General features: G+C 35.5%; 3 protein-coding genes across 3 annotated transcripts; 2 read left to right on the forward strand and 1 right to left on the reverse strand.

The window, feature by feature from the left end:
- The first annotated feature begins 33204 nt into the window (after window positions 1–33204).
- On the forward strand, window positions 33205–39158 carry LOC149926361 (uncharacterized). Its single transcript, XM_090157685.1, has 4 exons — window positions 33205–33248; window positions 33320–33350; window positions 35352–38874; window positions 39001–39158. Exon 3 carries the CDS (start codon window positions 35429–35431, stop codon window positions 38858–38860), a length of 3432 nt encoding a protein of 1143 aa, XP_090013811.1. The 5' UTR covers window positions 33205–33248; window positions 33320–33350; window positions 35352–35428; the 3' UTR covers window positions 38861–38874; window positions 39001–39158.
- Window positions 39159–59017: 19859 nt separating this feature from the next.
- LOC149926362 (uncharacterized) lies at window positions 59018–62485 on the forward strand. The gene is made up of 12 exons (XM_090157686.1): window positions 59018–59666; window positions 59725–60244; window positions 60312–60456; window positions 60515–60656; window positions 60714–61032; window positions 61089–61189; window positions 61245–61553; window positions 61611–61733; window positions 61790–61876; window positions 61939–62049; window positions 62134–62276; window positions 62336–62485. The coding sequence occupies exons 1-12, from the start codon at window positions 59018–59020 to the stop codon at window positions 62483–62485; spliced, it is 2799 nt and encodes a 932-aa protein (XP_090013812.1).
- Window positions 62486–63128: 643 nt separating this feature from the next.
- On the reverse strand, window positions 63129–64460 carry LOC149926363 (uncharacterized protein F54H12.2-like). Its single transcript, XM_090157687.1, has 2 exons — window positions 64102–64460; window positions 63129–63816 (listed from the first exon to the last, which is right to left on the reverse strand). Exons 1-2 carry the CDS (start codon window positions 64458–64460, stop codon window positions 63129–63131), a joined length of 1047 nt encoding a protein of 348 aa, XP_090013813.1.
- Between the last annotated feature and the right edge of the window lie 7629 nt (window positions 64461–72089).

A 72089-nucleotide genomic window follows, 5' to 3' on the forward strand; every position in this document is an offset into this window, starting at 1 on the left:
ATTCCAATGGCTTCTTATCATTATACGCGTTATTCCAATGGCCTTTATCATTATACGCGTTATTCCAATGGCCTTTTTAACATTATACGCGTTATTCCAATGGCTTTTTAGCATTATACGCGTTATTCCAATGGCTTTTTAGCATTATACGCGTTATTCCAATGGCTTTTTAGCATTATACGCGTTATTCCAATGGCCTTTATCATTATACGCGTTATTCCAATGGCCTTTTTAACATTATACGCGTTATTTCAAAGGCTTTTTATCATTATACGCGTTATTCCAATGGCTTTTTATCATTATACGCGTTATTCCAATGTCCTTTATCATTATACGCGTTATTCCAATGGCCTATTTAACATACTACGCGTTATTCCAATGGCCTTTTTATTATTATACGCGTTATTCCAATGGCTTTTTAGCATTATACGCGTTATTCCAATGGCTTTTTAGCATTATACGCGTTATTCCAATGGCTTTTTATCATTATACGCGTTATTCCAATGTCCTTTATCATTATACGCGTTATTCCAATGGCATTTTAGCATTATACGCGTTATTCCAATGGCTTTTTAACATTATACGCGTTATTCCAATGGCCTTTATCATTATACGCGTTATTCCAATGGCCTATTTAACATTATACGCGTTATTCCAATGGCCTTTTTATTATTATACGCGTTATTCCAATGGCTTTTTAGCATTATACGCGTTATTCCAATGGCCTTTTTAACATTATACGCGTTATTCCAATGGCTTTTTAACATTATACGCGTTATTCCATTGGATTTTTATCATTATACGCGTTATTCCAATGGCCTTTAACATTATACGCGTTATTCCAATGGCTTTTAGCATTATACGCGTTATTCCAATGGCTATTAGCATTATACGCGTTATTCCAATGGCCTTTAGCATTATACGCGTTATTCCAATGGCTTTTAGCATTATACGCGTTAATCCAATGGCTTTTAGCATTATACGCGTTCTTCCAATGGCTTTTTAGCATTATACGCGTTATTCCAATGGCGTTTTAACATTATACGCGTTATTCCAATGGATTTTTAACATTATACGCGTTATTCCAATGGCTTTTTAGCATTATACGCGTTATTCCAATGGCTTTTAGCATTATACGCGTTATTCCAATGGCTTTTAGCATTATACGCGTTATTAGAATGGCTTTTAACATTATACGAGTTATTCCAATGGCTTTTTAGCATTATACGCGTTATTCCAATGGCTTTTAGCATTATACGCGTTATTCCAATGGCTATTAGCATTATACGCGTTATTCCAATGGCCTTTAGCATTATACGCGTTATTCCAATGGCTTTTAGCATTACACGCGTTATTCCAATGGCTTTTTAGCATTATACGCGTTATTCCAATGGCTTTTTAGCATTATACGCGTTATTCCAATGGCCTTTATCATTATACGCGTTATTCCAAAGGCTTTTTAACATTATACGCGTTATTCCAATGGCTTTTTAACACTTTACGCGTTATTCCAATGGCTTTTTAACATTATACGCGTTATTACAATGGATTTTTAGCATTATACGCGTTATTCCAATGGCTTTTTAACACTTTACGCGTTATTCCAATGGCTTTTTAACATTATACGCGTTATTCCAATGGCTTTTTAACATTATACGCGTTATTCCAATGGCTTTTTAACATTATACTCGTTATTCCAATGGATTTTTATCATTATACGCGTTATTCCAATGGCCTTTAGCATTATACGCGTTATTCCAATGGCTTTTAACGTTATACGCGTTATTCCATTGGATTTTTATCATTATACGCGTTATTCCAATGGCCTTTAACATTATACGCGTTATTCCAAAGGCTTTTAGCATTATACGCGTTATTCCAATGGCTATTAGCATTATACGCGTTATTCCAATGGCCTTTAGCATTATACGCGTTATTCCAATGGCTTTTAGCATTATACGCGTTAATCCAATGGCTTTTAGCATTATACGCGTTATTAGAATGGCTTTTAACATTATACGAGTTATTCCAATGGCTTTTTAGCATTATACGCGTTATTCCAATGGCTTTTAACATTATACGCGTTATTCCAATGGCCCTTTTATCATTATACGCGTTATTCCAATGGCCTTTAGCATTATACGCGTTATTCCAATGGCTTTTAACATTATACGCGTTATTCCAATGGCCCTTTTATCATTATACGCGTTATTCCAATGGCTTTTGGCATTATACGCATTATTCCAATGGCTTTTTAGCATTATACGCGTTATTCCAATGGCTTCTTATCATTATACGCGTTATTCCAATGGCCTTTATCATTATACGCGTTATTCCAATGGCCCTTTTATCATTATACGCGTTATTCCAATGGCCTTTAGCATTATACGCGTTATTCCAATGGCTTTTAACATTATACGCGTTATTCCAATGGCCCTTTTATCATTATACGCGTTATTCCAATGGCTTTTGGCATTATACGCGTTATTCCAATGGCTTTTTAGCATTATACGCGTTATTCCAATGGCTTCTTATCATTATACGCGTTATTCCAATGGCCTTTATCATTATACGCGTTATTCCAATGGCCTTTTTAACATTATACGCGTTATTCCAATGGCTTTTTAGCATTATACGCGTTATTCCAATGGCTTTTTAGCATTATACGCGTTATTCCAATGGCTTTTTAGCATTATACGCGTTATTCCAATGGCCTTTATCATTATACGCGTTATTCCAATGGCCTTTTTAACATTATACGCGTTATTTCAAAGGCTTTTTATCATTATACGCGTTATTCCAATGGCTTTTTAGCATTATACGCGTTATTCCAATGGCTTTTTATCATTATACGCGTTATTCCAATGTCCTTTATCATTATACGCGTTATTCCAATGGCCTATTTAACATTATACGCGTTATTCCAATGGCCTTTTTATTATTATACGCGTTATTCCAATGGCTTTTTAGCATTATACGCGTTATTCCAATGGCTTTTTAGCATTATACGCGTTATTCCAATGGCTTTTTATCATTATACGCGTTATTCCAATGTCCTTTATCATTATACGCGTTATTCCAATGGCATTTTAGCATTATACGCGTTATTCCAATGGCTTTTTAACATTATACGCGTTATTCCAATGGCCTTTATCATTATACGCGTTATTCCAATGGCCTATTTAACATTATACGCGTTATTCCAATGGCCTTTTTATTATTATACGCGTTATTCCAATGGCTTTTTAGCATTATACGCGTTATTCCAATGGCCTTTTTAACATTATACGCGTTATTCCAATGGCTTTTTAACATTATACGCGTTATTCCATTGGATTTTTATCATTATACGCGTTATTCCAATGGCCTTTAACATTATACGCGTTATTCCAATGGCTTTTAGCATTATACGCGTTATTCCAATGGCTATTAGCATTATACGCGTTATTCCAATGGCCTTTAGCATTATACGCGTTATTCCAATGGCTTTTAGCATTATACGCGTTAATCCAATGGCTTTTAGCATTATACGCGTTCTTCCAATGGCTTTTTAGCATTATACGCGTTATTCCAATGGCGTTTTAACATTATACGCGTTATTCCAATGGATTTTTAACATTATACGCGTTATTCCAATGGCTTTTTAGCATTATACGCGTTATTCCAATGGCTTTTAGCATTATACGCGTTATTCCAATGGCTTTTAGCATTATACGCGTTATTAGAATGGCTTTTAACATTATACGAGTTATTCCAATGGCTTTTTAGCATTATACGCGTTATTCCAATGGCTTTTAGCATTATACGCGTTATTCCAATGGCTATTAGCATTATACGCGTTATTCCAATGGCCTTTAGCATTATACGCGTTATTCCAATGGCTTTTAGCATTATACGCGTTATTCCAATGGCTTTTAGCATTACACGCGTTATTCCAATGGCTTTTTAGCATTATACGCGTTATTCCAATGGCTTTTTAGCATTATACGCGTTATTCCAATGGCCTTTATCATTATACGCGTTATTCCAATGGCCTTTATCATTATACGCGTTATTCCAAAGGCTTTTTAACATTATACGCGTTATTCCAATGGCTTTTTAACACTTTACGCGTTATTCCAATGGCTTTTTAACATTATACGCGTTATTCCAATGGCTTTTTAACATTATACGCGTTATTACAATGGATTTTTAGCATTATACGCGTTATTCCAATGGCTTTTTAACACTTTACGCGTTATTCCAATGGCTTTTTAACATTATACGCGTTATTCCAATGGCTTTTTAACATTATACGCGTTATTCCAATGGCTTTTTAACATTATACTCGTTATTCCAATGGATTTTTATCATTATACGCGTTATTCCAATGGCCTTTAGCATTATACGCGTTATTCCAATGGCTTTTAACATTATACGCGTTATTCCAATGGCCCTTTTATCATTATACGCGTTATTCCAATGGCTTTTGGCATTATACGCGTTATTCCAATGGCTTTTTAGCATTATACGCGTTATTCCAATGGCTTCTTATCATTATACGCGTTATTCCAATGGCCTTTATCATTATACGCGTTATTCCAAAGGCTTTTTAACATTATACGCGTTATTCCAATGGCTTTTTAACACTTTACGCGTTATTCCAATGGCTTTTTAACATTATACGCGTTATTACAATGGATTTTTAGCATTATACGCGTTATTCCAATGGCTTTTTAACACTTTACGCGTTATTCCAATGGCTTTTTAACATTATACGCGTTATTCCAATGGCTTTTTAACATTATACGCGTTATTCCAATGGCTTTTTAACATTATACTCGTTATTCCAATGGATTTTTATCATTATACGCGTTATTCCAATGGCCTTTAGCATTATACGCGTTATTCCAATGGCTTTTAACATTATACGCGTTATTCCAATGGCCCTTTTATCATTATACGCGTTATTCCAATGGCTTTTGGCATTATACGCGTTATTCCAATGGCTTTTTAGCATTATACGCGTTATTCCAATGGCTTCTTATCATTATACGCGTTATTCCAATGGCCTTTATCATTATACGCGTTATTCCAATGGCCTTTTTAACATTATACGCGTTATTCCAATGGCTTTTTAGCATTATACGCGTTATTCCAATGGCTTTTTAGCATTATACGCGTTATTCCAATGGCTTTTTAGCATTATACGCGTTATTCCAATGGCCTTTATCATTATACGCGTTATTCCAATGGCCTTTTTAACATTATACGCGTTATTTCAATGGCTTTTTATCATTATACGCGTTATTCCAATGGCTTTTTAGCATTATACGCGTTATTCCAATGGCTTTTTATCATTATACGCGTTATTCCAATGTCCTTTATCATTATACGCGTTATTCCAATGGCCTATTTAACATTATACGCGTTATTCCAATGGCCTTTTTAACATTATATGCGTTATTCCAATGGCTTTTTAACATTATACGCGTTATTCCAATGGCCTTTATCATTATACGCGTTATTCCAATGGCCTATTTAACATTATACGCGTTATTCCAATGGCCTTTTTATTATTATACGCGTTATTCCAATGGCTTTTTAGCATTATACGCGTTATTCCAATGGCTTTTTAACATTATACGCGTTTTTCCAATGGCTTTTTAACATTATACGCGTTATTCCAATGGCGTTTTAGCATTATACGCGTTATTCCAATGGCTTTTTAACATTATACGCGTTATTCCAATGGATTTTTATCATTATACGCGTTATTCCAATGGCCTTTATCATTATACGCGTTATTCCAATGGCCTTTTTAACATTATACGCGTTATTCCAATGGCTTTTTATCATTATACGCGTTATTCCAATGGCTTTTTATCATTATACGCGTTATTCCAATGGCTTTTTAACATTATACGCGTTATTCCAATGGCTTTTTAGCATTATACGCGTTATTCCAATGGCTTTTTAACATTATACGCGTTATTCCAATGGCTTTTTATCATTATACGCGTTATTCCAATGGCCTTTATCATTATATGCGTTATTCCAATGGCCTATTTAACATTATACGCGTTATTCCAATGGCCTTTTTAACATTATACGCGTTTTTCCAATGGCTTTTTAGCATTATACGCGTTATTCCAATGGCTTTTTAACATTATACGCGTTATTCCAATGGCATTTTAGCATTATACGCGTTATGCCATTGGCTTTTAGCATTATACGCGTTATTCCAATGGCTTTTAGCATTATACGCGTTATTCCAATGGCTTTTTAACACTATACGCGTTATTCCAATGGCTTTTTAACACTATACGCGTTATTCCAATGGCTTTCAGCATTATACGCGTTATTCCAATGGCTTTTAGCATTATACGCGTTATTCCAATGGCTTTTTAACACTATACGCGTTATTACAATGGCTTTTTAGCATTATACGCGTTATTCCAATGGCTTTTTAGCATTATTTTAATGCAGCATATTTCCTCCCAGCGCAGTTGTTCCGCCACCACCTAAAATACCCTCCTATTTTCGGTGATATGATCCAAACGGATAGATTCGGGCAAACGAGCGTTCGGGGAAATGGGCATTCGGGGAAATGAATGTCAGCCCCCAAGACCACTCGCAAAATAAACAGAGCGACTTCCTGTTATTTTTGCGAGCGCGATGTCTCTGCACACCGATTCGGCGCGAAGTTCGATAGCACGCGCGTTTTCTGTTAATTTGGCGATGAATCGCAATTTGGCGATTCTTAAAAATGTCTCTGCACCGGGCCCTTAAACTAGTAATTCATTCATTTCAGCAAATTGTATAGATGAAGAATCTTTCTCAGTGCTTACACCGGAGGATGTAAAAGAGTTAATTTCCCCTCTTGGTCCACGGGTTAAGTTTTTGAACTTTTTTAAAATCTACAAAGATGAAAAAGAAGATGGTAAAGGGTAAGCTAAAACTTTTTTCAGCACTGATAGGTTAACGTATTGTTGAAACTACTTGTCAAACATGGGTTGCATAGGCTTTAAGCGTCAAAAAGCAATAGCGGGTAGTCCACAAAACCTGGTGCATCGCTTAAGAAATTTCCACTGCTTACGAGATGGCTCTGGATATTTTTATTGTGCTCAACCGCATTGTTACCAGTCTATAGAGGTCGGGGATGGTTAACTTTTATTCAATAGATAAAGCTCTCAAAATTATTCGTAAAACGTTTTGATCAAGTAATTTATATTTCTGTATTATCCGATTAATTTTTTGATAAATTTCTAAAATTAATCGGAAAAACGACTTTTTTTCGATAAAAAGCTCAAATTTTACGAATAATACATATTTTTTAATAATTTTCCGAAATATTAACCGGTACATTTATTTGTTTACATTTTTTCCCAAAAAAAATCAATTTAATTATGGATAATGATTAACCGTTACCGACCTCTACCAGTCTAATTCAAATGTTTACTCCTTAAAACGTCATTTAACTAATACTCTGCTATATATATATCTCTCTCCCTCTATACACACACACATATATATATATATATATATATAGAGGGAGATAGAGAGATAGATAAAGATTTATATATTAAGAATGAGTTTCTGTGGATTCAATACATATGATACTCTAATTGGTATAAAACAACCGCAGATGAATAAGAGTAGCATTAGTTCGTGTTCGACCTTGAACTCCGAACCCTGCAGGAGCTCCGAAGAAGACAACTCTTGCACATCTACGTGTTCTGACAGCTCAGATATTTTCATTGTATATTGGTAAGCAAGTGAAAGTGTCGAAACAATTCTAATTACAATTTATCAATGGAACCGATGATTATAACACAGTCGCCAATGAAGTTGCTGTATTCGAAGAAATGCTCGATAATGATGATATTGAACCTTCGTGAAGTTGTAGATGAAGTCCTACCTATTTCAGAACCACTTGGTACAACAACCAAGTAATATTTCTGTTAATGCCTATCATCATACTGCTTAATTGTTCTCATATCATAAAACTAATTTTTAGCATTCCACACATTACAAACAAGTCACCAATAATGATAAAAAGGAAAGTTAATTCAGAAAGAAAATTTATGATTGCTCGTACGTTTCATTTTGGTTTTAGTCACAAATTGATTATTTGCTTAGATGAAAATGATGATGAAACTTTCCCTGCATTACTTCAGGAAGCCCAAAATGTATTCATATCATCGGATATAAATGAAAACGACAGTCACCTAAAAATGAATTCGTGTATAACAAAATTAAACACTAGAGATCTCATAGTTGAAAGTCATTATAAGACCAATTTTGGTTAGTACGGCAGAAACAAAGTCACTTCGACGATGGTAAATTTAATTAATAATGGTGAACGACAGAAAATAAAAATATTAAATTCCCTGAAACTTACTACGGTAAGAAAAACTACGTCAAATCTATTACTCTTGATTGGAAGAGTTTATGTTCTTCTGGTAGTATAGAGAAGTGAGGAAACTAATTCAATATATTTCAGGGCTTCGATGATATCAACGAAAGACGAAGAGTTGAGGGAATTAACCTTCTTTTAAGAAGGATTATTAAGAATGGACCTTAAAAAGTGAAAATAATGCAAATTGACGTTCACCAAAAAGAGTGTTCTTCATTTTTGATGTACGAAATAGATGCAACTCCGCAGTCCGTCAGCAGAAAGTCAGAGTTTGGACGGGCATTGAACCACCAAAGATAATGTAGCCATCCCTCTTAGGAGATGGATTGATGATCATAAAAGAGCTAGGGACCTATTATATCCCAGATATGAGGTGTATAAATTATTTGCGAAAATTTACTAAGTAATCGGCCCTTTTTACAACCTGACATTTGCCACTAACATAGTTCCTAAAGCCAAACAAGCAATCAAAGAGAATGGAAAAATTATGAAAATTTGGAATAACCGTTGCATTGATGGCATTCCAGAAGAAGAAAGGCGAAAACTTTTAGAACACTGCCTTAAAGGGAAATTGTCACCAAAACCAATATTTATGATGTTTTTTCACAGAATGATAGAACATATATCAATGCTTTATGTCCCTGAAATTATATAGTTATTGGAAAAGTATTTAAAAAGTTATGCTACTTTTGCTGCAACCTATATCAAGCGGCTCCAAAAATTTCAGAAATCGCGGTTGAACCTATGTGCCGCGCCAAAAGAGTGAAGCGGCATAAATTTGCGAACGGGCGGCCGAAGCAGCTGATTAATATTTAATAGTAAGGCATTTTAACGAGAAACTACAATCTACGAATATAACCCGGGTAAAAATCCAAGGAGACGACAATTCTGACCGAAAACGATAAAACCTGTAAAAATAATATTTTTGCAGGTAGGCCCAACCTGAGATTCCCGAGTCGCGGGGGGGGGTAAAAACGAACTTTGGTTCCTAATAATAAATCAAATACTGAAAATATTTCCATTAAATTTGTAGTATAACCATTTACTATCCATTTAAATGGTTTTAACTAGTTTTAGAGTGGTGGCAATTTTCCTTTAATAACTACATTAACACAATTGGCAATGACCACCTTAAGAAGTGCAAAGAGGTATTTAAAACCAACAATAGATTAAAAACCATTAAATAAATAGCAATTCGAAAGCTAGATTTCGGAAACAGCTGGAACAAATGTCCACAGAACAATTTGCCAAATAATGTTTTGTGGTTATTTCATTTAGAATTAATTTGTTTTAAAGTCCAATCACATAACTAGTGAGAATTGGTACTTTTTATAAGAACTTAATAAACAAATGGTTATATTTTTAAACGAATTGAGCTTTATTTATACTGTTTTGTTACCTAACACATTCTGTGTAGGGATTTTGTAACGCCTCAACATAAGTAGGGCTTCCAGGTTATTTCCTACATTTTCAATTGTTGGATTATTATTCCTTCCATTGGCTCCACGATGCTTCAGAAATTCCAGTTCTAGTGATTCTTGAAGTTGCCAATCAAAACAAACATCGCACTGTGTCCAAGGAGAAACTGTACAGTTACAACTATTGCTTCTGCTTTATTAGAAAACTTGTGAGTTATTTAATTTATAATACACTTAAATGGTTTTTCTTACTAGTTTGTCTCAAGCCTGACAGTGTTTCTTGGGAAATAATTTTTTTCCCCGTTGTTCAGCTTCAAATTCTTTTCCCCAACCATCCAGGTACCCCAGGAGATCGTTTTTTTTTAACCATTAAGACCAATAGCACTTTGTAAATTAGATATTTTTTCAAGTCGTTGGACATTGACTGTCTTGAAAGGCCGCTTATTTGGATTCATTTTATGGTACGCTTCATTGAAATGCTGGTATTGATTATATCGAACCATTTATCAAATTTCTCAATAAACTGAGCAGTTTCTGAATAATCTTAACCAAAGTCTTCCTTATTGAGTAATTGTTCTACAAATAGAGAGATATATATATATATATATATATATATATATATATATATGATCTCCATTAAATATGTGGGCTTTCCTTAGATTGCCAGGCTGAGATCTTTCTCTTTCAAATAATTCTTAATTGGCTTCCGAGTGATATCCTGACAATTTTTATGCATCAGACAAACGTTGCATGTTTCTTTGCTTGACCACAAACACTTTCTGGTTGTTTTTAATAGATGGGGAGGATCAAACACGAAGAAGAAATGCCTTCCTTCGTCCTCACTAATTGGATTGAGGGAGCAGTGTGGGGAATCCAATTTCGTGTTCATGGAAAATGACATTCTGTTGGTGGCCTCTTAATCTCCAATCACACCTGATACTTTAATACCGATTGCTTCAAGTTTTTTCCACTGCTTCCCATATGATTGAATTTATATCATCAGCGGTTAGTCCATTAGTTTCAAAGTGTGCAAACGGATATTTCTCGTGAGTCGTGGTTCCTCTCGTCAGCCCTTGATTTCCTCAGTAATATCATAAGCTTTTCTTTGAAAAGAGTCTTGTACTTCCTCTGGTTTTTCTTTTTCTTACTTTCAGCAATGGTTTCTAAAGTGTAACTCTTCAACCTGGTGCAGTGTAAACATGTTTTATTGTTTGAAACTCCAATGCGATTATCATCACTGATAACGTAGTAGCTGTAACTGCCCCGAAATCTATCCTTTAAGAGGTTCATTAATTGAGGCTCTTCTATACCTCGACTTAACTTTAATTGGTTAATGGTTGTTGATAATACAGTCAAACAATTTACGCTACATATAGTTTTTGGTAACTCAGCGAGGTGATGGTTCGCTCAATTCTGTTTAAAAACGTTACCCCCTACATTGTAGTTCGCATTAATAGCTATGGATATTAAAGGCTAGTTAGATTCTTTCATTAACTTTAGAAATTGTACTGTGGCATTGTTTAAATTAGATTGATTGGACTGTCAATTATCAATAACTAGTTTAAACCATTTAGCGGAGGCTAAAAATTCTTAACAAAGGTGGTTTTCATTTTGATCTTCGTGTTCATTTTGGTTATCTTCTGTGTCAGTTTGATTGTTTATCTGCGAGTTATCTTTGAAATCCATTTGGATGCCCATCTGCAAGTTTCCTTTAATTTCAGGTTGCGTAACCATTTTTGAGTTATCGGTTTCAGTAAGGGTGATAACATGGAAATTGTCTTGCGAGACAGTTTCAGTGTTCATCTGTGAATTTCTGTTATAAGTTTTATCAGAATCAGTTTGACACACTGAGAGAAAAAACGTCGGTAGAAATTACATAACTTTCATTGACGAGTAGTAACCAGGATAAGATTGTAATTTTTGCAGTCGTTGGTGTAAATTTGGTTTACATAATAGGCCTGTACTTTTTACGTATAGACACTGTACTTTATGCTATAAAATAAATTTTAAAAATTGTCATATATATTTGTACAATTTCAGTTAAAAGTAAATAAAAACCACGACAAATTCATGTAAAACTAACTGAATATGATTTTTTTTAAAGGAGTAAAGTAAAAATTACAAATGATATTGAAGTAAAGTTTACATCATAGATCTTTAACTGTTAAAAAATCCGTAGAAATTACATAACTTTCATAGACGCGTATAGTAGCCAGGGTAAGTTGGTAAATTTTTGCAGTCGTTGGTGTAGATATGGTTTACATAATAGGCCTGCAATGTTTACGACTATATTATAAGTAATAAAACCACTTAAGACACAGTTCTTTATACTATGAAATAAATTGTAGCAATTGTCATATATATTCTCTAAAATATACAGATACTAACAAATAAAAAAACCACGAATAATTAATGTAAAACCTACTGAATTAATAAGATATTCTAAGGGTAACAGCGTAAAAACTGCAATTATTTACATACAATTTACAATAAAGTCCTGTACATTTTACGTATAGGTTTTGTGTAATAAAACCAGTAAAAACGTTATTTTTATGTCAAATAAAGAATGCGTATATTTATTGTAAGACCTACTAAATAAATATGATTGTTTTAACGGCATATAGGGTCAGAATTACAATTTTTATTTAAGTAAAATTTAATCAAAGTTAGTTAAAAAATACAGGCCTAATGCATTTTAATAAAACAGGTATGAGACTTGCAAATGTAGCTTACTATCAGTTAAATTTCAGAAAAATATTTTTACAGGTGTGGGTTTATATTCAATTTACTTAATATTTAATTAATTTTTACTCATATGTTTTGCTCAATAAAGTGAGTAAAGACTGTACTTAATACGAGTATATAAATTGCAATTATTAGTAATGAAAAACACAAAAAAAATTAATTTCAAAATTTATATTTATTGCTTATAAATACATATAAAAAACACTTCGTTAAATTTGCATATTTACATAATATCAATGATATTTACAATGATTGTTGGTCCTCTAACTAGTTTCGAAGTACCTTTATTGTTAGTTTCTGATAAAGTTGCTAGGCACTTCGAAACTAGTTAGATAACCAACAAATTAAATTTGCAAATTTAGAGGTTTTATTTTTATCACGGAAGCTTTATTTATTGGTTACAAATTCGAAAGAAAGTATACGAGTTGTCTAAGATACATTTATCGGAGTCATACTGCTGTTAGACAGTCCCAAAAACAAACTTTGGAGAAGTAGTTTAAAATTTACATGCGAAAGGACCAACCAAGCTGATTTTTAGAGATATTATGCATTTTTGGAGGAATAGATTAAACTTTACATGCTTAAGAGTGGACAAGGTGGGTCGATCTGTCATGGAATTACACTACTGCATTCAACTACCTAATTTTGTTTATATCGAATCCCTATGGTTCGAAAATTTAAATATGGTAGGTATTAGATTTTTAATACCCCCTCCGCCTAGAGGGAGTTTATTAAACATAAGGTTATGTATTTGTACCCCGCCGTTCCGCTGGGCACTACGGCGGCACACAAGACAAAGAGTCATGCCGGACAAAAATGCACTTTGCGAAACAAACGTTCGGCCAGTGAGACAGCCATAAAGACTGGCTCACATATGGCAAACAAACGCCCTCATCATGGCCCAACAAAAGGCGACACAATGGGCTGCCCTAATTCCCACCCTCGCACAGCTGAGGACTAGAGTGACTTCCTCTTCCACCACACAAATCCTCCCCAGTAGGATATTGAATGCCAAGTATGGAACACCCCCGAGGTTCCAGTGACCCAGCGCCCCGATCACGAGACACCTCCTCGAGGACTCCAGTGACCCAGCAAACTGGGTGTGGACCGCCCCCTAGAGCCCCGCGACACCGAACGCCGGGTATGGAGCCCCTAAAGAGCTCCAGTGACTTCATCGAATCATCCTTAAGGACTTTTTGATAATCGGTCAACATGACATGTTGGGCACTTGCTAAGCCTTCACCTATAGTAAAAACGAACATGGATAAATATAATTTAATAAGCGTTAATGGGCTAATTTACCAATGATTGCCAACTTGGTAGGTTTTTTTTTCAATTTCTGTTTTAGATAATCCAGGCTAAAAATATAGAAATTATATTAGTAATATAAACATGTTTTAATAAAGGGTGTTGGCTTGTAATTACGGATATTTTACAAATCTATTGAAAGATGACCCCAGTGGCGTAGACTCCTCCTTTGGGCCTACCTTTGACTGTACTAAATTACCACACCCTTCTCGACCCCCCTCTTAACATTCACATACTTCGACCCCCCCTTGACGAATTTCTGGCTACGCCACTGGATGACACACTAATTTGTGTAAAATAATCAAAATATGTGTCCCACAGCTTGAACTTTAGGACACTTTTAAGCCTATTTTGGGCGAAAAGTACCAGTAAATGGCAGTAATTATGGTAAAATAAGCTATTTGTCATAAGATAATAATAATGATAATTACACAGTACCCTTACATATTAAGAATGGCCGGTAGGCCATTCTTATTTAAGGGGTCAGCGCGATTTCCTATGGCTAAAATTAATAGAGCCAAGCGCAGGAGAATCAATAGTCGGGTCCCTAAAACATTTTAAGACTTTATTTTAAGCGATTTTCATGCCCAAGATTCAGTATTGTGGATGCCTAGCGGCATTATTCTTACTGTCAACAATTATTGTCTGCCAGTACTACAATTAATATTAATGTAACAGCGTTGGTGTACAGTACAGAGATACTCATACGGATTTGTTGCTACTGTCAACTTCAGCGAGAAACGTATTAGAATCCCGTTATTTAACGAAAGTTAGTCGACTGTAGATAAGAAGCTTCGTACTCTTATGAGTTAGTGTACCTTTTTTGACATGGAAGGCCAACTGATCAGCTCGTAGCCAGTTTCCCGGAAAAATGCAAAAATAAAATTTTGTCCGTCTGCGAGTTAACGTTGATTTTCGCACTTTACTCAAGAAAGAATAAACCATTTCGTATGGGAACTTTATTTAAATCTCATTATTTATACGTAATTAAGTATTTTTTAAGTAACAATTATCATTTTCGTAATTCATTTAATTGCAATTTAATAGTAGTTAACATTTAACCGTTAAGCCTTTGCTTCGTAGGGAAAATTAGCCTGTAGAACCCCAAGGTTGCTAACGTATTTAGTAGTACCAAAAATAATTTTGTGGAAAGTGAAATTTAGTTTGAAGTTAATTTTGTTTTATCTCTTACATATTTTTTTTTACCCAGCTAAAAAAAAATAATCATTGAATTTTGATTTAGGTGTATCCATTTAGCATTGTGAAAATAATTTAGAGATTTTATTTACAGTAATGAAGTATGGTAAATATTTGAATAATTTTTCATAACAATAAGCGTTTTGGGCATTCAAACTTAATCCTCTATGTAAATGCGTCTTAATTATTCAAAAGCTTAAAGAGAAATTATTGTTATTTGAGGATCAGTAGTGTACGAGCCATACCGTTGTAAGGTAGTACAGCCAGAACAGGACTGGAGCCCCCCATTCAAGTACTGTTGATAAATGTGCTTACTTACACTAAGCGCGTTAGAATTTTTTTAGATTTTTAATATAATATATATTCATATTATTTGCCTTTGTTGCTATTTTCATTTACAATGTCTGTGTACCCCATTCTATTATAATATAAATTACACGTGGTTGGTTTTTTATTTGAAATCTCGGCAGTGTTGGAAAACTCTTGATACATGATTGAGATAAAAGTAAACGATTAGAAGCTCTTCACAAATCATGCTATGCTACCCATAAACACTATCTCATCAAAGGTCTGTTTTTGATTGAAAGTTTTACTAAAATTAGCATATTTCAGGGTTGGCAAAAAATCGGATTTTTTCGGAAAAAATCAAAAAATTCCGATTTATACGATAATTATCGGATTTTTTGATAATTATCCGATCATTTGATAATTATCCGATTATTTGGATAATTATCGGATTATTTGGATAAATATCGGATTTTTTTGATAGTTATGAATATTTGGAATTTAAGTTGTAAAATTTAACGATGATTCCGATGAATTAACAACATTGCCTTTTCAAGTTTCGAAAACATTTCAAATTTTAAAGTTTAAAATTTGATAATATACATTTTGGATAGTTGAAAACATTACATAAATGCGAGCATAAATGTCATAAATACTTAATACTGCTCAATATTGCTTTCAAAATTATTAAATTTAATTCGATAATTATCATGATTTTTTCATCGGATAAATATCGATAATTATCGTGATAATTATCATTGATAATTATCCATCGATAATTATCGACCAACCCTGTCATATTTCACTTGCTTACTAGAACCAGTTATACACCTATTATCTTGTTATCTAAGTCTTAATGGCAAATTAAACCTCAATTTGACATAACCAATTATCATCTTTATTTCCCAATGTTAAGAAAAATATTTAAAATAATATTCAATAATATTAAATTGTTACTAGATGGCGGTATAAAAATTGGATTAAATTTTCAAACTAAAATTTTAAATACTAATAAATTTAAACACCATTATGAATAATCAATTGATATTAAGTGAAAAATACAGCAATTCCGAAGTTCTTAGTTATATTAAGTGAAAAATACAACAATTCCAAAATTCTTAGTTATTTTTGGGAGCCTAAAATGAATGAAAATGACAAGAGAATGAATTCTAGGAATATAAGTAATATTATTCGAGGAATTTAAGTAATATAATTTATTTGATATAAAAAGAAGAGAAAATGTTCAAACTGAAAGTAAAATTAAAATGAAAAAAATATTAACGAACGGAAGCGAGACTCGATCTTTCACCCGTTCGCTTCAAAGTGCGCGTCCTTAACCATTACACCGCCCTCTCCGATGGACTTAGTGTTTAAAAAAAAATACGGAAAACGGGGCTCCCGCTTTCTTCGTAATTTTCTATGTTTTAAATACTTCATTTTTTGACGGTGTTAACTAATTAAATAGTAAAATGTGGATATCGAATCTAGAGCTCCGAAATGCAAGGAATCCAAAACTGGTCTCAGAATTAAAATCGGGCGAGTGGTTGATTTTATAATCACAGCGAGTGGTTGATTTTATAATCACAGCGAGTGGTTGATTTTATAATCACCAGCAAAAAGTAACGGGCGACTTTAAATTTTTAACAGTGTTTCGATGTTTCAAATTGTTTGACGGTGTTTACTATTTAAATAGGAAAATGTGCATATCGTGGGCAGTGCTACGAAATCCAAGGAATCCAAATCTGGTCTCCAAATTAAAATCGGGCGAGTGGTTAATTTTATAATCATGCGCTAAAAATAATGGGAGGCTTTAAAGTTTCGATTCGCAGATCCGTCCCGATCATGTACACGTTAAGTTGACGTGACGCGGATTCCCCCGTTTTGGGCTGCCTTAAAAAGCATCCTATACAATTCAGCGGGTTTTTAAGGCGGAGGGAAAAGTGAGTCCTAAATATACTGCGCTGCCGCGGAGTATAATAAGGTATTTAGCAACTATATTCTTGCTGGCTCTGAGGTCTACATTTGGCGATGAAATAATACAGAATGTATATACTAATTTAAAGCAAAGAATATAAAGCCCCAGGAATGGAAGGATTGATATTATTGGCCGCGTGTTTTGGTTGCGCTAGAAACTTCCGGCAAAGCAAATCAGTGTAACCGGAAACGGTTAAAGCAACCCGGTCTCTCTTTAAAAATGAGAGGCGCAAAAGTTCCACTAGACGGAGCTACACATTCTTTGTTTAAAGTATTAAAAATAATTTATTATACGTTTGATTCGCTCGCGTTCTACATGTCGAACAGTCTCATCGGTGTCGTGTTTTCTTTTCAAAGGATTGATACTAGAGGTGTGCAAATACCATTTTTTCGGGATCGAATCGAATATCAAATATTTTTTTAAGGCACGTCAAATACCAAATCGAATATTTATAACGTCAAATAATTTGGTCGAATATTTTAGAGCAGAATTTTGAGCCAGTTAACTTATCAAATACCAAATAGTATTTCGAATACAAAATAATTCGACGTATTTGGTTTTGAAATTTTTATTTTTATTTATTTTTTTTTCTTTATTTTTAAAATAGAGCTAATACCCAAGGCACCACCTTCGACCACATAAGCAATGTTGCTTGTGCGTGATCAAGTAACAGGTGGCCGGGTTACAATGCGTAGGAGGGTGGTGGCAAGCCCTTCATGCCACGCGAGCCAACAGCTCCCTACACTAACTATTACCGTTAACCTCAGCAAGTTTTTATGGGAAGGGGAAACCGAAGATCTCGGTGGAAAACCCCTTTAAACAGTGGGGAGAGAACTAACAAACTCTACGCAGAAGGAGTGGTTCCGGATAACCAAATAGTTTGCATATTTGTCAAAAAAATAAAAAAGTAATTGATATCACTGTTAATTTTACTTGCAATAGTAAAATACTAAACTAAATGTATAATTTATATTTTATTTTATTTAATAAATTTAAATTATAATACTAAACTTTTTCAAAGAAAACTTTTACAAACAAAATTTAAAATACACATTTTTAAAGTTTAACTACCCCAGGTCAAAGTCAGCTAGCGACTTTTATTCTTTAGTAACTACTAACTAAAATTAAAATCAAAGGATCTGCTATATTTTTCAATATATGTAAAACAGGAAGGAGCAGATCTTTTATTACAAATAAAAAAATAATATTTATTTTATAATAACTTTAAACCAATAATTTAGTAAACTCAAAATTTCAAAACTGAAAAATCCAAAAAGTTACTTACCCCTCAACCTTTCTCCCAGTTCTTAGTTTTGTTTTGAACTTAGTTTACGTTTTAGTTTTACTTTGCTATTCTAGAAAATTCCATAACAAAGAATACGCGAATAATCTAGCCAATAGGCGCTAGAATAAACAGCTTCTGCCTTTCACTAAGAAGTTTTAATACACACGGTATGAATAATGGACGTGCAAGTTACTCTTTATATGGTCCTTGCCGCTGTGGCCTAAAAAGAGGTGCCAGAAATAAGCACTAGTTCGGAAATTTCACAGCGTTCTCCTCTGATGGCCTTGAAACTCAACAAATTAGAAAAAGACCCGCGGTTATTCGACCAGCTTGCAAACTATTTGAAAATGCCAAATACTTTTTTCCTATTTTTTCGAATATTCGACTATTTGATCAAGAATATTCGCGAACTTTCCCAAGGGCTATTCTATTCGACGAATCGAATATTCGATTTGGTATTCGATCGAATTATTTGTTCTAACCAAATATTTTGCACACCCCTAATTGATACTGGTCTCGTGGATTTAATCCTTACGGCGGTCAATATGATCTTAAATTGAAGTGACCCATTATTTCGACTTTCCCATCATTTTCTATCCGATTTATTGCAGAAATAACAACAGTTAGCTGGTGGTAAATTTTAAACGCGGTTACATGAAGAGCGGCGAACGCGTTTTAAGTCAACGAAGGCGCAAAATTGTAAGACGCGTTTCGGGTACAACGTTAAAACCGCGAATACGACACAACGATTGCTTGTATGTAAAATGTTCGTAGAACAATTTTCGTTGAAAATAGCCGGGCCCTAATGTTTGTAATTGGGTTTATAACCGTACATGCAATACTAACGTAGATTTTTGCGATAAACCATTACTGTGCACCGGTTTCCCCGATAACCATTGCGCGTAAAACAACTATTTCAAACAGTAACCTGTGAAAATATGTTTTTGTTTGAGTAATTACTCCTAAAATATTTAATTACGTAATTTTTAATCATTCTTCATTTTTTATTTAAAAAAACTAGCTTCCTATAATTTTAAAAAATCGGGTTTTCTAGTGCGTTCTTAGTGATTGGAAATTTTGGTAAAAAGAAAACTATTTAATAATAATAATAATAATCAGTTAGGCTAATACCCAAGGCACCACCTTAGGCCTAAGTCATCATGCGACTTTTGAAGCCCTTAATTCAGGTGGCCGGGTTACAATGCGTAGGAGGGTGGTGGCAAGCCCTGCATGCCACGAGATCGAGCCAACAGCTCCCTACACTAACTATTACCGTTAACCTAGACAAGTTTTTATGGAAGGGGAAACCGAAGAACTCGGGGGAAAACCCCTTAAACCAGTGGGGAGAGAACTTGCAAACTCAACGCAGAAGGAGTTGTTCCGAGTTTTCACCCAGTGCCACAAGCTGGGATCGAACACTAAACTGTGAAAAGATGTTTTCTTTGTGTATTTACTCTAACACGATTTAATAACGCAATTTTGAGCCATTCTTCAACTTTAATTAAACATAATTCGCTTATAAGATGTCAAAAAAACCGCGTTAGCGGCGAGGAAATGTCGGCCATTTAATCTTGAGCAAACAAGAGTGTTAGCATGGGCCAAAGGCAGGGTTCTTTAAAAGTTCTAATCGGACCACGCGACAAAATTTCAAAAATCGTTCTAGTTTGTTATCCGTTCAATAGCACTACGGTAATGTTCGGCTAATAATATGAAGAAAAAAAACCACTTCGTCAACACTCGTCAAGCTCATTGTCAGTTTATACTTTGGTTAAATTTAAACATTTAACTCGGTTTGTAATTTAATTTTTTCTAAGAAAAAAACAACGCGTTCGTAAAATTACCGGGCTTACAGGTCAAAAAGGTGACTTAGCCCAACATCTACCAGAATGTCTACTTTTAAAAAATTATTTCATAGGATATGATTTGATTTGATTTGCCTGGAAAAATTATAGGCATTTTTAATGTATACAAATTCCAGCCCCAACTGGAAAAATGCGCAACCACACTAAATATTACATAATGACCCTGTATTTTAAAGCTGTATAATATTACATGCATATTTAAAATTTATCAGACAATTTTGTATTGATAAAATACAGAAAATATCATATAAAATATTCTTGTCGAATTTACAATTTTTCCTGTAGAATTTAAAATATCTCCTGTATTTATAAAAACCAGAAGGGATCATGTAAAATATTCCTGTAGAGTTTAAAATTTCTTTTATAAGCAAAGTTAACAAACAAAAAAATTATCAGAAGGGAGGGGCAGAAAAGAATATTAATTAAAACTATAGATTTTTCAAACATACTCTACTCCAGGTCCTAAATCGCGATTTAATATTTTGCCACCCATTTTTTAAATATAATAAGCTCAATTTTTACAATGTTATAAGTTTAACAGAGTCCAAATTAATTTTAGGTTTTAAATTGGAAACGTGTGTGGCTAAAGCTGATTTTTCACATCTTTGTAATCTGACGTCAGCTGAGTGCTCTTTAGTTCGTTTATTGATACTTCTTTCCGTTTGGCCAATATATTCTTTGCCACATTCACATGGAATTGAATAGATGCCCGATTTATCTTCTGGTTTAACCAGGTCTTTAAGGGATTTTAAGTTGTTAACAATTTTATTTAAAGGTCTAAACGCGATATTATAATTAAGTTTACTTTTTAGGTTATTAGCAAGGTAGAATAAAAAGGAATGCAAATAATTTGGAATTTTTTCATCGAAAGGTTTAAGAGTGGTTCTTGTAGCTACGTCATTTGAGTTTATAAATTTGTTATAAGCGTTATCTACAATGTCAGGGGAATAACCTCGGTCTATAGCCACTAGTTTTAAAAAACTTTATTCAGACTGTAAATGAGTTTCGTTCGAATTAATATGTATTAAAGTATAAAAAGATGGCATTTTTCTGAGACATAGGATATCCGGATCGATTATGAGGAAATGTGGAAACCGAAGGTTTTCTATATATCGAAGTTTCGAATTAAATTTAATTAATATTTTTTCTGGCCCTCCCTTCTGATTATTTTGTTGTTTGTTAACTTTGCTTATAAAAGAAATTTTAAACTCTATAGGAATATTTTACATGATCCCTTCTGGTTTTTATAAATACAGGCGATATTTTAAATTCTACAGGAAAAATTGTAAATTCGACAAGAATATTTTATATGATAATATCTGTATTTTATCAATACAAAATTGTCTGATAAATTTTAAATATGCATGTAATATTATACAGCTTTAAAATTCATGGTCATTATGTAATATTTAGTGTGGTTGCGCATTTTTTCCAGTTGGGGCTGGAATTTGTTGTTCGTTAACTTTGCTTATAAAAGAATGTAAACGTTGTAAATCGGTTATTCCCCCTGATGATGGACCAATAACGTTGTCCGAAACTAGTCGGTTAAATTTTTAATTCTTTAAAATAAAATATCTTGTGCACTTTTAGATTTCGTTGTTATTGATTACTTCTTCTCATATTATTGTGCAAGTCGCTAGACAATTAATTAAACATATCGACCACTCCAATCGCAAACTGACCATATTGACCACTCCCATCGCAAACTGACCAGTTTTCGCCATTTTACCTAATTTGAACTTTGAATGACAACTTTTACGGATGTTTGACATGGGCATCACAAAAGTCCAAATTTCAAAATTTTGCAAGGTTATAAAACTTGACATTTTGACTCTGCTCAAAAATCCGCCAGGCTGATACTGGGGCATGGTCTAAAGGTTGCCATAACGTTTTCTCGGATCCCCGATTTTCAGTCCAAAACCTTCTCTTGAGTACCGTAATTATCATTGTTCAACCTGCTGAAAAAAGGGGCCAAATCTCGACTGAAAATTTTTGTTAATTCGTTTACACCTACTTATTAACAATGATATTTTCCTAATACTCTTATACTGCTCATGTAGGTAATAATGTTTTAGTGAAGTAAACAGTTAAATTACCCGTTTGTAACCTCTTTAAAAATAATATCAGATATCATATTTTTAAACGTTAGATTCGGTGCCCGTATGAAAGTGAATATGGTTTAGCAGCACTTTGTTAGGGTAGTTTAGAGGAAAGGTGGTTGACAGGCTGATTGGAGCTGGCATGGGTTGATGAGAGAAATAGACATGTAAATGTTATTGAAAGTACGCTAGTAGCGGAATATTAAATGTATGCATACACTTTATTGATTCCCAAAGAAAAGGGCGTAGTTTACAGCGGAGATTTTGCTCATGACGTTCAAAATTAGACTCGGCTCCTAGTCGACATTAAGCCATGTCTCGAATCTACAATCACTTACGTCCGCTGCTCTTTTTTTAACCATCTCAAATTGCGATTATAGAAAAAAAATAATTTCTACAAGATCTTTATTGTGAAAACTAGTCGGAGTTTGGCAAATTCATTTTCTTGTAAGCTTATTTCCCGAGTGCATTTTTTCCCGCGGCGAAAGCAGTCAGAGAGCCAATGAATATGCGCCGATTTCTCAGCACGGGGGAAGTGGACCTTTATACATTCCAAGTGTATACTGTCACGCGTAACTAGCGATAGGTTGACGGACCGACCAAGCCTCATCAATAAGACGTACACTTTATAGTCCTTCATAATAAAGGGCCCGAAGGTCACCGTCCACTATAAAAGGCTGGGTCTCTCCGTGTAGACCGAAGAGAAAAGATATAAGCCGGATAGGCTGAGCCTTCTCTGACAGGACCGCCTGCTGTAAAAGCTCGCTCCAGACGTCTAGGTAATAGCGAGAGGACTAACGCTCAACAAGCGCAGCCTCTTGTGAAAAGCCTCCTACGGCGGGGAATCTAACTCCCTCGGCTGGACCTCCGTCGGTCGGCCTGTCTTCGCGCTATTTTTGTATTTTTATAAATAAAGTATATTTTGTATTGAATAAATTGTTGTCGTCTCATCCTACCGTAACAATACATAAATATTTTCCTGCTTTTACATAATGTTTCTGGCGCGTGTTTTGAAATATTTCACTGTTTCACAGAGATAATAATATCAGTTTGCCAATTATGGATGTGCCAACGAATGATGTGAGCGGTGTCGATTGGGAAGCTGTCTCAAGAACGCAGGGACGAAAAAGTGTAAAGGTACGTTATTCACCAGGGTCAGACTTTTGATAAGCCAAGAATGACAATAGACGCTTCAATAAAACCAGGAATTCCTACCTCGAACTTGGAATGGTTATCTCGGCCGATTTTGATCTCTATCTAGGGGACCGTTTTGTTTTCATCATTTTGACGTCAGAGCATACGTGTTTTCTCTTACGATTTTCATTGGCTTAAAAATCTCCTACCAAAAATATCCTGGACCCCTACGGTACGTTCAGCAGCAGTCAACGGAAAAAAACCCGATGGATTTGATATTTTCCACCGATGAGCTTTTTCGTCATAATAACGTCAGAAGTTGCTGAACGCTTTTATTCAGTCATCGGTGTTTTTTTAAAATGGCGTTGAATTTATAGTAGTTATACGTCAGTCATCGGAAAAACCGACTCTTCCAGCCAATGACTTCGGTGAGTAAGCGATGACTATCGTGACGTCAAAACCGGAAACGCGAAAAAGCGTACAGTAGGAAACCGATGTAATCGGTGAGTCCGATGAGCGCTGCTGAACATACCCCTAGTTACCTAGTATAGTCGTCTGCTAGATAATCTGGACAAACCTAACCTTAAATTTCGAAATGGCCGGGGAGTCGATTACTCCCACCAGTTGATCTGATTTGAAATTCTATCCGATTTATTTTTCTTAATGTAAACTGACCTGATTAAATATAGAGGAGAACCAGTTGGCCTATCAGTTATCTGACATACGATACACAATACTAAATATTTATGACAATTAATTAATTTCCGCATTTGTTCAATTTTATTTCTGTGTTCCTTACAAAGATAAATGAGGCATATTTAGTGGTTATTTCCAAATATTTTTTAAACAGGTTAGCGCAGTTACTGTTTCGGGCTACAAGGAACCTCTTTTGGGGGAAACAACATCTGATCCCATAGAAAAGGCGCGTTCAGCGGGTACTGATGTTCCTGAAACGGCAAGGTAATCACGTGCCATTCTAGATACCTACTTAAATTCGTCTTCATGCGCCTGAAATAGGGTTTATTAAGCCAATAACCTAAAGAAACCATTTATTGAAGATATTTACCTTCCACCATTCGATGATGTTGGTATGGGGTGGAGCAAGGTTGGCGATCAAGTACCTGTTCATCTCGGATCCCTTTGCTTGTTTCTTAGGACGCTTAGGGTAAATAGCAAGAAATTCATCTTCTTGTACCGAAGCCGTCGAGACGCTTGACGCATTAACCTCTTTCTGTTCTTGGTCTTCCAAGATCTCGTAGTATTTTGAGAAAACGTTGAGGACGGCCGCCTTCACTTTCTTACAACATTCTTTGCTATAGCGTTCCTTGAAAACGTCTAGCTTCAATGTTGGATTTAATACTGAAAATAACGCGAACTAAATATCTTTAAGTGCAAAAACGTTTTAACTTAATCTCACCCATAGAAATCCAATAAACTTCCGTTCCCATGAGGTCGTGGTACGTTTCTAATTTTCTCAATGCAGCGGAACAAACTGGTTTCAAAACACCATTTCTTTGCGCAATACTTGTTTTGAGTTTTTGAATTAACCATCCAATTATTGGCATTACCAGTCCCAACGTAGGATAGCGCGAAGCCGATACACGATTGGTGACCACGTAAAAATCCTTGTCGGAAAATACTTTTTATCATTTTCAAGTAATTTTAAGATCTGGTACTTTTACCTTTAGAACGTTAAGTAGTTCCTCGACATTTGTCCATTCTGACTCCAGGATCATATGACTTTGAAACTCCCTGTCATCGTTCATAAGCGCCTGCTTTCAAGTAATTTTAAGATCTGGTACTTTTACCTTTAGAACGTTAAGTAGTTCCTCGACATTTGTCCATTCTGACTCCAGGATCATATGACTTTGAAACTCCCTGTCATCGTTCATAAGCGCTTGCAAAGACTAATAAAAACCCACGAACGGTCACGTCAGAAACCAATGTCCGGTAAAACGTCTTTCAAAATGTTCCAGCCTGGCGAAGTTGGTGTGCCCGACAGAGCATGACATAAGTGTTGTCTTGACGAAACCTCCGAGGAAGTAGCCAACGGTACTAGACCAGGGTGTTTATTCACGAGGTGGGTCTTCTTATTACCAGTACTTTTATTAGATTTTCCGCTATACAAATACTTTCCTCTAGGGGCAATAAAAGCAATAGATATGGAAAATCTATCAACAAATTACAATATTTAATAATTAAGGATACATAGCTTACCTATCACAGTGTACACACTTGGCAAACTGGATCTCTTTTACCATCAGGTGATGTAGTTCCTTCCGACATGATCATATAATGACCCCATATCTCGCTTCGTGGTCTCCGATCTCGACCGTCTAGCGTTTTACCGCTTGCCATATCTCAGTAATTAATTTCTACTCATGACGTCCTATTTACTTATATAGCCTTTTTTCAGATAGTATTTTTTGTCGAGCGAGTCGAGCGACCGCCCTTAATTTGTGTTTTACTGAAAATCCTTCTAACTAAAAACACATGGGTGACTATACTGATACATTGTGTATTTTTATAGATCAAATAGGTGTATTGGACTAAAATAAGACAAATGGGTGACTGTACTGATACATTGTGTATTTTTATAGATCAAATAGGTCTATTGGACTAAAATAAGACAAATGGGTGACTGTACTGATACATTGTGTATTTTTATAGATCAAATAGGTGTATTGGACTAAAATAAGACAAATGGGTGACTGTACTGATACATTGTGTATTTTTATAGATCAAATAGGTGTATTGGACTAAAATAAGACAAATGGGTGACTGTACTGATACATTGTGTATTTTTATAGATCAAATAGGTGTATTGGACTAAAATAAGACAAATGGGTGACTGTACTGATAAATTGTGTATTTTTAGAGATCAAATAGGTGTATTGGACTAAAATAAGACGTCGCGCTTGCCTTTATCAGTGAATCAAACACAACCAGTTACTTTAGGTTATACTCTTTTTAAGGAATTTAACAAAAAGGGATATGTAAATCAGATAACTGTATTACATTTTTATATCTGATCAGATAATACCCTTCAGTTTGTGATAAACTTAGATTTCTTCCTGTAAAATTATCTGCATTGATAACCTGTTTCCAACCACCCGATCTGAAGATATTTTAAAATGTCATCAGTTTATCTGATGCCAGATTTATTCGAAATTTCGCTCAGTTCAGATAACGTAACTGTTATCTGAGTATCGGTTGGAAGCACTAAGTCGAACAACAAAAAACTACAGTTGTAAAAACGGGAAGTTGCGCGGGGTAAAAACTTCTAAAGAGGGGCGAGAGGGCAATTTTTTTTCTCATACCATACACGTCACCGAAAACGGTCCCCGAGATCTTACCATAGGGAATACGGCCGGATAACCATTCCAAGTTCGAGGTATGAATTCCTGATAAAACCCATAGGCGATTCTCAGTATATGGTCCTTGTAAAGGCTTGTTTCCAAAAGTGTCAAAATGCCACGATGGTAAGAACGTGTCTCTTATCTAAAGCCCATCGAAATCTGCAGGGGTTTTACGTCTCAGCAACTGTTGCTCGTACCACCAACGCTGCTGGTAATGAAGACAATATATAAGAAAAATCGGGCTGGTGATGAAGACCCGCGGTTTCATATCATCTTTAACTTCGTTGAACATTTCGAGGCTGCTTTCGCCTCTGACGTCAAGACAATCCATCACTATCAATTTGAATATGGCGGAAAATTAAATGTTTTTCGAATAACAAATATTTCACCAAGCGAATGAATTCATATGGGGCTACCAAGGACTTGCTTTTTTCTATCGATTGAAATATCATTGACCCGTATAGATCTTAGAGTTAAAGAGATATGTAGAATTCGAAATCGTCTAGGCTGGAACCAACTCTATATTGAAATTAGTTTTATATCAGCATATCAATTTACATTGCCCTATATCAAAGGGGAATCAAGTACCACAAAAAAACACTAAACCTCGGGTGCACTGTGAGTTGTCGTGTATATACAATGCCATATCTCAAATTTGAAACATTTACTGCGTAAAACGTTTCAGAGCGTAATACGTCGCATTTTCATTTGAGCGACGAAAACTCCCTTTACTAATTAAGAAGATGTCACGGACATTTGAGTACACATCATTAATCACTATGTCCATTGGTTATGTACAACATTTCAATCAACCCGTAGATTAAATGAGTAAGCGCATTATTACAACCTTAGTGTAAATTTCACCAAAATATCCTTTAACATAATCAGGGAACTAATTCTTAAAAACCAAAGAGTAACTTTATTACAAAAAAACTAATTATTACGCTATATCAATCATCCTGTTCATAAGGAACATATTTTCAATCACCCTGTACATTAACTTGATAGGAACCTTAAAACAACCTTAAAGGAATTATTAGCAATATATCAACAAGACCTCAATCACCCTGTCCTTTAATATAATCAGGACACTTTCTTAACAAACTAGTGCATTAACCCACGATCATAATGATATTGTCATTTATCCAGTGAAAAAAAAAAAGATTTAGCACTGTCTTGGTTAGATACTGTTGGAAGGACACCTTAACTACCTTCGAGTATCTTACGCGTAGTTTTTTTTAACTATTTTAATAAAATATTTAACGTACTTAAAAATCGAAGATAATATCTTTGAATTTTTAATTGGAATTATGTTATTATTTCAGATTGATTTATCAGCCGCTAAATGTGTTGGGCGAGATGCGATTAACATCAAAAGTGGTGGATTGACGAATGTTAAACAATCGGTAAAATTTCAATTTAACATATTTTATACAAAAACAAAATTAATCAAGTGTTCACGAAAGTATCCGATTGGTAATAGATGATATGAGTTAACCATCAATTGACATTTATTAAAACTTGATGTTTCTATTAAATCAGTAAGTAACTTCCGGCAAAAACTAAAATTAGTTTGTATAAATAAAAGCTATTAAATCCAATCTTAAATGGCTTAGCTCTAAATGTTTGTTTCCCATTAGGCAATTAGTAAATCAACTTATTGAATAAAACAGGGTTGGCATAAATCTGTTTATTTTTGCTTTTATCCGGATTTTTCTTAAACAATATTTTGCGGTATTTAATTCTGGCATTTGTATCGTCTAAGCAGTCGTCTGCTCTAAGGTTATGTAACCTGCGATTCTTCCGTCAAAAATAAATTGTTAATTTCTTTTAATGTTATTCGAGAGTTCAAATTAAAAACCGGTTGACTAATCCTACGCATTCGAGAGTTCTTACTTTAATTCTACCCTTTAGTTTAAATTCAGTACTAGTAGGCAATGTTTCTGACCTACTACGTTTTAGCCATTAGGGACCTCCGCGTCATCCTAATATTATTTCACTTAGCAAACGCACACGGAGCTAAATCACTTTATCCACTTTCTCGAGAAACAAACTAAAGCCTGTCGATTGGAGCTGGGCCCACATTTAAAAATCACTTTCCCCTACTTAACAATTTTAAAACCTTTTAAATCCATGGTATAAAAATATTTAAAAATTGAGTCTTCAACAAATGGCTCTCATGGGTAATATAACATTTCTTGTTACTAAAAAGGCGCGGCAAGTTTTCGACCGTCCCAGCGGTCAGGTAAAATAATTACAAAAACGTTTACAGGAAACGTCCCTACAATATGTTTTTTTTACATCAGCGACATTCATTTTCTATTACTCGTTACTTAGTAAATTTATTAAGAATAATTGTAAATTGTAAATCGGATTTATCATAAGATTTCAGACTGATACATCACACACTCAAAATGTAGGGCGGGATTCGATTATCATCGAAAGTAGCGGATCTACGTATATGAAACGGTTTGAGTCTATTTGATCGATTCCCAAATGATCGAATTGCATTTCATCGAATGGAATTTGGTCGAATGGCATTTGATCGAAAGCTACTGTAGGGTAAAACTACTAGTTTTTGGGAGTAAATCGAAAAGGCAACGGTGCATACGGGCCTACGGCGCACGTACATCAACCTAACCTAACCTGACCCTATTTATATATATCAAAAACAACGGGCCGTTATCGTCGATGTCATAAAAAATTCCATCATATAGTGTATAAAGTAAAAATCTCTTCATCTTTGTGGCTTAATACAGTTAAAGCAAGGAATTATTCCATCATTATTCCTTCTGCACTTAAGCAATGAATTATTCCATCATTATTCCTTCTGCACTTCATATTGACATTCGGTAAAATAAAAACATACCAACTGGTACCATAAATACTTTTGAATTCGATCAAATAGTATTCGATCATTTGAAGGTTCGATCTTATGAAACAAATGACAAATGGGATTCGATCAAATGGAATTTCGATCAATTGCAACGTATAATGATCGACTGTTGATCACATATTTTTCGATCAAATGGAACAACACCTATGAAACAATCGGTAATAATATTTCATTTCAACATTTATACCGGGTGTTTTTTCCCGAAAAGTTAATTTTTTTCCAAAACTATCATTGCTAGAATATTGACATTTTATAGATTTTTGTTTATGCCTGGATACACTGTTTTCTGAAAACTTATCGATTTCTTATAATTATTTTTTAATTTCACAATATTATTTTTTTTTTACCACCAGGCGCTAGATAGAATTTTCGAATGAGAAAGTTAAAGAGCATAATCGGAAACCAATTTCACACTCCAACTTAAATATTGGCCAGGTGGGCAAGCCAAAAAACACTTTCAATTCTTTTCGCTTACTCACTTTTACAAATAATTAATTATTTTAATTTACGCAATAATTCGTAAATGTTTTTATAACTCTTTTAACTATTAGCGTAAGGATAGAACGAATCAATATCAATTTTAATAATAATTATTTATGCTTACAAACTCCTTTTTCGGAAGTTACTTAACTATTTATTTTATAAACAATATTTGGAATATTATTGATTTTGTGGTTTTATTTTTCTTATAACAACGCTTACTTAAAAATAGATTTTAAAAGTAAGTTCCTGTAATAATTAACGAAAATGAAAATGTTTTATAATTTGATCGTATATGGGATAATCGTTAATTTACAAATTTTAGACCATCCTACAACAATGGTTCAATTATTACCCCATCGGCTGCCACACAGGCTTGAGCTCGAACGACCATGTTATCAAATGCACATTCGATCATTTCAGGGATTACTTCACGGCAAGCATTTTTAAAGGAAGTAATTCTGCCTGTTTTATCATTGATGAAAAATAATGGACCAATGAGGCGATTTTCCTAGAGTCCAACCCAAAAATTTAAGAGCTCAAACTGCAATTGGGGATGGTGTGGAAATCCTCAGCGAGGGTTTTCTGATTATTTTGATGATTGAAAGGTCCATCTCTGGAAAATGAATGATCTGTGAACAAAACGTTGCGGATAGATTGGGGATCGTGAGTAACCAGCCTTGATGTAGCGTAGCTCTGTAGGGATGGTTGCGATTTCTGCGTAATATTTTCCAAGTACTACAAGATTTACTACAACCCAAATAATCCCTTGCCTCATTACTCCAGTGTGTTTACCTCGAAACCCCAACAGTGAGAGCTACTTGCTTTTCTTACAGAACGAACTTGCAGAAGAAATCGACGACCTTCTTTTAGCTCAACGTGGAAGTCTTTGGTTTCAACAAGATGGTGTCCCACCTTATTATCAGAGACGTGTCCAACTTCCTAAACCACGAGATCTCTCAACGTTGGATGGGCAGAAACGGTGCCGTTAATTGGCCACCAAGTTCACCAGATCTTACGCCGCTAGATTTTTTCCTTTGGGGATTTATTTAAGAAAGGGTTTACGATCAAAATCAAGAGAAAATTCGTCAACGAATTATAAATGCTTGTGGTAAAGTAACCTTAGAAATGTTCGAATGTGCGTTTGAAAACATGATCGTTTGAGTTCAAGTCTGGGTAGCAGCGGATAGGGGGATAATTGAACCATCAACTGTTGTAATGTGTAAAAATTGTAAATACACGATAATACAATATAATCAAATTAGGTTTGGTTTAAGAAAAATAAAACCACCAAACTAATAAAAATAAAAAAAATTGAAAAATAAATAGCTAATATTCCCGAAAAATGAGTTTAAAAGAATGTTAGTCATTTTTAATAAAAGTGAGTAAGCGGAAAGATTTGAAAACTATTTTGGTTTGCCCAACTTGCCAATTTTTCAAGTCGTTTTATTCTGTATGGATTTGGTCTTTTTTATTGGACTAATTATATTCATACGTTTTTAGAACGCTCTAGGCCTACAACTTTCTTTCGCAAATTTTATTCCTTTCTTTGACTGTATTATTATTTAATTAATTCTGTTCATCTCAGCCTTTAGTTTAAGAAAATATTATGACTTAGATTTTTTCTGTCGGAAATATTTTCCTGCGTGAGAAAATGTTTGACATGAGATACTTAGCCTACTCGCTTTTCATCTGCAGTCGTCTAAACGTTTTAAGCATTACTCATTTAGTATTTTTAAGAATCAGTTAGAAAAATCTATTGGACACATTCCCTTGAAAATCTTAAGTAAAGCTTCAAAATCAATTTGAAAGACGCTCTTTGGAAAAGCTATGGGTCAATTTACCTTTAACATTTTATCCAATTAATCTCAATTTGATAAAATTTATCTTGATTTAATCTAAATATCCTTTATATTATCCAATTAGTAGTATTACAATTTATATCGCTTTAGTTCAATTAATCTCGATTTCTTCCACTTAATTTCAATTTCAATTCAATAATTCTCGATTTAATCCAATTTATTATTTAAATCCGGTTTTATCTGATTTTATCATGTCCTAATGATTATGGTAATGACCTGTACCTTGGTAATCCCTAAGTGACCAATCGGTAATAGACAACTTAGGAACCTATTGACACGTACTGAAAACAGTTAGGGTTAGCTGATTTAATTCAATTTTACTGAAATTATTATTTTAAGCGAATTATTTTTTAAAAACATTTTTCATCGCAAGAAAATATTCTGTACCAATCCTAATTCCAACCAACCCTGAACAAACTCAAGTATAAAAAAAATAATTTTAATTATTATTAAAATAATTGTAACCGATGTAAGCATGTTACCTATGAAAGAAGCTTTTAATTGTATAGTTCAATAAATTAAAAATGGCAAACCTGAAGAACAAAGGCAGAATTTAGCCTTTTCTTGTGGCAAAACTGTGGAAGAATGGTTTTAGTACTTTCAAAAACGATTAACAGATGGCGTTTGTTTGAATAAACAAAAACGAGAAATCAGTTGTGGTTCTTTTAACAAAATGACCGTAAAATCTGCATCACAAAACTTATACAATTTATAGTCCTCATCTAAATACAACATAATTTTATATGTTAATAAAAAACTATATCCATAGACAAAAATCGATAAAGAATAGGATCCCGGAAATAAATAATAACTTTAATCTATAGTTTGTTATGATATATATTACCTGCCGGTGTATTTAGATTAAGAAAATTTATTAGTAAGTTGAATTGTTATATTTTTTTTCAGTTGTTAGGAGGGGAAAGAAACAACTTATACGTTACCAATGTAAGTGAAGATTCAGCTTGTGATTGGCCAAATATGGCAATTTAATTTGACTGATTATCTTCCCGTTTTAGAAAATCTATGGCGATGATACTAAATTCAAATGTAAGTTGGCTATTACTTCCACAAAGTCATTTCAATTATCCACTGAAATATCTTGTATCCAGTCTACACGGAATTATTTAAGACCAAAGTTCATTGGAAGATATTATAAATTACTTTCAATAAAAAGTAGTAAGGGATTCAATACGTTTTGTTCATACAGTAACAAGTAACAAATCATTATTTGACCCGATTACTTTTGGTCAGTTTGCCCCCTCGTGCTCAAAACGTTAGCTCCTTACTAGAGAAAAGCGAGTACTTAAAAATTGCGAAAAGGCAAAACTGCTTTAATAGTAGTAGTTATAATAATCAACTAATCTAATACCCTCAGCACCACCCTAGGCCCCAGTGATCTAGCGACTTTTAATGCATTTAAATCAGAGGGCCGGATAACATTGCGAAGGAGGGTGGTGGACAACCTTTCATGCCCTGCGAGGCAACAGCTCCCTACACTAACACTTAACGTTAACTTACAAACTCTGAATAGATGGAATACTTCCGAGTTTTTACCATGTGCTACATGCTGGGATCGAATCCCCCACCTCTTCTTGCGAAGTAAAAGTGCTATCGACACCACCTCCCTTTTTCGCTATTTTTAGGACCCGATCAAGTATCGAAGGCCTTCGCCAAGGCGTAGAAATTATTCCAATTTAGAGTTTGACGTTTTATTTTTAAATAAAAATCGTGTTTCTTAAACGGCTTAGGTATAAATTTAAGACACGAAACGGTCGAAACCATATTCCAGGACTCGGGACACAAAGAGGCTCAATTTTGAAGAACTCGAGACCCGTCTTCCCCTAAAAAATCATATCAGCCCGTTTTGCGATTGCTTCCTTAAAACTGACGTCAAAACTGACTGGCGGCGAACCATGTCAAATCACCCAATGCCCCCCCCCCCCGTACCGAACCTGATTTTGTTCGAACTTTAACCGCATTATATCTGGACCAATTGAGAAAATAATAAAAATTAAGAGCACTTTACTCCAAATGCTTTTCGAGTTGCGCGTTTCATAAATTACAACTGCGCGACGCCCAGACTTTGAAATGACTAAAAATACCGTTTTGATGAGCTTCATTTTGAAAACGATTTGGTGGTAACATCTAAAATTCCTAGGCTGAAACTAGAGTACGTCAAGTTTAAATTACCTATAAATCTGAAATTTTTCTATTGATAAATCTGATGGTGTACTTTTTTTAGTGGGTGTTAGAGTAGTCGGGACAATACAGTCCACTAACCGCTATACGAGTAATCAGGGGTGAGATATGTGTAACGGCCACGCCAATGGGTAGATAAGTCGGGAAAGGTTTGGGGACCCCGTGGCGGAAGTATTCCGACTACCCGTTGGGGGATTAGTGGTCTTCCTCAACCGGCCATCCACAATCTCTGCCTCGCTAACGCTTAGGATTACCGGAGTGAGCCACTACTCCCAGCTGATGTTCCTTTACGGAAGCTATTTCCGCCACCAGGGGTCGCAGTGCTGTTGTTTTTATATTATAATGAATGTTAATTGTTAAAATATTTCCACCTTATCTTTCTTGGAAGTTATACTAAAATTTGGGGTCTATGGAAAACTGGGCTCCTCCGCCTCATCGACGAATTAACAACTGGTTTTAGTCATTTATAATAATATGATTAGTTTTCTAGAAGTAAAACATTAAACACTTTTTAAATTTTAATGAAATTTCATAATTTGTAGTTAATGGTGCTATTATCACTGATTGGTAATATTTTAGCGACTGAGGATTTTCCAATTGTTACTTCTCGTTACGAGGGGGCTTCGAATTTTTGTAGTTACGTAAATTGTTAACAACCCCATGGACCAAGGTGAGGCAAGACAACTATTATTGTCCATGAACTTATTTCGTTGTCTTGCCAATACGGGCTTACGACCTTTTATCGTGACGCTGTCACTCCGCGTCCACTTAAGTCTTTTGGGGCGCAGATAATGGTAAACGATTTTTTATTAATTCTCTGATATAAGGTATACTTTCTGTTCCAAATAGCTCCCATACCATGGTCCGATTTGAACAAGGAAAAACAGAAGCAACTGCTATCGAAGCCACTGGTGGTTCTACAAGGAATGAGTCAGAACAAGACCAGCCTAGCGAGTCTTTTGGGAAATGACAATGGGGAAGACATTGAAGGCCTCATCAACGACTACGTCCTGTATAATCTCATCGACGACATTGACGTTCTCTTAGGAGAAGAACTACCAGGGTTGGGAGAAACGGAGGCCTATTTCATACCACGCACCTTTATAAGTCTTCAATCAACAAAAAATTCCGAAAAGAATCTCGTCGAACTAATTGGAGGTATGAAACGTGGTGAGACGACCATAATTTCCGACGAAGCGGGAACAGGAAAGTCCATTATCCTGGTAATGTTAGCGCGGGAGATAAAAAATATTTATCCCAATCGTTGGGTTATCTTCGTCAATTTGATAAGTTACGCCACAGTCTTCAAATTGCATCTTCAACGGAAATTCAAGCATTCCTCGGATGCGGTACATTTCTTCGTTTATGAGATGTACCGTTCGAAATGTCACGAAAATTTCGAGAAAAATCTGTTGAAGTGGTGCTTGGAGAAAACGGGAGGTGTTGTCCTGCTATTCGACGGCTTCGACGAAATCAGCCCTAAATACGATAGCGTCGTTAAAGGGCTTTTAAGGGGTTTACAGAAAAGTCGCGTAGACCATTTGATCTTAACGACTAGGCCATACGCGATCGGAGATTTAGTTGAAACATTAGAGGCATCACGCTATCAAATGAGAACGTTCAATGACGAAGAAAAACTTAAGTTTATCGTGGAATATTGGCTTGATAACTCAACCTGTCACGATAAGTTGATTCTGAAGTCTAAAGCGGAACATTTGATAGACATTTTCTCATCATCAATTGGAGATTATGAAAAGGAATTTATGGGTATTCCACTTCAATGTCGTCTGCTGGGTGAAGTTTACAAAAATGAAATAAACTCTTCCGAGGAATGGGAGACAATGTCCTTGTACGAATTGTACCGACAATTTACTAGAATGAAATTTGAAGAAGAAGAGACAAAGTACCAGAGCACGACGAGTACAAGTGGCACTGAGAATAACGCTCTGATGATAGGACTCGCCCAAGAATACCATTGCGAATTGGCCTTCCGTCTGTTGTACGGAGAACACATGGTTCAGAAATTAAAATTTCATCGGCCCAAGAAAGAAAGCATAGAGGTTTTGCTGAAGAAGGTAGAGAGAGTGGGCATTATGACGGACACTGGTGAGAATCCTGTTTTTATACATCGCACATTCGCTGAGTTTTTCGTTGTGGAGTTTTTCATGGAAAGCATAAAAGACAATGAAAGGGCAGAATTTTGGGAAATACTTGAGATTTTGTTAAATGATATTTTAAAGGTCTCAAATATTAATACAATCACGATTCAAAATTTTTTGGAAAGTGGTTTAGAGACTCAAAAAATTGAAGATGCGAACCTTCGACTTTTTCGAAGCTCAATTTTGAAGGCTTGGCGCCTTGATCCGCAAGCCACTTTGAAAGTGTTCTTTTATGTAAACTTTATTGATATAATCGCATTGTATATGTTTCTTTTAAACTGTTTGAATGTTGACGGCAACATGCCCATAGATTTATTTCCTCTGGTAACACACTTCGCAACACTATCAAATTCATCACCATTATTGAACGAAGTATTTTTCCATTTTCTTTCGTCGTGCCCCAAAACCATTCAAGATATTATTATAACGCAAATAAAATACCAAACAAATTTTGATTGCGATTACCTGGACTATTTTATGGAATCAGCGTTGGCATTCCCAGGTATTTTAGTGTCAAACCAATCGTTGCGCGCAAAGAAGCATTTGTTTGACGAATTCTTAGATGCTTCCATCGACGGAGACGTTGAACGCTCGGAAAAATTGCTGCAAGAAGCTTGTGACGACGAGACCCGATTTTGGCTCTTAAACACTTACAATTTCGGTAAAAATTGGGACTCTGGTTCAGCTCTAGCTTGCGCGATAACTAATAATAGAGAAGCGACGCTGAAATTTCTTTTAGACAGAGGTGCACCAATAAACCTACAGGTTGAATCCCTTAACTACCCTCCACTATTTACCGCCATTAGAGCTGGTAATTTTGATTTATTCAAATACCTTATCGATAGAAACGCCGATATAAATCTGAAGTACGTTGATCAGTATGATCACACGCCATTGTCGTATGCGTGTAATTATAACAAAACCGAAATGGTCAAATATCTCTTAGATCTTAGGTGCGAAAGAAAAGATTCAAAGGCTTGGTATGAAGTAATAATCTCCGGAAAAACCGAGTTGGTACGTCTTTTATTACAACGAGGATTTAACGTCAATCAACGAGATAGAAGAGACAAAACTCCACTTCACTATGCAGCCGATATTTGGCAACGGGATTATCAGGAACCATACCACTTTATTCAAAATATTATCGAAATTCTTTTGTCTCATGGCGCTGACATTAACAGCGTGGATGACTATGGACGTACGGCCCTACACATTGCGACAAGCAAAGGAACCCTCCAGGCAGTCCGAACGCTTCTTGATCACGGTGCAAATTTCGAGGTTGTAGATATTCATGGTAAAAAGGCTTTGCATTTTGCCGCGCAACATAGACGAACTGAATCATTGTCTATTTTGTTAGACAAAGGTGCAAATATTGAAGCTGTAAATGATCATTTTGAAACGGCTTTGCATTGTGCCACGGCCTATTGTAACGCTGACTCACTCTCCATGTTGTTGGAAAAAGGTGCGAATATTGAAGCTGTTGATATAAACGGTGAAATGGCTTTGCATCGTGCCGCGGAATATGGTCACACTGAATCAATCTCCATTTTGTTGGGAAAAGGTGCAAATATTGAAGCTGTAAATGTTTCCAAAGAAACTATTCTACATAAAGCCGCCAAAAGAGGTCGAACTGAAGCAGTTTCCATTCTTTTGGCTAAAGGTGCCATTATCGAAACTGTAAATGAACGTGGAGAAACTCCTTTGCATCTGGCCACGCTCGAAGGTCATATTGAATCAGTCTCTATTCTGTTGGAAAATGGTGCGAATATCGAGGCGAAAGATAAAAAACATCGAACGGCTTTACACAAAGCGGCTTATAGTTTATTTCCGGACCAGGAAATGGTCCGGGTTTTGTTGGAGCACGGGGCGGATGTAAGTGCCAGGGATAAGGATGCGAAAACTCCCCTGGAGATTGCAGTAATCGAATGGGACCATCAAATGGAACCTCTGAACATTTGTTCAAACGAATCTGGTGATGTCACTAAACGACCAACCACTATTACCCTTCAAGAAGCGCTTTCGGTTTTCACACAACAAGAAATATCCGCATTACTTTCGAAAGCTCTAGAGACAATTGAAGACGAATGGGTTAAATCAAAAGCCATAGAATTGTCCAATAAAATAATTCTCCTATTGAAGAAAGAAAAACAGATCCGAGTAGAATGCAATGGTGAGAAGCTCAATTCTTCGCTGAAATAATTAATGTTTATAAAGTAAGTACACTGTAAGTAATAGTAATAATAATCAACTAGGCTCAGTGTATCTTATATTGCTGTTTTTGTGTTGTTTAATTCTCGGTGAAAAATACCCAAAGAGCTGCAATTTGTATTTCTTTTTAGGCGAGCCTTTTAGTCTCTAAAATTTAATTTCCATGACGACAGTGCTGATGGAATGCCTGCATCAGAAACTCCGACAATCACCTTTTGAATAATAACACCTTGATGAACACAACCACCATTTTTGATGACTTGTGTCCACATTTAAGCAATAAGTTGAATTTGGAGCGTAAACAAAGAATTTACCCTTTGAAGCCACAACTTATCCGATATTATGGTAATTAATTCGACGCTTCTCTCTCAGTTTGTTAAAAGGAAGTGATTTATTTTCTAATTTCTCAAATCAAAGTGGTTTAATTGTAATATTGAATTCTTGTTTTTGAGACATCTGTAACTTTAGTTATTTGGCATCCTACCTTTTTTAACTTACTTTTCATTTCGAGATAAACTTATTTTTGTTAAATTGAATTGCTTGTTTTTTGTACAACTTAGTAATATCAAGAGTTATAACACTTCCTTGATTATTAGGTAATGCTTGTATGATTAAAGAAAACGATTTAAATCAAATCTGTAGCTTTGGCTGTGTAAAGATTAAAATTGATTAAAACATTATTATCTAACTGAGTTAAAAAGACAAGTAAACTAGGTATATTCAAAAATTTATTTATTTTAATTTGGGGAGAATGTCCATGTTGAGGCGTTTACCGCTTCCAATCCCTCTGGTGCTTGAAGTGTGAACTCTCCCACTTAAAGAAATCTAAAGAAATCTTAAATTCCCGGTGTTTCATTAGTTTCCTAAAACTGACATTTCCGACGCAACTAAAGCACACGTTCGTAACGTTTTTCCTTCCCCCTTTCTTGCTGGAGAAAAACTAGACCTTGTTGCCCGTGGATAATCTAAATAAAGTCATTCTTCCTATGAAGAAATACAGTTTTCGTAAAATACATAAATATGGTATGACTGAACATTTTTAATTACTCAAATGTTTTACTATTTCTAGCAGTTAAATATAGTATAAGTTTAAGTCCCATTTTAGCTAAAATAGGTCCTCCCTAACCTTTTTCCCCCAACAGCTTTTCATCCAAAATTATTGTCCCAAAAAAGCTTAAAAAATGTTTATTCATTTGTAAATCATACCAAAATTATTTATTATTCCAAATAATATAAAGCACCATTTTATGACTTCTAAAAATTCAACTGGTGTTTTATTTCCGGAAATTGGTTGTTCTTTTGGTTCTTTCCGTTTGGCTTCGAGATTTCGATACTTTTTTAATGGTGGTCTCACTGGGTGAAGACGATTCATGAAGTCGATCTTTTTTTTAAGTTGTTGCTCTTCCTTTTCATGAAGTCTAATAGCGCATAAATATTTGGATGAGAAGCACTTAAGGCTTTGTTCCACTTATTATGAGTAGCTTTGGTTTCGTTGTACGTGCATGAATTTGAGTTGTCGCCGTGACACCACATGGATCTGTGGTAACGAGAAGTGACCTCTCCCAACCAAGAATTGACGAAATAATCGGCCACTTTTCGGTACTGTGGTATTTCTGGTGCTTTTTCATCGATGTGCAACCATAGATCATCGAGGTGTGGCACAGGAACCATTGCTAATCCAATCATCCTCCTAAAACACATCTAGAACTGAGCATTGCTATTCAATTTTTCCACCAGTCCTCGGCAAATTACTTGGGCTAAATGAAAAAAAAAAATACCCTTATTCGAGAAATTGGTATAATTCCTTCGATTAAATGTCAGACCACGATTAATGGCGATGATTTGGATTCCATGAAACATCCTATTGTAAGTCCCACGAAATTTATCTGGAAGTAGCACAAATGCTGAGGCAGGATTTTATTTTCTACTTGGCAATGTAATGTGTTTAGCTGGTAAAATAGTGCAAGAGAGGCTTTAAATGAACCATATATACAAACACGTTGAGCAGAATAGATTCTTAATATCATTCGATGAGTACCAAAATAAGTGTCTGATCTTCGTTACCTTCGTTGAAAAGAAGAGTCCTTGTCCATTGACCACTTAATTCGATTCCTCCACGTGTTGAAGGGTCCTTAGGATGAATTTCATCACATTTACGATATCAAGATGACTTACATTGAAAGTGACTGGGAAAAGCTTGGCGTAAAAAATCGTGTTTTTCAGTTCCTTCAGCCTGAGTTATTTTTCGAGCACGGACGTCACTATAAATCTTTTAACATTGAAGTTAATTAAAATAAAATAATTTGCATTATCAGTACTGCATACCTTAAGTACAGATGCACGTGGTTTTTCTGCCACTTCGTTCTTTAGCACCTGAAGACACGGTTTCTTGGCGACTTCCAAGTGGAGAACACCACAACGTTTTTCACATATACCATAGCTTGACCATCGCTGGCAATACTGAATAGGACACCTCCAGTACTTCCGCCCATTTACACAATTCTTAAAAATTAATATTCGACCACCGTCAACTGGAACAATCTTATGTTTTCACCCACTCCATATTCACCACCATATTAAACACTTTATGCTACAATCTCATTCCGTCTACAAGAGCTATTCGCTTAAAAAAATATATATAGCTTTTTTTACTAAAAATAAAAATATATCTTAAGCAAATTTCAAAAGTTTATCTTCCTAATTAAAATTCCCTTACATATTTAGTTATAGAAAAATAAAAATCTAAAAAACTTGGGTTGGGAAAAATGCTGTTACGCATTTTTTTGGGAGAAATGGGAATTGGGAGAAATAACCTTGAGAGAAACGGGACTATAAAATATTTCTGGGTTTAGTAGGAATTAGGAGAAATGGGATTGCGTTAAATGGGAACATACCTTAAATAAATATAATGTAGAATGGCATTGTCAATCGTCCAGCCATTGCCCCCTGGATTAAGAGAAAGCCCTGAAATCGTTTTTCTACAGGGGGCGGCAAACATTTTTACACGCTCGTGAAACACTCAGCAGATGACGCGATTTCCAACCTTATATCGAGACGACCTAGGCGGGAAATTTAAATATTATCGCATAAGCCAATGCCCTTAAGCAATAGCAGCCGATTTTTCGCTGTCAGATCTAGGGCCACCTTTCGGCCAACAGAGGCATAAAACTAAAATTGATTTTGCCAGTTTGAAAAATTCAATACCTGCCCATTTCTAGGCCTTCTCCTTAATCCAGGGGGCAATGGTCCAGCTGTTCACGATAACGGACAATTAAAAATGGCGGATCAGGAATATATCAAACAACTCGTATCTCCGCTACTATTTATACTTTTAACTAATGTTCTATATAGTTTTTCCATAGGCATCGCCTTCTAGTGGGAAAATGAGAAAATATTATAACGAAGCCGGTACCGTACAAGGTTGGTAAAAATACTGTGTATTATAAGGTTAGCGTATAACGCGGGGTCGGGAGAAAAAAACGGGGGGAAAACACGGTTTTTTCCCGGTGTGTGACGTAGCTGGATCCCAGCGAACGATCTACAACGAAAATAAACAGGCGTCGCGTAACTTAGAAACTCCGCGGTGGGAAGACAGCCGAGCGGGAGAGCTGACTGTAAACATTCCTCTTCGGCCGGCAGCCCACGTCCGCCTTTTTATAAAATTCCTTTGTGGATTAAAATTCAGGTAAGCATTAATCATTTACCCATAAATTAGATCCATTATAGTATTACATTTTTACTAGTGTTAAATGGTATAGTTATATAATAATAGTATTTTTGACTATTTTAAACCATGAATTTTATAGACGAGGCTTAACTTTTAATATTTTAAAGGCGGTTATTTTGAATTTTGTTAATAAAGGCTTGTCAAGTTGTCATGAACTCAACATAATACAGTAATGCACGGATTAAAATGCTCGGTTCTCGGGTGCAATAATTCCCTAATTGTCACCCGAAAGAAGAATTTGTCATACCATCTATTCCCATCTCAAATAACTATAAGGCAAAAATGGATAACCGCTTGCGGACATTCCCAAGACAAAATAAATGTGAAATATGCAAGGATTTGCTCAGAACATTTCTATGAAGAAGATTATCCAAGAGATCTGAGAGTAGAATTGATGAACCCAATACAAAGAGGCTCTGAATACCCACTGCCATTCCTTCAAAAAAGAACAAGAAATGAAATATAGTATAAAGAAAGTGATAAAGTATTAGTAGCGTGTTATTTAAAGTTTAAATATGTACAAATTTAAAATTGACTAAAGTAACAGGAATGTATAGATTTCTGTTAATGTTAAAATTTTAAATTTAAGGTGTTATATTATAAAATTGGTATATAAAGTTCTAGTTGATTGTTAATGTAAATTTTGAATATGTATAATTAATATACTTTAAAATACTTAAAAGTAAAAATCTATAATTTTATATAATAAAGGTATCACATTACGTTATATAGTTACTGAATGTATAAAATATTAAAAGCGTTAATATATTGAAAGGTGTCACTTAACTAGTATTAATAATTTAATTGAAAGATGTTTTATCATTTTACATGCCTGTGTGATAAATATTTCTGTACTTGAGAACTATTTTTGGATTTAGTTTATATTAAAGTGTTTTTATGAAAATATAAACTTTGGATTATTTAGATGTAAATAAATAAGAGTTCCTATGGCACGCTGTTCAGGACAAAACTCAATAAAAAAATAGAGATTTTTTTGTAAATATGGGGGTATTTTTTTAAATATAAAGCTGTTTTTAAAATATAAAGTCATTTTTAAAATATAAAGTCATTTTTAAAATATAAAGTCGTTTTTAAAATATAAAGCACTTTTAAAATATAAAGGTGTTTTTAAAATATAGGGTCTCTGGTTTTGTCCTTTTTCCATTAGTATGCTTAGGAGAAATGATTTTGGGTGTACTCCATTTTTCCTGCATTGTAGGAGAAAGTTTTGGTTTATTTGCTGTCTCCTAATACATAGTTGCAGGAAATAAACATAAAAAACTATCCTTGTAGGCTGTAAGCAGTGGCGTAGTCAGAAATTCGTCAAAGGGGGTCGAGAAGGGGTGACAATTTAGTACAGTCAAACGTAGGCCTAATGGTGGCGGTGACACGGAAATCCCCCTTGTCTACGCCACTGCCTGTGAGGTATGTGTTACTATAGTGCGTTTGTACCTTCCAGTGTTACTATAGTGCGTTTGTACCTTCCAGGTAGGTAGTACATTTCTTAAACTGGCCTCGAATGTCTTAGACGAATTCGCCTTATATTTTGAAAAGTAATTTATATTTCAAAAACGCCTTTATATTTTACACACACCTTTATATTTACAAAAAATATATATAAATATTTTTGGTTGAATTTAGTCCTGAACGGTGTGCCATAAGTTCCCTTATAGTCCTAAATTCTTATAAAAACGATTGAAGTTTTTAAAATGACAGACATAGTTTATACATGGTTTTGAGATTGTAAGACACCTCATTATTGTGTCTAGATCGTAGGCGCTTCGAAGAAGGGATCCAACTACGTCACACGCGACTGCGACTAGAGGAGCTCTCGATTTTCTGACGGAGGGACAAACCGAAACGAGGAATAATCACCCCTTGGGTACCGTAATATTTCAAAAAATCACAAAACAGAATACCTACCAAATAGTTCACAAAGAGAGCACGGCTAAATTTTACTATATGAGAATGGGTGCAGTAGAACACGTGACGGACGTAGTTATACGCAAAGAGAGCAAACAATACTAAGCTTTCTGGGGACAATAGTTCGACTATAGTAGAACTCGTGAAGATGATATTATTTGTTTGACTTATTAGTTTTGAACTATACTACAATAATATTGAATTATAAAATTATTTTTTCCCAATAATAAAAATGGTGCTAAGGTTTTGGAGAAAGTTTAGTGGTTAAAGCGTGTTTTCTTATAATTTCAAACAATCTAACGGGACAGGGAAAAGTAGGTGTTGTGGGTGAGGAAAAATAACCCGAGAAAGTTAGGGGTGATAGTATTTTTTTTCAAAGGACTCAACAATCTAACGGGACCCCGGAGGATAGGTAGGGGTTATGGGCGGGGAACCAAAAAAATAAAGTTTAAATGGGCGCCATTATAGGACGCTTAGCTTCTTATTTCGGCGCCCATTACAAAAACCTTTTTCGTTGTAATGGGCACTGAAATAAAAAGCTAACCGTCCTACAATGGCACCCATGCATTTTTTAAAAGGACTCAACTATCTAACGGGACCCCGAGAGATAGGTAGGGGTTATGGGCGGGGGAAAAACGAAAGTTGTAAGGGGCGCCATTATAGGACGCTTAGCTTCTTATTTCGGCGCCCATTACAAAAACGTTTTGGTTGTAATGGGCACTGAAATAGGAAGCTAACGGTCCTATAATGGCACCCATGCATTTTTTGAAGAAAAAAACTGAGTAATCTTACGGGACCCCATCGGAAAAGTCTGGGTTTTGGGCGGGGAATAAAAAACCAAAGAAGTTGTAACGGGCGCTATTATAGGACGGCTAGCTTCCTATAATGACGGCTATTTCATCTGTTAGGTTAGGTTAAGGTTAGGTTGGCACAAGTAGGTCACTGTTAAATTAATTTTAATTACAGACAAAATACTTCGAACAATTTGCTTTTATTTCATTGGTTTTATAAAAAAAGGTAATTTCAATTTCTATCAACAAGTGGGTTATAACAGTTTGCTTGGAAAAAGGATTTCTTGTTGACCTATGCTCTGTATTTCAACATGGCCATAGCCAAATAGCCCTGAAGGCAATTAGATTTAAACCCAAATCTTAGTAGTGTTTTTTCACCCCGTTCAAAGCTAAATCTAAATGGTCAAAGGCTCAGAGCCTAGATGGTATGTGGCTCAAATGGACGGACCCCCAGTTTGTAGCAAACTTCCTGATTACCCCTAATGAACTAAACGGTAACCAGCCTAGTGAAGTTCGCTGACGGTTTTCTAATTAAGTTAATTGCTAACAGTATTGGAATTGACAACGAAGGATTTCGATAAACATATCCAAAGTCATTTAATACACTGGTAGTTAAAATTATAACAAAGTAAAATACGAGTTATACAAATTAAATAAGTAGGCCTGAAGAGTGAAGGCTAAATTACTGTTTGATAATGGTGCCTAAATCTATACATGGTATTACAACCCTACGGTTACGTAACCTTAATCTGTTACCTAGAGCTCTGGTTCGGTAAATTATATATTTGAGTTACAGAGAGTAAGATGGTTTATTGATAAATTAAATATAATCGAAATTATCCTTAATCGTACGAAACGATACTATTTCAGTATATACGATACCGACGGAACCCAGCGCACTTAGTGAGACTATGATACACCTTAGTGGAACGAATCCGGGCTTCTCTTGCGAGTGGGTTTTAATTAATTTAAGTACTTAGCTCATGACTCGTTGACGTTGCGATTTGGTCGAGGCAATCACGGCACGGGTCTGGTTCTCTTACGGCATGTTGGCGCTGCAGTTGCGTACACAAGTCCGCACTATTATATTCCGAACCAACCGATAGCACTTAACCAAAGACTATATAACGCTTCGCTTACTAGACAGGCGTCTCCCTAGTCCCTAGGAAGAACCTGTTGACAGTCCCGATTGTAGCGCCATCTTTTGGCTGGTCAGAATGGCTTATTAAAACCCAAGACTATAGGGCGATAGCTTAGTCTTTGGAAGGCGGGTAATTTAAACCATGTTTAAACCTTGAAGGAAGAATGTTTTTCTTAAGTTGTGATTCGTTTAAACTTAAGAAACAATGTTTCTCTTCCTTCAAGTTTAAATGAATCACCACTTAAGCGTTTAAAAGAAGGAATAAATATATATAGTTAGGAAGTAAAAACACATAATTGTTAAGAAAATTCTGGATTCTGAAGTATCCTAAAATATGGTTAGGATAAAATTACAGGTAATTTTATATTAACAATACTATATTTAAAACCTTCGGGATACTGAATAACTAAATATCAATTAAGAGACTGATACCACATGGTTTAAATTTTATAACTTTTTATTGAAGCTTAAAACAGAACGTTTCGAGCAAACACGCTACTTTTCAACCGTAATACAGTTTTAAGCTTTAATAAAAAGTTTTAAAATTAAAACATGTCTCTTAATTAATATTTAATTATTCATATTAGTAACCATGGTCAACAATTTTTATTTTTACAAATTCGGGATACTGGTTTTGCCAGCCATAGTTTTATATCTTTTATAGGTGTAATAAGAAATGGTTTTTAAAATTTCATACATCAGAATTTTAATATTCAAATATAATCACAAAGCTTGATATCGAAAAAAAAAATCAACAACCTAAATGTTGTATTCTTAGTAACTTATTCTGTTTTACTGGTTTTACAGCAAGGTTAGTTTGATTGGCTAGTTCGGTGTTTCCGCTTCCAGGTGTAGCTGAAGTAGCGTTTTGTTTAGCTATTCGTTTTGCTACTGCTTGTCGTGCTTTTCTATCTTTTTCGTCAATCTCTCCAACATTTAAAAATTTTACGGCATAATACAGCCCCATTCGGCAGTAAAGTTTCAAGGAATCTTTCGCATATGATATGCCCAGTAATTTTTTCGTTGAATTTTGCAATGCAATTTTGCAATATGTTCGGCTGATGCATGTTTTCATTGAATTGATTTAGAAAAACATAATCGCAATGCAACATTAATTGTAAGACTGCATCAGATGGGGAAATAAGCCCCCCAAAGCTGCCCTTTTCATATGAGTACGCTTTTAGATGGGTTAAAATTTGATTATCGCTTTCCAATTCCTCAGATATAAATTGACAAATTTCTTTACCTGAGACACAATTATGATCGTTCTTGACTTTACGAATTGTACTACCGATTATATATGCTAAGCAATTGAGGTCAATTTTTGACCCAAAGTCTTTAACAGTTTTTTCTACATGCAATTATTTTAAGGTCGCTTTGTTCGGATCTTTTGCAACTATTGTGGTTGGACTTTCGGGAAAAACATGGTTGGACTTTTGCGTCAATGATTTCAGTGTAAAAAGGGTTTCATTACAATCTTCTTCACAATTTTTATTGCCACTACTGGAAATTAATGTCATCATTAATACCTGTTTGAACGCATGCTTGAATTGTGTTGGATTCGGATTGGAATTGGAATTGTTTCCCCTTCGCTGCCTAATTGTGGCAAACAGATTTTCCAATGGGTCTTGCGTCAATCGTCTAGTGAAGAAATATTTATACCCTTAACTTTTTATATCTTCCCATAATGCTAGGATGGCTGTAATAGATTCAATACATCCATCTACTATAATGCCCAAATATTAAGTTTTTAATATATTGCTCTTTCGTTAAGTTTTCTTAGTAACAATTATCCCTCTCACGCTTCTCCCCCCTTAAGTTTCGTTTAAAATATCTTTCCTGAGTTTGAATGCTGGCCGTTCATTCTGACGATTGTTATATTCTCAATTGGCCTCCACGAAGGTGCCCCCAGGCACTGTAGCAGAGTCATCCCTAAATTGGTTTAGAAGACTAGTGCGCATAGTCTCTTTTCCCCGAACCCTTTTTTTTGGCCTTGGTCCGATAGCCCTTCCCCTGTTTTTCTTTTGAGGCATTGTCATAAGCCGCCCGTTCCCAAATGTTAGTCCCATAAAGTTTCTTAGTTTCATTATTCATTTCGAACTCTTATTCCAAGAATTGCGAATTGCCATAAAACCAGTAATGTGTGCATCGGTATCGATGCTTTCATGTTAAAGTATTTTTTTGTGATATTGCTTTTAAAAATTGAATGTGTCAAAACTAAAGTGGTTATTTATTTTTATTTATGGTCTCTGACCTTGGATCTTGCGCGAGGTGTGCGGGCCTTACCGTCTTCCAGCGAAAGTGTCTCGACCTCTGACCCTGGGGGTAATCAAGACTAAGTGCCCCCTTGGTCATTAGACTTGGCACATCCCACCTCAGCCTATTGGGCAATTCAAATATGGACGCCAAGATGTTATTGGGTCCAAGTGACACTATAGCCGACCCGGATGAAATAGGTCACGGCCCCCTTTTGATTAAAACCAGAAATCAGTGATTTAGAGAATCAGAACGACAACTAGAACTGAAGTTGGAGTTTCTCTCTCTCTCTCTCTCCAAGAGAGACCGACCAACCGCTCCAAAATAAAGTTAAAATAAAGACATCGAAGTGTTCACCGGTGCTTCTCGCTAGCGGTTCCTCGACACCAACTCTAACTATGTGCGGACCGCGATAACCGGAGCCAGCGATCGTCCATCTCGAAGGACTACCTCGTTTGACGCTGCCTTAAATTTCACTTGAGTATAATTTTAACTCATAATGGCGATTCGTCGGTACTTCCGCGTTAACCACAAACTATGGTTAGCGTTGCGTACTCGGGTATAAGCCGATAATACGGCTCCAAAACACTTTCAATGGCCTTCGGGCGTAGAACATTTTTAGTGTAGTTTTAATAATTATTCTATTTTAGTATTTTGGTCAAGTTACCATTTTTATATGCCTCTGACATTAACCCTACGGGTTAATTTGTTATGTATCTCAGTGTATAACCTTTTCACGGCCTTTGCGCCATTTCTTATTTTGTTGTTAAATTCAATTAATTTCTGGAGTCAACTGTTAAATTTTACCTATGGCAATTCTCAATGAATAGTTTTATTTCCTTCGTAGTTAAGCCGAAACACGTCCCTAAGATTTTTGAGCCAAGTAAAAGTTATTAACTCGCTAACCCCAATAGTGTCAGTTACGCGAGTACCCGGAGTAACAATAAAGTGTTAATGGGATAAAAATAATCCCGTTACACTACACAGTATATTTTCACATTCGTGGGAACTAAAAAGTCCAGTTCTTCAAACATTTTTTGGCATTCAGTAACACTTCTTTGTGACCAGAACTTTCCTTAAATGGCCTTAACAACTTTCTGGCACTTTTGAATCGGCTACAGTTGACAGCGTCAAAAGCTTCATCTACAGAACTGATGAATTCTGCTGTCGCAGCTGCTTGGACATCAAGTTCACCTATAAATAATAAAAGGAAAACATTAACAAATTCAGAGTAGAAGTAATTATGCAAATAGTTTCCCGAAATACCTAGTGAAATGTAAGTTGACATTCCAACGGAGACTGAATGACTAAAAAGGTTTGCAGCCCAACTAACCCTCATCTTCCAAAAATTGTTTGGATTGAGCACTCTTTCTGTGAGTTTTGGTGTCATTCTCACAGGTCGTTGTCTGTCCTTTTTAAAGAACTCATCAACATAGTGGAAAAAAATTCTTCTATCTTTGTACACTATAACATACTTCCTAAAGTTGTTTCTCGAACTCTTGAGCAGATGGGGGCAATCAAATACGCAATATATTTTATTGTCATTAATAGTGATAAATGGTTGCGTTTTGGTAACTTGCATCTTATTGTAAACACTTCTGTTAGTTTCCACTTTGGTCGCCGACTATAGCTCTTACTCTAAGGCCAATTAAGTCTAATTGATTGATAGATTCTATAAGAAATGTCTTCAAAAATTCGGGGCTAGTAGTTCCTTTGGCAAAAATGTACGATAGTGGCTCGACGATTTCTTGAACAAATTCGCTATCGCAATACGCCGCAGCCAATAGTTTACTCAAACTATCGAAAGCGCAAGTGTTGGCTATAGAAATAATTTCATTTTTTAATATAACTGAATGCAAATCGTCTCTATTGCTGTTTTTAAGGAGTCCAATTGGAATTAAGACTCGGGAAGACGCGCTCCAATCCGTCCGACTCATTTCACTCTGGACTTCTAAGTCGGATGCTCTGGGACGTTCTTTAGGAGGTGATATTCCCTGGTTTCTCCAGTTTTCCTTTTCTCCTTGTTCTTGTAAATTTAGTTGATCTTTTTTTTTGGCTTCCTAGCGCGTAGTTTGCCTTCTTCTTCACCCTCCAGATGTTAGCTACAACCTTCGAATATATGTACAGCTAACTACCTATATCATACACAGTAGGAAACTAAATACAGGAAATTTCAAAAATATCGTTTTAAATGTGTTTCTCTAACGTAATTCATTAACTGGTCGAAAAATTTCCGATCATGCTTGGAAGTCATTCACAATTTACGTAACGCAAAAATCATGTTTATCCACACCCCTTTCCATTTCATCAAAGAGTAAAAGTTTTCAAAACCTCCACTTTAATTACGTGTCAAATAAAGTTTTATCCCCTTCGCTATAATGGAATCAATAACAGTAATAATAAATAACTAATAATAAATAGTTATATATTTCATTAAGTAATTTAAATATTTTTATAAAATAACGCACGTTTAAAATTATGTAAAATTTGCGTTTCAATTTTGAAATGTGATTTGTTACTTGATATTCTACAACCCCTCCTAGTAACTCTAACCTTTTCTCAAACCCCTTTCCGCGTAATTTAATTTGTGAAGAGCCCTCTGATCAAAATATAAAACGTATTTGTAATGACGAACTCATATTCTGTTTTCATATATATTTGCATTTACCTTGCGCCAGCTACGCAATTAACGTCATACTCCTCATCATCTGCTTTCCTGATATTCGATTTTGACGTTTCTGCATTTTGATTTAAATGAAGCTAAATACTTTACGTACAATATGGTTTTCGCGATTTAATGAAATAATAACCTGTGGTCTTTTCTGGAACAACTTGGTGGATTCCTCGTTGATATTAGGATTGGGCGTTTCTGTTAAGTTAAATATATTAACGCCAATATTTTATATTTAAAAAATAAATTAAATAATAACCTCTGGTCTTTTCTGAAATGTTTCTTATGCTTTCCAAAGATTGTATGCATATGTTCTTTTCAGGGTTTGGATCTCCTATTACTGAGAGATACGCCTTAAATTTTAATTTATTGAATGAATTGAAAAATTGTGAAAATCAATAGTAACTACGTTGAAAAGCTATAAATTTCACCTCGCAATAGAGACATCTAGAACTACTGGCAATTGTTGCGCTTGGCGTTAACGTTGAATTCAGTGCACTTGGTTCAGGAACTTGTAAGATTAAGATTTCTTAAAATAAATTAATTATATGAAAATAATAAAAACATATATTAACCAGTAATATTTGTTTTAGCTGCTATTAATTTTGCGTGACCCTCGTTAGCCAAAATGTGTGTTTGTAGGAAGTTGTCTACACTTAATGGCAACTTGCAATGGGAAAACACTTATTTTTTAAATCATTAAAACTGCTCACGACGGCCGCGCTACTCCCTACACTAGAAGCAGATGGAAATGTGGTTTCATTATTGAAGACCATAAAGGAATAAGTCGAGACCATTTTTTATTGTCCTTGATTAAATTCGGTAGAGCTTGCTGATTTCCTCGATCACCAGCTTGTTCTGAAGAATCAAGTTCGGAAACGCAATCTCTTTCTATTTTTTTCACCCAACCCAGAAATGGAGACGGTATTTCGGGTTCATCCATAGGCCTTGACGTGGACTCCGACTCCAATGGATCTTCCATGATCAACATATCCTTCAAAGATCTTTCTTTTAAACCAGTGGATATGCGTCGAATTAACCATTTTTTTACGAATTTCACATATGGTTTCCCTCTTGGTGATGTCATTTTCCCCCCGGTCTCACCGAGAGAAACAGTTATTATTGCCTGTAGTAACATTTCAAGATCTTGTACACTTTCGCATTGCAAGGCCTGTCCCAGGGCTCTCAAGTAAAATTGCCTTGTTCTTCGGATAGCCTGTTTCAGACTTGGAAATTGAGTCATTTCTTTAATAACATGTGCTACGTCGCATCTTATGTAAATTCTGGTACGTCCGACGATCCAGGAAATAGAAGCTTCCAACATTTAACGATGTAATCGTTTAAGGAAAATTATACCACGTACTGTAACAATTTTTCCTAAGACACCAGGACGACTACTATACCCTGGTGGGCCTACTATCTATGCCAATTGCTATCATTACGGACTACCACTATGACTACTACTATTACTACTAACTACGACTTATTTCTACTGTAAATCAGGTGGAGTGAATAAAACCTAGGTTTCCATGTTTGAGTTCTACGTTTATTTAAAAATCAGGACCCCCCTAATAACCCCGACACTATAAAACAATATTTGAATCATAACCCCGACACTTATACAACATAAATCAACAACCCACAAAATAGACATGCAAATCTCTGAAGTGCATTCTTTACAGGTACCCACAATTTTGGCATTAGCTAATGCGCTTTTCGCGATAGTTGCCCGTTTAAAAACTAGAGTACAACCTAGACGAGTATGTTCGTAAAAATGATCGTAGATTATATCGGTCCAAGAACGGTAGAACCAGGCTCGAAGATGGGCCTTTCATTTTTTTGTGTTTTTCCATAAGTAACAGTCATGATAGGCATTTTTTTATTCTCTTCCGGAGATAAAGTTATTGAAAATTTACTAATTCGCGTATCATCATTTACCTCGTTGTAAGTTTCCGATGATTCTTTAGATTCCTCAGTTTCATCACCATCTTTATCATCATCATCTTTATCTTTGCCACGGTCTGTATCTTCGTTATTCTCATCCAAATCGGTCTTAGAAACCGAAATTCCAAGAACATCCCAAACATTGTAACGATTTTTTTCACAATTGTATAAAGCGAACCAATTGAAAAAGCCTATTCCAATTCTCTACATGTGTATGGTTTTCCAAATTTCAAAAGGTTTTCCGGTCACAAAGTTACGAGAATAAACATCGTTTCTATGATTATGTAAAGATTTCCTAAGGCATTATATAAGTGCATCATCTTTTTGCTTTCTGCCCACCATATTTGCTACACTAAATTAAAATCAATTCCAACATTCGCGAATTTCTTAAAAGACAAATCAGCGCTAAAAATATTAAATTCCGACTCGCTTGAAGAGTGGACGCAGCATAGCGACCCCTGTTACAACCTTTGAAACCCAACGAGATCAAACATTTCACACCCCCTTCTGTGCAAAATATTTGGTAGTTTTCTCAGTATTTATGTTTGACCTATAATTTATCGATATAAAGAACCGGCTTGGTTTCAAAATAAGTGTTATACAGGTATTAAACGTATAGCGTCATTAATGCTTTTCCATAAAGAAAAAAACTCCCCCACAACGTCAGCCGCGGACAAAGCAGGAGAATGGTACCAGTGTTGGGCACCGCTCATCTCATTGTGAGCGGATTTGTTATTATGAGCGAAAATAAGTGGTAAAATATCTTTTTAAAAGAGCGCAAAACAAAAATTAGAGGAGGGAAAATTTTACCGCTCAAAAAAGAGCGGAAAGAGAGGAGCGAAAAATTTTCCGCTTAAACTTCTGTCTTCTGGGTGTCCGATTTCAAAATAATTAGCAATGGCGACGAGGGTTTTCGATACGTGAAACTAGTACACGACAATCGCTATACGGTGACGTAACTAAACTTACGGTCGCCCGGGGCGGAAGACAAAACCTTAGCCCCCTCTCATACAATTAATATTAATTAATTAATTATAATTTGAATGACTTCAAGTTTTAATTAATTAATTGACGAATTAATTCATTATTACGGAAAATGAACTAGAAATATTATTTGCTTTGGTAATAAACATGTCTGAAATACAAGGAATAAAAATGTACACGTGATAATCTGCGACCGACCATTCAAAACGCGCCCTCCGCTCTTATAAGTTTGCACCTGGGGCCCTTTTCGCCCTCCTGGTAAATACGCTACTGCCCCTACATACCTAGGGATTGTGTGTAGAAAGTAGATGAAGATGTAGTTAAAGCTTCATAAGTTAATTGTATGCTAGAAAAGAGCGCAATTATTATCGCTCAAAAAGAGCGAAGAGAGGAGCGAAAATTTTACCGCTCAAAAAAGAGCTGAAAGAGAGGAGCGAAAATTGTACCGCTCAAAAAAGAGCAGAAAGAGAGGAGGGGAAGTTATACCGCTCAAAAAAGAGCAGAAAGAGAGGAGGGGAAATTATACCGCTCAGAGAGGAGCGAAAATTTTACCCCTCAAAATAGAGCGGAAAGAGAGGAGCGAAAATTATACCGCTCAAAAAAGAGCGGAAAGAGAGGAGCGAAAATTATACCGCTCAAAAAAGAGCAGAAAGAGAGGAGGGGAAATTATACCGCTTAAAAAAGAGCTGAAAGAGAGGAGCGAAAATTTTACCCCTCAAAATAGAGCGGAAAGAGAGGAGCGAAAATTTTACCGCTCAATAAGACGTGAGCGTGAGCGGCTCTTTGAATGTATAGACAAAATTGTCCACTATTTATAACTACTTTTAGTTAAATTAACTAACGATATTTTTAAGTCGAAGTCCACATTGAGTCATGGCAAAAATTACTTCTCTTACAATCGCTTGAAATGTGGGTAACTATCACCTTCGTGTGAAGTGGGTTTTGCTCTCTCTCCTTTTAAGCTACATTCACGTAATAGGCTCATTGGGTCATTCCAAGACAGAGTGACCCACCTTGTCCACCCTACTTTCTCCAATTATCGTGAAAACTTGGCCGTAGAACCCAGATTTGAAAGTTTCGTTGAGATCCGACGAGCGGTTTCTGAGATATGGCATAGGGGTATTTCGCGAAAGTGACCTTGACCCCTAAAACAACTCTTGGGTTTTCTCAGCTTCTGGTTGATGTAAAAAGGCATACAAGGTATCATTTTAAAGGTAACGGGCAGCCAAATACGAAACAATACTCGGTTTGACACCATAAGTAATTTAACCTACAACAAAACAGGGTTTCAATAATTGACCCTTGACCCTGAAAATAGCTATTTTTTATTTTTTTTTATAATATTTTTTTCGGAATTCTCCACACACAATACAGTTAAAAACAAAAAATTTCGAGGGTAATATTTTTTGTTTTTGAGAAAAAAAATTATTTATCTAACCCCTCCCGTGTTAAAACGATTAGATTCTTAACCATGAAAATAACATTGGTCAAAGTTATTTAAATTTAACGATATTATTTATTTACTAGACAAATACACTAAGTAGCATTTTTCTACGTTTAATTTATCTTCGTCTTTTATGATATATTTATTATTGAATAGGTGTATTAATTTATTTTTGAAGAAATCAACATTTATCTAGCCCCTCGTTTTGAATATTTCCAGTCCGCTCTCCTTCAATGTTATCGTCTGCGAGGTTGTCTGCTAATCTGAGCATTCTTAAATTTAGGTTTACTTTGTGTAGTCGTGTTACCTTTCACCAGCAACGTTTACGTAATGGAAAGTTGTTCTTTTAAAGGTGTACCTGATAAATGCCATCGTAAACATTTCAGTAAAAGTTCAGGAATAAGAAATGTGAGTTCTAAAAATGAAAGACTTGTTCTTCATCTCAGAACAAGTGTTCCTTTGTCTGCCATCAAAACAATTTGCTACCACCACGAACAGCTTCATCAAAAAAAATATGAATTAAGACAGATAAGTTGCAGTGACCCTTTTTCCATACATAGCACAGTCAAAAGGAAGCGCGCTCTTAAAGTAATTTCTTTAGAGTTGTATAAAATTCACAAAAATAAAGTTGATGGCTTAATTCCTGGTCAAAAAATGTGTCGTCAGTGCTACGATAGCCTAAGGAAAAAAACCACAGATATAGTAGAACTGCCAAAGCCTCAAATAGATGGAAATGTTATTCCAAACATAGATTTTTCAGACATTTCAACTCCAACCTCTTTTGTAAATTTTTCTCAAGAATCTGGTAGTTCTAGGGCACAAAAATTACCTGGTCAAGGTATAAATGACATTTCTCTAGTAACAGTGAACAACGCTCTTGGTTGCTTGGGAGAGTCACCTGTGAAAAGAAGTAAATAGTTAAAATAAATCAATATAAATTGCCAAATATTTATTAATTTCTCTTTTAACAGGAGGCGTCAGTTTAAGAAGTAAATCCGCTCTTATAAAAAAAAAATGTGAATCTGCTGCTTCTGTTCTGAAACAAAAACTTGAAATATCTCTCGGTGTGCCTGGCGAAACAAGTGGTACCGACCCCAGCGAAGTTGATTCCAAGCTGAAAGAACATATTCAGTACGAGAAAATTTTGACTAAACTGAAAGAAAAATTTAACTGTAATAACACAACATATAAAGAAAATTTGCAAATACTTACCTTGTCACCCTTTGGAATTAATCGTACAGTAAAAGAATTTAACACTTCAAAATATCTTGTTAGGAAGAGTCTTGAATTAAAAAAAGAGAAAGGAGTATTAGGTTATCCAGGACATCAGAATAAAGGCTCTACAATAACCGTGGAAATGAAGGAGATCGTGACGAGTTTTTACGAGAGCGATGAATACAGTCGCATGACTCCAGGTGTAAAAGTTTACATTTCAGTTCGAAATTCAGTTACCGGAGAAAAAGAGCACAAACAAAAACGTCTTATGCTTATAAACTTGAAAGAGCTTTATGAAAAATTTAAAGACAATAACTTGGCCATTGGATTTTCATCTTTTTGCGCATTGCGACCTCCATGGTGTATTTTAGCAGGACCCAAAGGAACGCACGCAGTATGCGTTTGCACCTACCACCAAAATTTTAAGCTTATGCTGACGTCCTTCTCAATGTCCGACCTAATGGGTTTGACTGTTTGCAATATTAATAGTCGGAACTGTATGATGCGACTTTGTAAAGAGTGTCCCGGGAAAGAAGGAATAATGAAAAATGAGGAATTATTAGCCGCATTCGAAGATGTTGAAAGACAAGAATATAAACAATGGGTCTCTACTGACAAAACGAAGCTAGTGACATTGTTGGACACCCCTGAAGATTTCATGAGCTCTTTAGCTTCAAAAGCTGAAGAGTTAACCCGACATCATTTCACCGCAAAATCTCAATCTTGTTATCTTAAGAGATCTAAAAGAAAATCTTAACACTGAAACCTCCATTATTATGGGTGATTTTTCCGAGAACTACTCCTTTGTCGTACAGGACGAAGTACAAGGATATCATTGGGAAAACACACAAGCTACTATACACCCCTTTGTGATTTATTTTAGAATTGCCCCGGGTGAGTCTCTTAAACATCATAACTATTGTGTCATTAGCGACACTAGGAACCACTCAACCAGCACCGTGTACACCTTTCAGACAAAACTCTTAAAATTAATGAAAGAAAAAATTCCGTGCCTTAAGAGGGTTATTTACTTCACAGACGGGTGTGCTGCCCAATATAAAAACCGATTCAACTTCATAAACCTCTGCCATCATCTAGAAGATTTTGGACTTGAATGCGAGTGGCATTTCTTCGCAACATCACATGGTAAAGGTCCGTGCGATGGTATAAGCGGTACAGTAAAACGAAAAACCGCCAAAACCAGTCTCCAAAGACCGAATTCGGGTCAAATACTTACCCCAATAGACATGTTTCAATTTTGTAAAAATTCGTTCTCTAACATTGAATTTATCTACGTATCTGACAAAGAAATAAATGAAACTTCAGTTGCACTAAAAAAGCGATTCGACTCTGCTAAAACTATCAAAGGCACGCAAAGATATCATACGTTTATACCAGTTAACAAAAACTACCTTGAAGCGGCCTTTCTTTCGGAAATTGAAGAGAAGGAATTAATTAAAATTTCTCGAAGTTTGGATTATTGTGAAATCGAAAACGAATCTGAAAAATTAGATTTTACAAAAGGGGAGTTCTTGGCCTCTGTCTACGACGGAAAGTATTACATTGGGAAAGTATTAGACAGTTCTGCGGAATTTGACGATATTCTCCTTAGTAGTATAGAAGTGGGGGTATGGCTTCAAACCCCCCCTATGTTAAGTCTACGGGACCCTACCTATTCACCCTGTTATAAAAAGGAACTGTGCCTACCCCTCCTTTTTGGTGTTGAAGTGAAACATATCTTATAACGCCTACCCATCTTGTTTTGAGATTTGAGATAATTCCATACCGCTACTTAAGATGCGATAAATTCATATCTATTAGATTTGATCATATTGATGTTCGAAGTTTAATATGGAACGCGTATCGTTTTCCGATGTTGTAAGATACATATCGTTGCTCAAGACACTAATCTTGAGAATTCTCGTTTTGTGATTAGATACACCCCAAGAGCGACATTCAAAACACTTGTGTTTAATATAAAATGGGGTTCCTGAAAATGTCGTAGTCATTAAAGGTTAGTCTATTCACTCTTAGCGTATCCATATTTTTAGTATGCCTAAAGCGAATCATTCATGTCCTATTTGTGAAAAAAATTTCAATATAAAAAGAAGTCTAACTCGCCACATTCAAGAACAACATGGGGACAAAAAATTTAAGTGTGAGGTGTGTGATAGGAGCTTTACTAGACTAGAGCATATAACACGACATAAGCGTGTGCATGATCTAGACAAACCGGGTCCCTCAACTCCCAATCCAACACATAGTTCTTCGAGACCGTCCACTCCAGATCCAATACAATCCACATCCACACGTTCACCAGCCCCAGAGCCGACTTCACCTACTCTTGATGAGACACCTCCAGGGTCCCCTAGTTTTGCTCGGGCCTTAAACAATACGTTAGCGTCTGTCCGCTTCAATGCGGAAGAATACGATATTGATGTTGCTATGTTTATTAACAATCATAGGTGCGCTTTTCGAGATTTTTTGATGGAACAGCTTCAAAATAGACGCGGTGTTAAATGGTTTTTAATAGTTAGAGCCGTGTATTCGCGACCATTAACTGGCGATGAACAATCAGCGGAAGTACGCCCATATTTTCGCAGCACTATGTATACCACTCTGATGTCTGACGTCATAGAGGATCAGATGGACGATTGCGTGCAGGCAATTCAAACCGCCGCTGAAAACTTTGAGGGATCAGGTATTTTAATTTTTTAGTCTGTTTACCGTTGAAACTAAATATATTATTTTCAATATAGGATCAGGTTGGGTAATCGATCATCTGCTGTATGCTGAACTAAATATCACATCGTATCAGCCCTTACGCGGTGGTCATACCTCGTCATTTCTAGAAATACCCCCAAAATTAGCTAAACGTCATGCAATTCTCAACGTAAAAAATACGGATGATGAAAAATGTTTTTTGTGGTCAATACTGGCAAAGCTGTACCCTATTAATAAGAAAGACAATCCTAATCGTGTTTCTAAATATCGTCCATACGAGAACGAACTGGATACGAGTGGCGTGGTTTTTCCCTTTGAATTAAGCTCTCGAGTTCTTAAAAAATTTGAGTTAAATAATAATTTATCAATAAACGTGTTTGGATTTGCGGGGGATCTATATCCACTTTTTGTCAGTACAAACAAATGCAATAAAGATAGGGAAGTTGACCTTTTACTAATTTCCCGGGGGGAGTACAAACATTACTGCTTAATACGCAGCCTCAGCAAACTTTTACAACACTTAAATAAGCATCGAGGTACGTCATATTATTGCAGGTAATTAATGTTCTAGACTAATATCTGTACGAGGTGGACTACTTTATTACTTTTAATGTCTTATAAGGCTATGCTTACACCGGTTCAGTGGAAATGGAGCTGAATTACGACGCAACTCTCATATCGAAGAGTGTACACCTCATGGTGCGCAGAAAACATTTTTCCCGAAAGATAAGGTTCTATCCTATGAGAAGATTGCTTGGGAAATTAAGGTTAGTTATAATATCCGAATAATAAGAGTTATTATTTATTTTATAATCAAATGCGTAGGTGGGGTACACTTTGTACGCCGACTTCGAGTCCATCCTCCCCAAATTTCAAGGTTGTAATCCAGACCCTAACATGTCAAACACCACAAAATTAAACCAGCACATCAGCTGCGGGTATTCTTGGGTTCTTGTAGGACCAGATGGTAAGAAGTTACCGATTACAAGCCGTATATATGAATTTTAATGGTGATATATATTAGGTGCACCTGTTCGAAACGACTGTTACCTAGGTTTGGACGCGACTTCGAAATTTATTGAAGCGTTACTGGAATTGGAGAAAGAACTAACTGTCCTTCTAAAGACCAACGTACCGATAATTATGACTTCTGAGGAAGAACAACAATTTCGCACCGCTCGAGATTGCTACATTTGTCGAATGCCACTTAACCAATCGGATTCGTCGCCAGTGCGAGATCATTGCCATTTTACGGGGAAATACAGAGGACCGAGCCACGCTATCTGTAATCTAAAATTAAAGGTTCCAGATTTCATCCCCATTTTCATTCATAATCTAAGCCGGTAAGTTAAATAGTTGAACACTAAAAAAATTATAATAAAATTTAAAAACAACGTAGATATGATCTCCACTTAATATGTAAAGATATTGGACGATATAAGAATCAAAAACTTAGCTGCATCCCCTCTACAGACGAAACTTATATTTCTCTCTCTTTGGGTAATACTGTTTATATTTTATTAAAAACATGACTAAAATAAAATTGTGTTTATAGGGTCTTTCAGATTCCTAGACAGTTTTCGTTTCCTCCCTGATTCGCTAGAACATTTAGTTTCGAATCTAGCGAAGGAAGGACCAAGTAAATTTCCTATCATTGGGAAATATTTTGACAACGAAAAAATTCAGTTGTTATTGAGGAAGGGAGTTTTCCCTTATGAATATCTGGATACCGAAACTAAGTTTCAGGATAAAACCTTACCGCCTCGAAAGGCGTTCTACAGTTCCCTTAAAGGAGAGCATATTTTGGAAGCTGATTATTTACACGCTCAAAATGTTTGGGAAATCTTCAATATTCCCACTTTAGGTGAAATTACCTTTAAATAATATATTTCAAATGCATTATGTTTAATTTTTGTGTTAGGTGAATACACTAAACTCTATGTAAAATGCGATGCGTTGCTGTTAGCGGACGTGTTTGAAAACTTTCGAACCCTTTCCATGACCAATTTTAAATTGGATCCCGCTCACGCGTACACGGCACCAGGTGTGGCTTTATTATCTTCCTATAAATATTATTAAAATTAATACGCTTTTAATTAGGTTTAGCTTGGCAAGCGGCGTTGAAGATGACTGAAGTTCGTCTTGATCTTTTAGATGATATAGATCAACACTTATTTATTGAGAAAGGTATTTTAATTATTAAATTTAACTATACAATTAACTAATTTTATAAATATATAATTTTATAGGTATAAGAGGTGGTGTGTCTATGATATCCACTAGATATTCAGAGGCTAATAACAAATATATGCCCGAATCTTTTGATAAAACTATTGATAGTAGCTATATATGTTATTTAGGTAACATAATTTATTTTATTTTTATATTAATGATTTGTTTAATTTTTATGCTAATAATTTGTTCTATTATTTTATCGACGTAAGATTGTAATAATCTATATGGCACTGCTATGTGTGAGGCACTACCTCTAGGTGATTTTCAATGGGTACACGACGAAGACTTACAGTTGGTTGGAGATAATATTCAAAATATTCCAGACGATTCTGTAACCGGATACATTTTAGAGGTATGAACTATTCAATTGAACTTGATATTTACAATTTTTATTATTGTTATCACTTTCAGGTTGATTTAACTTATCCAACACAATTACATGAATTACACAATGACCTTCCCTTAGCCGCTGAATCTAAGGTCATAACGCGCGATATGTTATCCCCGTACTCTAAAGCTCTTTTAAAACATTTAAATATTAAGGAGAAGTGGTGCTCCTAGAACATAACACACCAGTGGCCTCCAGAGATCCGTGCTCTGCTTAGCTACGACCTTGTTCAGTGTGCCTTAATTTAAACATTATTCTCTTTAGGTGGAACGAGCATTAGTACCCCGAAATCTGCAATTTTAGAAATGAATAAATATTGTTTTAAAAGCATTTGTAAACAGAATAATAAAATTATATTTCACTTTATTGAATACTTTTTGTACATAAAATCTTTTATCATTTTTTCATTTACATTCTTATCATTCTTAAACCTCGAAACAATTTCATACATTTCAATTCCATTACACCTGTTTATAGCGAAATAGACACAAAATCCGCCGCATGTATTACTAGTACTACTCTGTAATTGCTTTGAACTGAAAGTTACAGTCTTACTATTTCGTTCAACAAAATCATTAAATTTAAAGTAGTCTGGTGGATTCCCGAAAGAGTCCCAAATCTCTGTACTGTAACTTTTTGAAAAGTATATTGCAATCCAGTGTTGACCCGGACCATTACTAGTATCAGTATTCACAATAAACAAAGAAGGATATGATTTAACATATTTAGGTAATTTATCTGAGGCAAACACACCTCGGAATAAACTTCTAGTATTCTTATCTACTTCGAGAATTTTAGATATTTGAAGTGAGTCCATCAATTACTGTAGTCAAAAATTACTGAACGGTTCTTATCTATTTCAATTAAATTTTGGAATTCGGCGTAAATTATTACCGACACCGTCTCAGGTAATGGTTTCGCGAATTTTAATTCTAATCTCAGATTACTGTTTTTTACGAGATGAAAGTGGTTTGCACTGCTGTTCAGATCGGATGTAAGATTATACGCAAATAAAGAATTTCCATTAGCGTAGTCTTCGCGACTTATCTGGTTCCCTTCATCAACATTCCATTGATTAGTTTGAATGAATAGATTGCAATAAGCTTGAATATATTGATTTTCCTCAAAATTTAAAGCCAATGCTTTGTGCGGTACGCTACCGCCATCCACATATAAACCAATGCATGACAAATCAAAATGTTGGAAGTTATATGGCGACTTTTTTAAGTCTCCCAAGAAGGCCCTCTGATCCACAAAACCGATAACGATTTTTTTCGGTACTTGCCCCGTGAATAAATGATCTTGCACACTAGCCATAAGTCCCTTCGGTTTAGAAAATGAAGTACACTCGGAACGAGTTATTGGATATTTAGCGGTTCCGTATTGCAGAGCTTTGGCGTGAGCAAGCGACAACTCCGGTATCACTTTTATTTTTCTCAGATAAAGTGAAGCTGATGAAATCTCGACTTTACATTTGGAATCGGAGTGAACGCAAAATGCAGTTCTATTTTTATCGAATTTAAATTTTAAATCCACCATATTTAAAAGAAAACGCGGCTGTTGGCATATGTCTGTATGTACAATACCCATCATATCAATCACACCCTTTTGTGCGAAACTCGCACGCTTCGCGAACCCATCATTATCAAAATAAGAGTCTATTTTTCCAGGCGTGTCTCGATAGAACAGTGAACTCGTTAAATAACTTTGTTTAGCAGAATCTCCGAACGTTAAAAGCGTCTGTATAAAACTCTTAAAAGAGTAATTTTGACTGGAGGGTGTTATTGACCTTTCGTTAAGAAAAACGTGTACATCACTAAAAAGCGAGTGTAAGAACAAGTTCTCAGGCGCGATGTTATCAGCTGGAGTTCCAGCCACTTGTCCTGCACCAGCGACCGCTGCTTGAGGAAGGTCCCCATTATCTTTAGTAATTTTAACTTGAACGTGTAGTAGAGTTTGAGAGAGGTCAATGTAGGTTTCAGAATTACCGCTAATACAAAATGTAATTGAAGCGTTATCAGCGATATTTGATATTGGACTATACTGTACCCATTCACCGCCGATGATCGACGACTGGGTCATGGGCACTTGAAATAAATCTAACTCTGAATTCATACATTCAGTAGAATGTGGATGTAGAAGAGACATAATTATGAAAATATATTGGAACGTTTATGAAACCGTCTTTTCTTCGACTTGGCTGCTACTAAACTGGCACTTTTAGGCCGAGTACGTTTCTTTTTATAACCGGAACCTGTCATTCTCTTAACTTCATCGGCAGCGGAAGCTATGGTTTCTTTTCCGGCACTTAAAGAATGTGTTTTAAACGCCGTTTTAATGGGAATTCCGCTGACAACATCTGTAGCTACCTTAGCTCCGGTACTTAAAAGTTTTTTCCCTAGATACGAGGCACCTTTTTTTAGTAACGGTACCGCGAATCTAAATGCAGAAGCTAATATATTGCCCAATCCGTAACCTTTCTGAGTTGCTAACCCTCTATAGACGGGTATACCACCGAAGCCAACTTGGTTTAAATAGTAACTTTCGTAATCGGTTCTCGAAGGGGAATACGCTGGCTTCATGATGTTAACTCTCTGCTCTCCCTAGCTAGAATGATAAGATAGCGTGAGCGATAGCGCGGTTTATAATGAGTTCCACATTTTTCGAGGTCTAAAATGTAAGACGACATGAGCTTTTCCTCGCTGGAACTGTATTGGCTCGCCTAAGTCGTCCATAATATTAATTTCAATCATCTTGATATTATTAGACACGACTGAAAGATAATGAGGTTGTGAAAATATTTTCGTAACTGTTTTTCCGCTCGATTCGTTTTTCCCGTCCACACTTATGATTCTCAGTAAAGGTACTAATAAATCTCCTACAATACTTCTTGCAACTAGATCAGAGTAAACGAACAATGAATGTAAACCAGCATCCATGTCGACTGGGTAAGGGGCTAACATTGATTTATCAATGATGCATTCTTTATCTCTACTATCACTAAATCCTAACATAATCGCGAGTTCCGGATCTAATTCTACGGTAATTTTAGGTTTTGTTTTAACCTTTACACGACTGGAATAATTTATATATGCAAATGTTGCTTTATCATGTTCTAAATCGCCCATGGCTTGTATTAATTCTTCTGGAGTCTTGAAGTAACCGGTAGGTTTATCTTGACGTTCGTTAGCATTCATAACTTCTAGTAATTCTTGAGGAGTTTTATAATAACCCGCAGGGATCTTAACCTCTCTATCGGGGCTAAGAGGGTCCCTAATAGTCATTTTATTCCGTTTTCGTATGTTGTACCATGTTCGAGGATAGCTAATTTCCGCTAACCCAACTTCGTACGACTCCTCGAATCTCAACGGTTCAGGTAAATACGTTCGAAATTTACTAACCGTATTATCGGCATAATACATGGATGACGAATCGGAAGGTAGTGTAATGTAGAAACTCATTTTAAATCAACTTCCTGTATCCAAGAATTAAACGACGTGTCGTAATCTCTCCACTTTACGTAGAGTTCAGTTGCACCGCCTGATTTCTTTCTCTTTTTCAACACTTTCTCGATTTCGAAATAACAATCTTTCAAGTCTTTGCCAACAATCTGAACCTCCTCGCGGTAGAAAACACCGGAAATGGGAATTGAATTTAAATCTACCAGTTTATATACCGGTGGGTCACGTGGTAATCTTTCAGTTATTTTAAACAGTTCTGTTGTAAAATTTGGTTTATATTTTTTCTCAAACGTATTTAAATTTTTGCTTATCCGGCAAATGTCACCGATTTCGAAAGCGTAACTAAACGGTGGTGAAAAATTAACAGATTTGTATAGAGTTTTCCATATTTCAGCGGTTCTGTCAGGAGTAACTTCCACGGGCTTACATTTAATTGACCTGTGGTAACTGTGGTTATAAGCGTTTATTATGCGATCTAAAATATCTATGTATTTTAAAGTATTATATTGAGTAAAATAACGGTACAGTCGAGATTTTAATGTTGTTATAAAACGTTCCACTACCGACGCTTTCAATTCTGAATGAGTGGCGAAGAATTGTATTTTTCTTCTTTTTAATTCCAATTGAACTTCTTTACACACAAACTCATTACCGTGATCACTTTGTATTCTTTTAGGTAGACGTCCTAAATCAAGGATCTTATGTAATGCTTCTGCAATTGTTTTACCCTTTTTATCTTTAACTGTTACTACCATAGCTTGTTTACTAAACACATCGATTATACATAGCACGTAGCGAGACCCCGAATTATATCTCGATAGCTTTTGAAAATCGGCTAAGTCGGCTTGCCATTGATCATCGATTCCATAAACAATAGTACGATTTCGGGGGAACCGTCTTCTTGCGGGTTTATGTAACGTATAAGTGTTCTGCTTTGTTAAAAATTCCTTTACTTTTTTCAATGAAACTTTTAAGCCCTTATCGCGAGCGGAATTATAAAGTGCTCGAACGCTGGCGAAAGATCCGGAGTCTGATGGATCGGTGTAAATGTTTTTGAGTTCATCCATATCGAGTGATATTTTGGTGTAATGGTACGTAAAACCAAAATAGAAAATTAAATAACTGAAATATCATGAAAACTATAATAACTAATATCGCTGTAAGAAACTTTGGTGATTTTAAGTATGATTGAGTTAAATAGCTTAAAACTCCAACAGAGACGGTTTCAACGCAACCTTCCATGATAAGCTTATACTACGAAATGAAAATAAGTCATGAAATTTAATCAATTTTATTTAATGCCCAGCCAAGATCTGGGAGTTCTAGATGATGTCGAAGTTGGGATAGGGCTGCTTGAATGTGTGTGAAATACAGTAAGTGATTTTAATAATGACAAATTTTTCGGGTTTTTAATTAAGCGTTTTGGAATATTTGATTTATATATAGCATCGTAGAACTCAGTAGCTCCAATGGGATCACCCGCTATATTAGGTGTTTTTCTTACAGCGTCGTAGAGGAGATCAACTATATGAGATCCGCGTATTGTCTGCCCTCCAATAAAAAGTTCCCCCGAATCGGTCACTTCAATATATTTTGAATCTTCTATCGCTCTGTATAACGCAATCGCATCGTTAACGTATGTAGCCGGTACTGAATAAGATATTTGCGAAAACCAAGTTTTGGAACGGCGGGGGTTTTCAAGTTCAGGTGTTATCTGTTCTTTACGGATGAAAGTTAAACGTCGTTGGAGAGTTTGGTTGTATAACGCTAATTTCTCGGATTCATTTAGGTTCGGATTATCTAGAATTGATTTCATTTCCCCATCTAAATTCCTTGCTTTATCGACTTGAACAATTACTGTTTCTTTAGGTTCAGCCGTTGTTTCGCTCTTCAGTCTCTTCAATACATCTTCAGGTACAAGAAGCATTTTACGAGCCATTATCTACTTATAGCTCGGCTTATGGCACTTCCAGCGACGGAACTGACGATTGATAACAATGGAGCGAGTAAAAATGGTAGAAAACCGCCCTTTTGAACTAGAATCTTTCGTCGTTTAGAAACTGAAGGCTCTCGTGATATTTTCCGTATAACCGTACTATGCTTCTTCAACCGTTTCCGATGTTCATCTGGTAGTTTAACGGTTCCGTGTAAAACATTTATACAACATTCAACCAGAGCTAATACAGCTTCTTTGTTCGCGTATTTAATAGCTGTTTTTCTTTGACTGGGATTACATGAAGCGAGAAAGCGGAGAAAGTCTATATTCCCCCTAACTCGTTTTGAGATATCCATTGAACTAATTTTTTAGCTTTACGTAGTACGCAATGTGCGCTATTAGAATGAAATTTACAGTTAAAATCAATGTCTTCTAGATTAGATAATTTGGGGCAACTAAAATCCTCGATGTTTACCACTTCAACTCCTAAAAGCTTTGATAGTACAGCAGCCTTTTCTAAGCCTTTGGTGAAAAACGTTTCCGCTTTTCTCGATATTTGATTACCGATGTCTTGTCTCGTGTCGTAAGGACGTTCTCCGTCATCCCAACGCAAATCACAAATGTTATACGATATCCAACGGCATTGTCTTTTATCCTCGTAAGAAAGGTCCCTAAATGGGCAAGGTGGCTTGAACGTGTACACTTCAGACTCGCCGGTTCCTACTAGAACATAAGCTAACTCTTTCACAATCCATTGTTTATTTACCCGGAAAAAATTTCCTTCTATTACACATCTCATTTTGGAATAAAGACTGCAGCCTCCTCGTCCGGTAAAAGTCCGGTTCGAAGTAAATACTGATCTGGGGTATGAGGTTTCAAATCAACCATTAAATACCCAAATTGTCGTGACGTTGCTTGCTGAAACGCGTCAACAACGTATTTGCTATTGGTTGGAGATATTTGTTTCGCCAAATGAAAAATCGACGACTTGTCGCGAGGTGATTTAAAGATAAAGAGATAGTGCGCATTCAAATTTAAAGTTCTTATTTCTTTTCCAGGATAATACAGATTTTGCATTAGAATTAACACAGAACTGTTTCTGTGATGAGATCCTCGAATAAATAAATTGGTTACGTCTTTGTTATTAGATATCTCACATAATAAATCATCTAAAATAACTAAATTTTTGATTTGAGGATTTAATATATCAACATTGAGTAACCCTTCATGAAACTCTACTGTAGGGGTATGCTCTAATACTGTTTGAAATAGTTTCGACTGGTATTCTGTATAACACCAAATTATTCTTTCCGGAGAAGGAGTTATACAGGTCAGATTATGTTTAATAAGATTTGCCACAAAAAAACTTTTCCCGCATTGTGTGGCTCCGGCAATAAGTCCGTTCATAGGATGTTGTAAGCTTAAATCCATAATGATTAATGTGGAAAAGAGTAGAGTAACAACCTTTTTATTGTGTTTTTAACAAATTTTTAGCATTACACATAATTTGAGACACAATGCTATTTAAATATTCCTTTGATAAACCACATCGGAGGGTAAACATGTCAACCAAATTTTCACAATCGATAGACATAATTATATCATAAAAATGTAAATCAACGCGCTGATCTGCATTCATAGTCATACACTCGTGTTTGTTTTGAGACAGGTCATCCGTTTCACAAGCAAAACATGTTTTGCTTAGAGTCTTACGTAATTGTTTTAATACAATGTTAGATATAGCTCCCCTCGTTTCCTTAACGTGTTTTATACAGTTTCGAATCTGCTTATACTGGTTCAGAAAATTTATCCAAGATGAACTAGCGAGTGTTACCCCCACTTTAGTTGGGAATACTTTCCCGTAATTTGATCCAACACCATTGAATACTACTCGAATATCTAGAAGCTTCTGGTCAAAAAATCTATGAAGTTCCACTCGTCTAATCTCAGATTCCGAGAAGAACCACGTTGTGTTTGGGCGGTTTTCACCTTCGAAATATGAGGAGATGGTTTCCCTCTTGTCCCATAGCTCCTCCAGTTCCGTTTCCGTTAATTTAATGCCCTTAGAGAGGTCGAGCAGGCCGCAGTAGATCGATTCATCTGCGGTCACGACAAATCCTTTGTCGCTGGATACTTGGAATATGCAATTCCTATAAAATATAAGAAAATTTAATTTTAAATTTAAGCATACAAAAATTTATACTTACATAGCTTAATTCTGTAGTTACAACTTCAAGGTGAAACTCCAAATACCAAATCGCTATTGGGCTTACGTCCTTTTATAGTTTAAATTTCAAATACTTGACCTTACAACTTTTTTCTTAACCTTTTCGAGAATTGCGATAAGTATTGGCCCTAATATTAATTCTAATCTACATATACGCATTTTAAAGTGTAACGCGTTATTTATATGGAAATTTACACGGTTCTCATACGGGGTGAAGTTTATGATTACAACATCAGAAAATGATACATGCTTCATATTTAAGTTCAAGTAGTGATATGAAATTATCTCATCTTAAGTAGCGATATGATATATCTTAAGTAGCGGTATGGAATTATCTCAAATCTCAAAACAAGATGGGTAGGCGTTATAAGATATATTTCACTTCAACGACAAAAAAGGAGGGGTAGGCACAGTTCCTTTTTATAACAGGGTGAATAGGTAGGGTCCCGTAGACTTAACATAGGGGGGGTTTGAAGCCATACCCCCACTTCTATACTACTCTCCTTTTATTTATGTATCCTGCAGGGGTGACAAGTAGTTTATATTGGCCAAAGAAAAATGATAAATGTTGGGTTCCCACCGAAAATGTGTTATGCAAAGTGCAATGCCCTACACAAATCAAACAATGCAGAAATAAATATATCATAAAAGACGAAGATAAATTACACGTAGAAAAATGCTACTTAGTGTATTTGTCTAGTAAATAAATAATATCGTTAAATTTAAATAAATATGACCAATGTTATTTTCATGGTTAAGAATCTAATCGTTTTAACACGGGAGGGGTTAGATAATTAATTTTGTTTCTCAAAAACAAAAAATATTACCCTCGAAATTTTTTGTTTTTAACTGTATTGTGTGTGGAGAATTCCGAAAAAAATATTATAAAAAAAAATAAAAAATAGCTATTTTCAGGGTCAAGGGTCAATTATTGAAACCCTGTTTTGTTGTAGGTTAAATTACTTATGGTGTCAAACCGAGTATTGTTTCGTATTTGGCTGCCCGTTACCTTTAAAATGATACCTTGTATGCCTTTTTACATCAACCAGAAGCTGAGAAAACCCAAGAGTTGTTTTAGGGGTCAAGGTCACTTTCGCGAAATACCCCTATGCCGTATCTCAGAAACCGCTCGTCGGATCTCAACGAAACTTTCAAATCTGGGTTCTACGGCCAAAATAACCCTATGTACCAGTTTTCACGATAATTGGAGAAAGTAGGGTGGACAAGGTGGGTCACTCTGTCGTGGAATGACCCCATTGAAATGGTATATATCCAACGTTAAGAGTTTAGTTATACATGTATAGCCTCAAAAGTCTTTTCTTTCTTTCAGCTGGCGTAATTATCGGTCATTTGAAAGCTCTCTCTCCCTTTTATGACCCGTCCAGCTTATCGCCTTCGCTCTGGACACTTTCTAACACTATCCCGATAAAAGTGTTGTTTATCTTTGTTATTGTGTTGTTGTAACCCCATATGTATGTTTCGGTCTTGGTTTGTCCGATGACTCATATGGCACGCCAAACCGGACAATATTCGTCTACCACTCGCTATATTCATACTTTACCTCTTGTTATATTCATACTTGGTCTTGTTATATTCATACTTGGTCTTACTATACTCATACTTGGTCTTGTTATATTCATACTTGGTCTTGTTATATTCATACTTGGTCTTGTTATATTCATACTTGGTCTTGTTATATTCATACTTGGTCTTGTTATATTCATACTTGGTCTTGTTATATTCATACTTGGTCTTGTTATATTCATACTTGGTCTTGTTATATTCATACTTGGTTGTGCTATACTCATACTTGGTCTTACTATAGTCATACTTGGTCTTACTATAGTCATACTTGGTCTTACTATAGTCATACTTGGTCTTACTATAGTCATACTTGGTCTTACTATATTCATACTTGGTCTTACTATATTCATACTTGGTCTTGTTATATTCATACTTGGTCGTGCTATATTCATACTTGGTCGTGCTATATTCATACTTGGTCGTGCTATATTCATACTTGGTCTTACTATATCTATACTTTGTCTCTCTCTTATACATCGAGGTCTCGCACACTTCGACTCTCTCTAACTCTATACTCTAACTTGGTCGTTCGCTATTCATACATCGCACCTCTCTCTCATACTTCGTCT

This window comes from Leiobunum rupestre, chromosome 9 (assembly GCF_980474605.1).
Source record: "Leiobunum rupestre chromosome 9, qqLeiRupe1.1.hap1, whole genome shotgun sequence".
Classification (NCBI taxonomy): Eukaryota; Metazoa; Arthropoda; class Arachnida; order Opiliones; family Sclerosomatidae; genus Leiobunum; species Leiobunum rupestre.

Excerpts from the sequence above, each read along its gene's own strand:
- LOC149926362 (XM_090157686.1), top strand. The coding sequence starts at position 59,018 with ATGCCTAAAGCGAATCATTCATGTCCTATTTGTGAAAAAAATTTCAAT. Across the intron at positions 61,033-61,088 it reads TTCATTCATAATCTAAGCCG|ATATGATCTCCACTTAATAT; the intron begins GTAAGTTAAATA and ends AAAACAACGTAG. Across the intron at positions 62,050-62,133 it reads TAGCTATATATGTTATTTAG|ATTGTAATAATCTATATGGC; the intron begins GTAACATAATTT and ends TATCGACGTAAG.
- LOC149926361 (XM_090157685.1), top strand. The coding sequence starts at position 35,429 with ATGAGTCAGAACAAGACCAGCCTAGCGAGTCTTTTGGGAAATGACAAT.
- LOC149926363 (XM_090157687.1), bottom strand. The coding sequence starts at position 64,460 with ATGTCTCTTCTACATCCACATTCTACTGAATGTATGAATTCAGAGTTA. Across the intron at positions 63,817-64,101 it reads CACGTTTTTCTTAACGAAAG|AACTGCATTTTGCGTTCACT; the intron begins GTCAATAACACC and ends CGATAAAAATAG.